At 42.9% G+C, this 60,948-nt stretch overlaps 2 protein-coding genes across 5 annotated transcripts; one reads left to right on the plus strand and one right to left on the minus strand.

Annotated features, from left to right (window-relative positions):
- Nucleotides 1–22,570: 22,570 nt before the first annotated feature.
- Nucleotides 22,571–41,477, minus strand: MAP3K8 (mitogen-activated protein kinase kinase kinase 8). 4 transcript variants are annotated; one of them, XM_031616063.2, is made up of 9 exons: nt 41,392–41,477; nt 39,448–39,572; nt 38,183–38,543; nt 35,301–35,465; nt 33,535–33,796; nt 30,615–30,721; nt 27,049–27,201; nt 26,173–26,419; nt 22,571–24,671 (listed from the first exon to the last, which is right to left on the minus strand). In XM_031616063.2, the coding sequence occupies exons 2-9, from the start codon at nt 39,480–39,482 to the stop codon at nt 24,538–24,540; spliced, it is 1,464 nt and encodes a 487-aa protein (XP_031471923.1). In that variant the 5' UTR covers nt 39,483–39,572; nt 41,392–41,477; the 3' UTR covers nt 22,571–24,537. The 4 variants fall into 4 exon arrangements, with proteins under 4 accessions (XP_031471923.1, XP_089999159.1, XP_089999162.1 ...); XM_090143033.1 differs by having other exon boundaries at nt 39,448–41,096; nt 41,392–41,454; XM_090143036.1 differs by lacking the exon at nt 41,392–41,477 and adding an exon at nt 41,015–41,379.
- A 2,619-nt stretch (nt 41,478–44,096) lies between these two features.
- On the plus strand, nt 44,097–58,414 carry MTPAP (mitochondrial poly(A) polymerase). The gene is made up of 9 exons (XM_031616088.2): nt 44,097–44,228; nt 46,072–46,244; nt 46,773–47,006; nt 47,324–47,548; nt 51,550–51,761; nt 53,922–54,148; nt 55,564–55,656; nt 55,743–55,816; nt 57,554–58,414. Exons 1-9 carry the CDS (start codon nt 44,099–44,101, stop codon nt 57,890–57,892), a joined length of 1,707 nt encoding a protein of 568 aa, XP_031471948.2. The 5' UTR covers nt 44,097–44,098; the 3' UTR covers nt 57,893–58,414.
- The last annotated feature ends 2,534 nt before the right edge of the window (nt 58,415–60,948 follow it).

Consider the following 60,948-nt stretch of genomic DNA (forward strand, 5'->3'; position numbering starts at 1 on the left):
GTTTGTCTGTGTTATTCAGCAAATGCTTATGAATAATGAACAAGCAAACAGAAGTCAGAACATGACCAGAAGATGGATCAGACTGATCAGAGAGTTTATTCACAATTAAATATACACGTGCATACTGGGGAGGGGGTAATTTATATACATCATGCTCTTAAGCAACATAAATTAGTCAGACCAGTGACAGCAGTGACATCGATCAGATGGTAACCAACAACATTAATGGCAGTGCAAAAAATGACTGTTGGCAGGTGCTGTAGTGTGACACTCCCACACAAACTACATTTTAGCTTCTCTTTTCATCTCTCCCATGTGTGGGTATAGGTAACAAGCACGATCTGTACACATACAGAATACTTGACAGCTATGCATCAGCAAATTACCTGGGTGTTAAAACACTTCTTCAGTGAGTTCTTTGGAATCACAGAATGGCTTGTGTTGGAAGGGGCCTTAAAGATCATCAATTCCAACCCCTTCACCTAGTCCAAAACACTGTCTAGTTCCTTGCTGGGATTGTATTTAACCTGAGCTGAGAGCTGAGACAGAGAGTGATTCTAGAAGCAATGCCACCAAATCATTCTGGCCAAGAGATTGTGGAAGATGTTACCTGAAAGAAAACCAGCCTCCTGGCTTACAGTTCTCCTCATGCTGTAGTGAATTATCAGCCCTTGAAAATGGTCCTGAAGTGACAGTCTCTTGTACAATGATTTCTTCAGGAATGCCACACATATAGTAAGAACTTTGCTCGCAAAACCTTCTGTGACAATCCAAAGTGGGAAGCTGTTATAGATTCAACCACAAGTTACCCAAAAATATTTCTCCTATTAAGATGTGCTTACTAGGTCACCAGGACCTGTCAAATTCTCCAGCAGAACTGGGTGAATTATAGATTTTTAATAACTGTCAAGCAGAAAGAAATATTTGGGGCTGATTCGAATTTTTTATTTTTAAATATAGCCTGATTTCCAAATGAAAATAATAGAATCACAGAGGGGCCTGGGTTGAAAGGGATGGTAAAGATCATGCAGTTTCAACTCTCTGCCATGGGCAGGGATACTTTCCATTAGAACAGGTTGCCCAGGGCCCCATCCAACCTGGCCCTGAACACCTCCAGGGATGGGGCATCCAAGTGACTCATCATCCTCAGAGTAAAAAATTTCTTCCAAAAATCTAATCAAAATCTCCTCTCTTTCAATTTAAAACCATTCTCCCTTGTCCTATCACTATCTGCCTGTGTAAAAATATTATTTTAAAACAAGATGTCAAGATGCTTTCCAGGCTTTCTCCCCACGTTTTGTCAAAATGATTTATCAAACTTGACCCAACTTGATTCAATTGCTCTAAAACTGTCACAAATGTATATACTAACTGAAAATATTTTCTGCTCAGCTCCATCCAAAACATGTATAACACTTAAAAAAATTAGTGCAGGAAACTGTGACTGGGATGCAGAAATATTTAAACATCTAATGCAAATAAAATACAAATGTAATGGCCTCACTACTACAGAAACGTCTTGGCATGTTTCCACTTGGAGCCAGCAAGATGATTAACTGGCCACGTGTGCTAATTATTTGAGGTTGACATTAGCACTGTACAAACTGGGTGCAGTTCTGCTCAAAAAAAAAAAAAAAAAAAAAAAAAAAAAGCATTCAACCAGAGCCTGGAGACTAGATCTTCTGTGCCTGGGAAAAGTTGAAATAAGGTACAAAAAATGAGCCTCTGGGATTTCCAAGCGGAGGTTTGGGCAGGCCTGAAGAAGCCAACATCCTGGCCAGGGGAAGCCCTTGTTTGTACTGGCTGCTACAGCACTCACAAGGTTTTCCCAGACCATGTGTCACTTGTCCAGGGAATGCCACCATCCTCAAGCAATGTTTCTAGCAACCTTCTCCCCTGGGACTGAGACAGAGAAGCACAGGTCTGAATGTTACCTACAGATGTTGATAGACACATCTACAAAGTGCTGGTAGATCAGTGCAGTGCTGAATCCAGCAAATGCCCCTTTCTGACCGTGTCCAGTCTTGTTCCACCAAAGTTTATTATTTAGGCTATTTACAGTGAATGTGTTCTCTCAGCTGGTGAGAACTGGAAATAATTCTCCAGGAGTAAACATAAAAATGGCAATCTCGAAGCACACAAATGGAAAAAAAGACACTTAGTTGCTGTGTAATAATATGCTGCTATAAGAGAAATGTGAGAGTTCAACAGAAAAAAGAATCTACACAGATACAAAGAACAGCTTCTCCCAAACCTCCTTGAAATCCACAGGCCTGACTGCATCTGAGTGAAAAAGGTAAAGGACTACTAAGGTGAGTAAAGCTTCAGCAGTATATGCTCAGGGTTAGGGCTCCACTGATTGGATTCCTGTGCTGTGAGGAGTGCCAGTCAAGTAAGGACCTAGTGTTCTCCTATGTGTTTCCTCCCACATATGTCTTCAGTTTGCACATAAATTTGCCTCCTTCCTGTGAATGAAAAAAAGAACAGGTTTGGTTTTCAGGAGCAGGCAGAGTTTTGCTGAAAGGTCCCAGCCAGCCTTGTTCTCCATGTTCTGACAACAAAAGCTATGATAAAACCTAGCTTAAAGGTTGTTTGATTTGAGCTCAATCAATAAATCCAGCTGCAGGATTGCTAAGGAACTGCAGGCAGCCTTATTGTTTGCTGCCTCTTCTTATATATTGCCGTGGCTGAGCCTTATCTGTTCTCTGTTTACTATTTGTGTGTTTTAAACCCAGAGGAAAACAACCACCAAGAAAATTCTGGCACATTATGAGAGTGTGACAGCCAGGCTATAAATAATAGAAAATGAATGTTTTCTTTTTCATATCTGCTTACAGATGGCTTGTCCACTGTATTTCAGGCAACAAAATTAGATCAGTAGCAGCTTTGTCAAACATATTTTTTTCTTACCAAATGTTCAGTTTCTGTCAAAGCCTGTCCAGTCAAGTTCCCATGAAAGGCTGATGATAAACTGAAATCTTCTGGTGCTCTTCAGCAGCCTGTGCCCCCGGGGACAGGCCAGACTGCTTTTTCATAGATCAGTGCATCATGTCACCAGATAGCACTGGAAGGAATGAATGGAAAGAAGAGGTCAAGTGCAAGTTTTTATAACCGTTTGTTTAAACCTGTAATAATGGGAAAACATTCTCTTAATGCGGAGTGCGTGCAGGAAAGCTGCCTTTGCGGCCGATGTACCCACTAGATGGTGCTAGAAAGTAATGTAACTGCCCCGAGTGCTGCTTCGGCAAACAGCCCCTTTCTCATGATGCACCACTGCTGAAATGGCAATGTTCCACTGATACACAGGTCTGCAATGTGCAAAGTGTGTACTTTAAAATTAGCTGGAAGCCAGTTTCTCTGATTTAAGCTAAATTTAGTCTAGTTGATGCATAGATGTGCCCTAAAAGAGAGGGGCTAGCTCAGATGCAGGTTGGTGCCTCCAGTTTTTTTCAAATTGAGCATCCTCATGACTGGCAGAAACTGAGCTGGACGGTGCAGTGTGGGGTGTGGATGCAAGCTCAGAATTCGCATCTGCTGCAAGGCTGCTCCAAGAATTCCAGCCCCTGCCCACTGGCCTGGCTGAGGTGAGCAGCAGTATGCTCACTTCCACGGCTTCAGCAGGTCAGCAGCCAGCAAACAGAAAACCCTTTCATTCAAGCCAGCCAAGTTTTCAAACAGCTCCTGCAGGAGAGACTGCTGCCAGGACTGGGGATGAAACTGAAGTGTGCACTCAGAGGTGGGAGCATCTCCATGAGATGTGCTGCTGTAGAACATGGGCTTTGCAGTGTTCCCCTCTGTTTTGTGGTCCAAGAAAGTCAGTCACAAGACTTATCTATGAAGGATGTGGGTGACATACATTGTTTCTGAGATGAGTGGTGGTCAGCAGAAAATTCCAGTGGCCAGTGATGTATGGAAGCACCAGACCATGGGTGAGGAGGAGAGGATACCTTCCTTCTTGGAAGGGCCCACAACACAGCATATCATCAGTCTCTCATATTGCATCATACTGCATCATACTGCATCAGAGTCTCTCCTATATTAAGAAAACCAGATCATTTGAAAAGCTGGATCTTTGTGGAAGCATGCACTTAATACAGAACATCAGTTACTCACATTCAGTTACCATAGGGCACTGCTTCTCATGGATGCACACGCGGGTACCTTGGGAACTCCTGTTTCTAAATGTTTCTTACCTAATACCAGCTTTCATTTTTTCCTTCACTATTTTCAATTAATTGCAGAAATTAATCACTCTTACTAATGGACAAGACAAGCTGAATTCAGTTCCAGACTATAATTTTGAATTACCTTTTCCGATGACAGAGAGATTCTGTGATTTTACGAGTGACAGAGAGATCAATGTCTGCTCCATTCACCAGCATTTCTCATATTGTTCAGAGCATATTCAAAGCCAGAATAAAACATTCCCAAATATTCAAAGGAAAACAACAGACATGAAAGCTGGGCCACAGGTTAAAAGTGATTCCTGCAGCGGTCATACAAAGGCCAGCTGAGGTCAGGTCCTCTGCCATAAGCAGATATTTCCATCCATCCTGGAGCACTGTGCTCCTGGCACATCTCCGTTCCAAACACATGTCCAATATTTGGTATTACAAATCATTTATTAAAGCTCAGCCAATCATAATAGCAAATTTGTTCTTATGTGAAGATCTCCATATTTTGCCAAAAGCAGCTCATGCATAAAAAATATTACATAAACTTTCTGAATGTATATCAAAATAAATATTACAAATTACAGGAAATATGCTAAAATTACTCCCATTAAAGTTTCAGGATTTGTTTAGGATTACTCTGATGGTTATAAAAGTGTCTCCTCTCATATGCTTCAGTTGAAGGAACAGCTGTGCCTTGGTCATTTTCTCCCCTTAAAAACACGCCAGATAATTCTCACATCCTGCAGAACTGTTACAGGCACAGCACAGTCTAGACACCTGCATTTGTCCATACCAAAGTGCACTGCTGAGCTGGATGCCCGCAGGTCAGAAACATCTTCTGGGCCAATTTTCTAGTGCTGACTGATGCTACCTCTCCATACTGCACAGCGCTGAGCCTTCCAGCCGCCATCTGCAGCAGTTCCCGCGTGCCTGTGGGTCATGCCAACGCTTCCAAGGCAGGTGTCGACATCCTTTACAGAGCACGATGACAGCAGGACTTGAACTTCCAGTGTATGTTGCAAAGAGACATGAAGTCACTTGTTTGCTTCACTTGATGGCTGTCAACCTCCCCTTGCTCCAGCTCTGGCTATACTCACTTCACAGTGCAACAGTGACTGCAGTATCATGACATCAAAGCACATTTTGGAACAGAAATTAAGCTGTGAGCCGTGCATGCAGCAGTGATTGCCAAACAACTAGGAATCCTAGAAAATTTAGATTCATGCCTCTAAACTAGCTCCCCTTGCATGTCCTCCACCCCACTTCATGAAAATGTATTTTATAATATTCAGTGTCAAGTCTGCCCTGACAGGAATTTGTTCAGCTCTGGTCAATCAGTCTCAAGAAATGATGCAGAGATAGTGAGAGCTGCAAGACAGGAATAGTAAAATAGCTACAAAGGTAGAAAAGATAAAGGCTGTTCAGCCTGGAGAAGTATCCGGGGAGATTTGAGAGTGGCCTGTCTGTATCTAAGGAGGAACTGTAAGAGAGAAGGGGACAGACTCTTCAGCAGGATCTGATGTGACGGATAAGGAGGAATGGCTTCCAACTAAGAGAGGTGAAATTGAGATTGGATATAAGGAGAAAGATTTTTATGATAAGGGTGGTGAAGCACAGGTTGCCCAGTGGTGTGGTGGATGTCCTGTCCCTAGAGGCACTCAAGGTCAAGCTGGATGGGGCTCTGAGCACCTGATCTAGTGTAGGTGTCCCTGTTCATTGCGGGAGAGTTGGACCTGATAGCCTTTAAGGGTCCTTTCCAAATCAAACAATTCTCTGATTCTATGTTTTTCACAGAATTTTTGAGCAATGAGAAACACTAGAATTGTGAAACTCAATGAAACTGAAAAATTACACTTTTAAAGACAATTTTAAAATGAACAAAATAAAGGAATTCCAATATCACGTTATCTCTGGCACTTACTGCCTCATGCATTGCATCTGAGCCAAGTCTGTATCAGATGTCTGAAAGAACTTAGGTATGGATAATCTAAACTGATAAGAAGATATATCTGTAGAGTGAAAAGAAACAAAACTATTTTTTTTAATGAGAAGCGCTCACGATTCAGTCAAATGTTTCCACCCTCATGTACAACGAGACTTTCCACAGGGCACCAGGCACTTGGCTGGAAATATATTCAAGCTGCCCCCATGGCTGCCTTCTTGGAGACGAAGCGGGCAGGACAAGGAGAGCAGACACCTGCCTTTGACGGGTGCAGAACACGTCACACACATTTTGAGGGGGCTATCCCCATCAGCTGCTGCTGCACTGAGCCTCCAAGACCCCAGCTTGCCACTGCCGGCCGTGCTGTGCAGCCTCCCCCCCGGCCCCCGCTCCCTGAGCGCGGCCTAGCGCGGCCGTAGGGCGCGGGCAGAGAGCGGCGCCCAGCACTGCCCGAGGCCGGGGACGCGCTGCCCCCTGCCGGCTGCGGGCCGCCGCACAGCGCCCGGAGCGCGGGCACCGAGAGGCCGCAGGCCTGCGGGAGGGGCGGGCCGCACTGGGGGAAACGGGGGGACGGCCGCACAGCGCGGGGTGAAGCGGGGAGCTGGGCGCAGGGCGGGATCGAAGTCCGGATGAGAGCAGAGACCACAAACTGGTCGTGGTCATTCTGGTCATTCCCAACTCACAGCAGCGGCCATACAAAATTTGCATAAATATCTGCTGATTTCAACAGTTAGGATGTCAAATAGAAAAGAAGAAGAAAAAAAAAAAGCTATTGCAGAATTTGGGGTAATTTGAAAGCTTTGTTGCAACAGCTTGAATGGGGAAGTGCTGGTATTTAAAGAGGAAAGAAAGTTGTACAAAGCGTTTTGGGGTGTGTTGTCTTTAAATGGAAGAGCTGGTTTCCCTTCTGAGGACTTCCACTCTATAGTCATACAGTTTGCTGGTGTATGTTGTATCAGCAAACACTACCTTTTATTTTAACTTGAAAGCAAATGAACCTGACAGAGAGAGAGTTGCAAGATTTTTTTGCTTGATGTTTAATGAAAGCGTTAGCAGTGTTTGGTTCTGTAAATGCTCATCTGTGAAAGTGACATACAGGCATACTTGCAAAACCAATTCCCCACCCCAGCCTGCCTGGATGGTGAGCTCACCTACACACAAAATGCCAAGATGCTCTTCCCACAGCGTCCAGCATGAGACACTTCCATCCTCCCAGTGCCAACTCATCCCCACCTCAATCCCAAATAGCAGTTTAAATGGAAACATATGATTTTCACTTGGTCCTAAATAGAAGCAATCCATTTTTGCCCAAATTATGGAAAAGAACTGACCACTCTCCCCTAAAATCCAGGAAATGTCGCTCTGAAAGAAGCAAGGTAAAGTCTGTGAAAACTTGCACCAATTTAAGAGTTGCTCCTAAAATCAGCTGCTAATGACAGAGGTGTAGTGGCCCTTAAACCAACAGTTACAAAACACATTAATAGTAAAAAGATTTGGAAAACTTCAAATGACTGAGAACTCCTTTCACTGGAAACTTCCACAGGCTAAAGCTTTTGCTGAGCTGCCAGTGGTAAATAAGCGGTTTGTGTATGCCTTTTATTGAGATACAAGTTCCAGGCTTGCAGGACTGGTGGTTTATACTTCAAGGAAATGACATTGTATACTGAAGATTATTTTTATAGGTCTTGTTGTTGTTATTGAAACATGAAAGTGCTTATCTTTATGTAGTTTCCTCTATCGTTATCAACTAGTAGTAAACTCTATTTGATTTTCCAGATCCTTTTCAGTCGAATGTTATTTAATAAGCACTGCAGTGTATACAGAGCAGAGCAGCCAAAGGGCAGCTTTAATTTGCAGGCTGAAGGAAGTGGCATTATAGCCAGGCAGGGAGGAACTTCCTGGCCTTTTTTTTATAAACTAATAAACTTTTTTAGAAAAGGCGACTCCTTACTGCATGATTTCTCTTCACCTGGTACAGGAGCTTCTTGCCAACAAAAGCAAAGCTGTTTGCAGAAAGCAGCTCAGCTCAGCCTTCAGTCCTGCCTGTAGATGAAGAAGAGAGATACTTAAATGGATGCATATATGGGTAAACCCTTGCACAGTTGTCAAGGAAGTGAGATGAGCTTCTGGGAAATCCATAGTTCCTGTTTAATGTATCAACCAGTTAACAGTGTTGTGTGGCTTTACTAGCAAAGCAATGTTTATATGGCTGGATAGTGATAATCACCAGGATGGGATGAGTTTTGCTTCCTTTCAGGTGTATTATCTTTCCTTCTGAGCCACAAGCACAGGTATTGACTTCATTTATCCTTACTGGCTTGTGCTTATTACATAACACCAATTCATTTTGCCAGTCGTGCTTATAGGAGTTTGTAGGACTTCATATTAGCTCAAAACCCACTGTATGCTACTTCTCAAAATGTACTTTGACATTGAGAACAAGTTCTCTGTTAAAAATCTCCCCATACCAAATGTTGAACGTGCCTTCCAACACTCAAAGGGATGCAAGATTTTCTTCCTGCATTCTGTTGGTGATGAAGCATTGAGGTGTAGCAGTGTTTTGGCAGAGCTCTGCCGAAATGTTCTGGCACTGGGCCAGTGTGATGTCTCGTGCTGGAGTGATTGCCCACACTGGAGTGAGTGTCCATTCTGGAGAGGTGGCCCATGTTAGAGTGGTGGCTCAAACTGTAACAGTAGATCACAATGGAGAGGTGGCCCATGTTGGAGCTGTGCCTCAACTTGCAATGGCAGCCCAGGCGAATGGTGGCCCATGCTGGAATGATGGTCTGTACTGGAGGAGTGGTCTACAAAGGAGTGGTGGTCTGTGTTGGAATGGTGGCCCATAAGGGAGTGGTGGCCTATGCAATGGTGGCCAGTATGGGAAGGGTGGCCCATGTGGAAGTAGTGGCCCATGCTGTAGCAGTGGTCCAAGTGTGGCCCATCACTGCCTGTGATGGTGCACATGGTCATGGGCAACCGTGAGAGAGGACGGGTTGGCTTCCTATGCTATTTTTAGTCCTTTTCCTCCTCTCCTGAGGCCCATGCTCTGAAAACCTGTGGTACCATGGCATAAGCATAATTTCCACTAAAGCACTGTGGTGAGCCTGCACAGCTCAGGCTTCTGAACACAGGAGAATGATTGGATTATTTCTTATGCCAGGAGAAGAAGAGTCAGGTCAGCCCTGTTGTCTTCTTACAACAACAACAACAACAACAAAACAAATCAGTACTTGAGATGGATTCAGAGAACTGTTTGCTTTTTTTTTCTGATCGAAAATTTCACAGAAAATGTGATTTTGCTGGAGGAGGGTGTTGTTTCATACATTATTATTAGGATTATTTGCTTAATGTTGGAAGAGGGGCTGTTGATAACTGCATGTTCAAAATTTTGGTCTTGACAAAACAGAAGTGATCAGTAGTTTTTGTTTGAAAAGTTCTCAAAAAGAGATTTCACTGGTAAGTAGCTTGTGGATTTTGATTATGAAGCTATCTTATGACAGCTATTCTTAGGTACTGGTTTGAAATCCACTGGAAATCCCCTGCACCTAGTGGGCAGTTTCTGACAATTAATTCATTTTCAAAAATACTACTTAGAAAGGATGATACAAACTAAGGACAGTCCAAAAGCCTTTGTTGTATAGTTCTGACCAAGATTAAAATATAAATATATGTCCCAGCTCAGTTCAAATAGCAATTAATAAGCTCTTTTTCAATTCCACATACCTTTGTATATCTCCTTGTTTTTTATTTATTTTTATCCTAGCTTTTTTGTTTTTATTCACTGCCTTCCATCACAAGCGACCCCACTGGAAAGTTGAAAAAAATCTCAAGAAAGAGTTTGTGAATTCTTCAATGGCAAAAGAAAAAGGAAAAAAAAGAAAGAAAAGGAAAAAGGAAAAAGGAAAAGAGGAAGGCTGCTCAGAGCATATGGGCACGGACAAAACCTGGAGAGCTGGGGAACGGCACAAGCTAGTCAGAGTGAAGCAGGCAGGAAGGACTCTGAGCAATCACCTCTGTGCAACGTGTGCAGGAATTAGGGCCCCCAGCACCGGAAAAGTGCTGCAGCCCATTTGATCTCAGCTGCCTCAGCTGCTTCCTCCTGCACTGCACGGAAAGGGAACCGGGGACTGACTTGTGCCCAGTGAAGCTTTGAGTACTGCTAGCAAAGGGCAAAGGTTGTTTGGGTGAAAGTGAGATCAAGAAACAAAGGGAGAAGTAGAAATGCTGCACATCAGCAGAGGCACAGAGAGAAGAAAGTGCTAATGGCACTTGCACAGCAGCTGCTGAATCGGCAGATGCCCATCACTCCTAATGACCTTCTGGCACCACCCAGCTGCCGGCAAGAGCAGGAGCTTACTATTGCACTTGAGTACCCCATGGTGAAGTAGAGGGAGGAAGAAACTCAAAAGGAGGGAGTGAAATTAGAAGAAATTCCAGGAAAATGAAATTGGACTTCAAAATTAAAGGGAAAGAAAACTAAACGCTATGTTTGTCAGGGTATCTTTCCACAACACTCAGAGACTGCATGTTTGGGATCGGAGACTCTACAGCAGTGCAGCCAAAAGCATCCCATCTCCCCATCCCTGCCTGCTCATTCTCCAAATTATTCAATGTTATTGTGAGATCTTTTTAAAGTCAGATCAATTTCCAGGCAGGAGTGAAAGGGATTTGTGCCCTGCATGGGGATGGGGAAGAGGACCTGGAGCAGAGCAGAGGATTCTGTGTTCCAGCTTTGCAGCAGGGCTCGTCTGACACCACCTATGCCAGCCCCATCAAGAATGGTGGAAAGCTGTGGATGTTATTTAACAGCTGTTACTTAACCTTTTCACATATGTATTTAGTTTTTCTTCCTGTGCATCTAGGTCCTACTGCTCTACTGCACAAATATCTCAGGGCATCTCTTAAAAGTTTTGTATTTAAGAAAATTCATAAATGCAATGAATGCATTTGCATCCCTGGTGGAATAATTGACAAATGCATGCCATTTTCTGCTGAACATTTTAATTAGTTTATTTTTGTGTATAGAACATGTAGCTGCTCTGTATTTTGTTTCATCTCTGCTTCACATTAAGTTTTGCATTTGATGACTTTATAAAGGCCTGACCTACATTTTGTGGCAGTAAAGCTAGAATGCCAATTAAATGCTCCAAATGACCACATATTTATATTGCTGGTTTAACCTGTGAAATGCCAGTGAGATCATCACACTGTACTTAGGGTTTTGAAGCAAGCATTGCTTAGATCTTGCTTTGTGATGAGGAAGCACTGCCTGGTTGCTCTCTGGCTGCTGTGTCGATAGGGGCTGCCCACGGAGCAGAATGTGCCTGAGCGGCACTGTACCCAGTGGCAGCACACAACCTTTGGGCCCTCCTCGCTGTCCCTGAAGGCTCAGACACATTTTAGAAAGATGACATCCTCAGAGGACGGCAGGATCTTGGTGCACCGTGAAACCAAAGCCATCACATCAAGGGCACAGCAGTGGCGGTGGCTCTGCTCTCAGTCAGTCAGTCATTTTTCCTTATCAGTTTCAGAGAATAAAACTGGCTGGTGCGAGTTGTTCCTTTACACGGGGTATCACTAGATGGCGATCGAAGTTTTCAAACAAAGCCGAGTCTGAGGATTTGCGCGGACTTAAAGGTTCAGGCTTCCTCTGTCCGAAACTGACCTGGAATTCAACCTCATCTGCAGAAATGTCAGCCAGGAAGAGAAGGAGGGACCTCACATATTGTGTTAATATTGCCTTGTACACTGCCAGAATAACTGCCTAACTTCCCCTGCCTATATATAACCCTATGGGTAGAAACCACAGGTTGGACTGTTACTGGTCATCACCTGCTTTCTCTCCTTCAGAGGAGATAAACCACAATATACTTGTATTCGTTTTAAGACACAGCAGCGATGTGCTGGGATGAGGATGTAAAGGCAGCTGGAGGACCTCTGCCTGCCAATGTGGCCATGCCAGGAATCACATCCCATCATACCTGCTGCAGCTACTTGGGCTTGCCAGCTGGCCAGAACAACATCATGGTGCCCAGAGCAGTGTTTGCCATGTCACTTGGGAACAAAAGTCCAGGCTCATTTCCAGGATGCATCCCAGCCATGGCACATCTCTGTCCCTGGGGAACAATCCTGCTCACACAATTAATATTAATTTAGCTTGATGCAAGCATGTACGTGTATGAGGGAGAATAGAGCAGATGAAGAGAGGCCATGAAAAAAAATAAATTTAATATTATATGCAGTGAATATCTTCTGCAAGGAAGTCACTCACCATTCTGGAGTTAAGCTACTCTCTGGGGATGCTATGGCAGGCGTATCTCCTCATTATGTGCTGTAAATGTGATTAACTTTTTTTTCTGTATAAATGATCCCTGTGATTCATTGTTTCAGGCAATCTGCAGTTTCAGTTCCAGATGAATTCTAAAAAGGGTTTGAACAAGTTGGTGTTTTCTGGCCCATCACACACAACTGTGAAATCACACAAGGGTTAATTATTTCACATGTTTTAGCATATTACTGAAGTTTCCAAGGCCAAGAATGTCTGTTTCCCACATGTTCCTGTTTGCTCTCTGCTCTGCTGCTGGTGGTGGTAGGGAGCAGAGATAGCATCCCAAAAGCAAAGTAATACTTGTGCCTCACCGCAGAGACAGCAGGTTCTGCCAGGAAACTTATCATAGAATCATTAAGATTGGAAAGCACCACTAGGGTCATGTAGTCCAACCATCAACCCATCATGACCAACTTTTCCACTGCTCCTCCAGTACCCATATCCATCATCTGAAACATCAACTTCATGGGCTTGCAGGGACGTATTTTGGTGGACTTGACACGTGCCTGTGCCTCAGATCTCCTCAGTGACTCAGGAAATGTCACACCTTGCTAAGGATAAATCATTGTCTCCCTTGAGTCAAGGATGAATGCAGACATAGGTAGGGTCTGGTCGTATCTCTGCAACAAGAATATGTCTTTGCTGGGGAGCAAAAGTACATTGCCATAGGCTGCCTGTCCTTGTGCCACCCTCTCAATAGTATGCCTTTTTTTTTTTATCTCCCACAGCCCCTTGCCATGCAGTGAGGATCTGGATGAATTTGTGCTCCATGAGATAAGAAAGAGGAGTAGTAGTCTAGATGACAGTCTGTTGATTTCTAACTGCTAGCTGGAGCTAAGGGAAATGGGCACCTCAGATGCTTCACTGCCTCCTGCAAACCCTGCTTGCCTACTGCAAGGCTCAGCAAGATGATGCTGTGCAGCACTCAGGGAAGTGTGTCAGCAAGCATTTGCTGTGCCATTATCAGCATGGTGTCAGCATGGCTTTGGGGAAAGCCAGTACTCTTTGCTGACAGCCCCAGGAGCTTCTCTGTCCCATTTCTCAGAAACAGAAGCCCAAACTGTGTATCTCCCACCCTCCAGACCATTGTTACTTGGATGCTGCAAGGGCAGAATACTAACTTGGTATCGATGAATACTGACCCATCTGCTTGGCCTGACTCCTCCCAGAGCTACCAGGCAGTTCACACAGTCACTGAGGTTTTGCAGAGGAAAGGTCAGGATTGCATCACTCTCTTCTCCTACCAGTGGAATTGCCCACAAATCCTGACAGGCCTGAGGAGCTCAGGCTGAGATAGAAGTCTTCTGCCAAAAAGAGGAGCCCAGCATCAGTGCACCCCTCTCCCATCCAAGACAAGGTCGTGGAGAGGATCTTGAAGGACATGTCAAAACTGAATCCTGACAATATCAGCATATCCTGGGGGAGGGGAGGGGGAAAAGTAAAAATGGAAGTCTCAGAAGCTGCAATGCTCTATTTTGGCCAATCGCAGTCAATGTCAGCAGTTTAATATTTAATACCTGCATCTTAACAGGCAGCCAGCCTGCAGGCACGTGAGCTGGCTCTTGCCTTGGGGATGGTACCTGCAGTCACACCAGCTGCTACTGCAGGCTGCACCAAAAGCTTGGATGGAGCTGGGAATTTTAGCTTTTTTTTTCATCAGTAGTTCAAAGGAGTACATGTAATTCTCTTTCTTCTGTCACCACCGTTTTCATTTTCATGCTCATGTGAACTTCTGGTTTCTAGTTACATCAGAAAACAGAAGTAAAAAAGCAGCAAGAAAGGCCATTCTCAGGGTATTTTAGGTTCAGGCAGGGTCAGGAAGTTTCAGAAACAAAATGGGCATTATGAGATAATTCGGTTTTGCTTAGCTAAACGAAAACCAAACTCTGACACTTACCTCCGCCTGCGAACCAACTGTATACTTTTTCCTCCCTCTGAAATACCCACTTGTCAGCATCCTCAGGATAGTTCCAGTATTCATAAAATGGTAGACACGTAGAATATCCCAAGTTGAAATGGACCCAAAAGGATCACTGAGTCCAACTCCTGGCTCCCCGCAGAACCACCCAGAAATTACACCTAATTTCTGAGAGTGCTGTCCAGATGTTTCTTGCCTAGCAGAAAATGTTTCTGAGTAACAGTGTTTCTCTTTTCAGAAGGAATTCCTGTCTGGAGGTCTCAAAATACATAGTAACTCTCATTTTGCCAAAGAACTGAGAAACATCAGATTTGCTGAACAGGAGGCTGAACCTTATCTGCCCAAGCTAATGCTCTGTTGCTGGGAGAGGGACTAGGCATCCTCTGTCCTTATCTAGGCAGTATTTCCTCACATTTTCCTTCAGCAAGAAGACCTACTTTGGTCTCCTAATGATTGTCTCCTTTTCACCGTCGCTTCAGTACAGATTTGGTGTTAGCCTATGGTCAGGATGGGGAGGGGAGAGGCAGATCTGATGATGCACTGCACACTCTTGCAAAGGAGGACAAAGGCTTTTTCTGCAAAGAAAACGTGTTTTCCAACAGCAATGTGAAGTGTGGAATTGAAACTGAAAAGATCATTTAGGAGTAGTGAAAGGCTTTAGATTTTTCTTTTATGATTTTTATGTTACACCAAATGCCCGTGAGGAATTCATACTGGAATAGGCCAGTACAGAACAGGTTATGGAAGCTGCTTTAAGGGATGGAGTTTTAGGTGATGTCCAGTGGAGTTTTATGGCCACAGGAAAGGGTTACACAGTCCTGGCTGTGCACTGAAAACGAACAGATGATTAAGATTTTGTGCTTTAAGGACAGTCTGGGGATATAAGACCTGAAGGAGGCATTCACAGAATGAAATCTATGCAGCTGAAAAACTGAGCTCTGCGTGTGAGCCAAATCCAGGATGCTTCAAGTTAAATAAATAAAATAATTGCTCTTTAAAAAATTGTCTGGGCAGCGAATTATCCTTGCAGCTCGTAGTCTGTCATCTGGGCTGCTTCCCATTCAGCTCCCAGTTTTAACAGTTGAAAAAAGCTTATACTTGCTCTGCCTAGTCTTACAAGACAGGAAGAGGGAAATAAGATAGAGTAGGGGATACAAGAAGACTGTGTGTCAAGGAGAAAGGAAGTAGTCATGCTGATAAGGTCACTTATTGAGGAAACACTACAGTCAATGAGAAAATGGTGCCTACTTCCACTAGCATGGTGATGACAGACAAAAAGAATAACAACAAAAAAATAACTTTAAGAAACTGAGGAGCATTACACATAAACAGCCCAGGTAATAAAATAGAAGAAATGAGGAGAACTTTGATCTTCTGATAGAAGACATGAAATCAGCTTGTATGGTATAACAGCAGGGAGAGTGTCTCTCAGGCTTGTATGTCTGATGGAGAGCAGGAAGAATGGTACTGCAGTGGTGATGGAAAGCATACCTCACTTTGGGAATGGGAAAGAAAGCAATTTTGATCTGTGTTTGTTGAACTGGTTATTGAGAATTTTGTATTGTGATAGCAGTCTCTAAATATGATTACAGCAGGGGTAATAATGACAATTTCAGAGAGGAACTTCAGCTCCTGTATTACTGAATGGGCACTGGCAATGGCCTACCTTTCCCTGGAGGTGGTAGCCAGCAGGCTTTTCTCCTTGACTTAATGAGCTGCAATGCAGGGCAGCAGTTCTGCTGCAGAAGCAGAACACATGCTTGTCATGTGGCACATGTCCTCACACATTCCAGACTTGTGGGTGGTCAGTCATCATTTGCTAGTATGATGCCTGCATGCATGGACACAGGTCCCATAGGAGAAAAAAAACAAACACAGAGACCTTGATAGCAAGGGTGACAGAATGGTCTGTGGGCTGGCAGGGCCTTCCCCTGTCCAGGGGTATGTGGCAAGCTTGTCAAGAATCGTAGAATGGCTTTGGGTTGGAAGAGACCTCAAAAATCATCTAGTTCCAACCCCCTGCTACAGGCAGGGTTGATGACCACTACTAGATCAAGCACTAGATAAGATTGTCCAGGGCCACATCCAGCTTGGTCTTGAACACCTCTAGAGATGGGACATCCAAAACATTTAAAAAGAGCACAAGCAACCAGGGTTTTTGCAGTTCCTAGTGGACCATAGAATTTTGAATCTCTCAAATACTTCTGGATAAAGAATGGGAAAAATGGCCTTCTCTTTTAAAGCTGAAATACAGTCTGAAAGGCCATCCAGGGCATCAAATCATACCAAACAATTGATTTGCATTGGATCAACATCAGCCAGACTTTTTCCAGTTTTCATTCAGTCCTTGAGAGCTCCCTTCAACTCATCCTCCTGGAAGCTTATTGGTAGATGACTTCTAGGAGTCCTGCACTTGCAATGACTCTCAATGCTCTCCTCATCAAATGAGGACGATGAGGAAAGGGATGGTGAGGATGTGGCATCACTGTTGTGGGTTGCACATCTCCGTCTATTAGGCCTTTTGCTGCCATCTGTTGGGCCACTGCTTTGTGGTCTGAGTAGCAAATGCAGAATCTGTTTGAGAAAATGCCCTACAAGACAAAGAATAAAGTTTGGGAACACTCCATCTCTTATGGGATGAATTAGTGAGTTTTCAGGTGCAAGAAGGAAACTGCAGAAGCTGGAAAAAAGAAACTGAGCAGCTGGTGTCATGTCTTGGACATCTTACAGTGCAAGAAGAAAGTGAGAGCAGTCATGAAGCAACAAAAGCAGCTGAGGGACATCAAAACAAAGAGCAAAGCGTGGGTTAAGTGGAGAAAGAACTTACCACAGGAACCTTCCTCTTTTGTGCAAGGTCTGCTTGCTGTGTGATGCAGCAGTGCTGGGGGTGTTGCACAAACCAGCAAGACAGTGCAAACATTTTCCCTAACAGTGTTTTTGCTACATCCTCTCAGTTTGTTCAAGTTTACCTCCAGTTTCTAGGGAAGTATATGCATAATGGAAAAAATAAATAAGTAGAGGAGGAGTCCTCAGACATGATGTTGGCATGACATCAGCTGATCAGGCACTGGACTTCGGTTCCTAAGCCTTTTTTAGGACCTGATTCCAGACACGTTCCTCCTTCAGGCTCTCAGGAAATCCCCCAGCTTCCAGTATTTAAAATAAAACTAACTTAGATGTCCCAGAGTAGCGAGAAGCTCCTGAGAATGTCAGAGTTTTTCAAGTGAAGCCTGAAAGTTCTTTTCAAATTCAACTTTCCAGTCTGCCAGCTCATTTCTGCACTATTCTTGTGTGTAGAGAACATTAGCCCAAGCGCCTCAGCTTTTCCAAGAAAATTGTTGAGGAGGGCATGAAATGGAGGCACTCCCCATACTGGAGTCACCACCCCATCTCCACCTTCATGCCCAACAACTGGCATGATGGGGTGTTCATCCCCACCTGCTCCAGGGAGCAGGGCCAGGAAAAGGTGCGGGGGAACTTCCCGCAAAGAGGCCCCTACGTTGCGTGACACAAGTAAAACAAGGTGATAACTCTCCCTTCCAGCTTGAAGGTTTCTGAACCACTTCCTCTCCATCTCATGCATTCTCACTGTTTGTTTTGCCCCACACCAGAGCTCCCCCTGGGCCTGCAGCTGTGGAGCCGGCTGCCTGTGGTGAGCTCTGCAGCCGGGCATCTCCTGCGTCCCACAGCGACTGCACCGAACCCCGCTGGGGAAAGCCCCCAGGGGCTGGGGAACCACAGGGCAGGGCAGAGAGAGCAGAGGAGAGGATGCTGCTCTTGGGCACCGGCCTTTCCTTCCTCACCCTGTGAAAGATGAGCTCAGGCACAAATAAATAATCACTACGCTGCGCTTGGCTCTCAACAGCAAGGAAATAAGTGGAGGCATCTAGAAACCCTTTACAAACAGGGAGGCATCCCATCCCTGGCAGCGTGCCATGTGGTGAACAGTGTGACGCTGGGAACAGCTGAAGTCAGCCTGGGGGGGCTGCAGGGCTGTGAAAGAGCCGACATGCAGCTCCCTGTGATGGGAAGCTACGTGGAGCTCATTGCCAGCGGGAACATAGCTCCCAAAATGCACGTGGCTATGCGCTGTCCCAGCAGACACGCAGCAGGCATGCTCTGCCTGCAGTTTCTGAAGAGCGTGCCTGGGTTTGCAAGGTGGAAGTGCAAAGTAGAGTCTAGATGAGATCTGTTTCACTGAAAAAAAAGCACCTGTGTGCATGTTATAGATAAATGCATTTGGGAAATAAATACAGCTGGTCTACACTCCGTGCCTTTCTCCATTTCTACCTTCATGGTGCCCTTTGGGTGAATGCATCACTCTTTCGCCTTGACTTATGAGATGGCAGTGGAACGACGGGTTGGATTTACTGCCTCATGGTCCGAGAGAAGAGGTGGAGACACTGACAATGCTGGGAAAGTGGAAATAAGTCATCTCTCATCCTTCCGCTCCCTGTGTCAGCACGCACCGCGTGGTGGGGCTGCTTGGTGCTGGATCATGAGCAGTGCAGGATCTGTCCCATGGTGGCCAGCTTCCATGGGTACTCAACATGGAAGCTGGTGTCAGCACAAGCCAGTCCTGCTCTTCAACTCATTTTGGTGACTTCTTAGTTATGACAAGTCTTGTCCTGCACCAGAGGCTCTGACACTTCGAGCCTTTTTGCCTGGCTCCTCTCTCAGCAAAACTTCCCTCACAGGGGCTGTAAGGAAGTAGAGCTGTGCTGGTATCACAGTATTTGTGCTTATGTGATTATTGCTACTTGGAGAAGCACTGACGTCTTGCGGTCCCTTCTCCAGTGACACTGGAGGAGAGGGAACAGCAGATAACTGAGCCAGTGGCCATGGCCATTGGGCATGTCCCTGCCCCACAACACATCAAAGGATGCCTGAATGGGGGAAAAAGGGCTTCCTTCTGTAGTTTTTTTTCTTAGGAAAAGCCTGGAGGGACAGAGAGGAGAAGACAGTGTTACAGGAAGGTGGAAATTATAGAAGCCATTCCTGTGACCTTTCAAGGCTAGGTGTCAGAGCACTGGTGAGCAAGCCAAAGAGGATGGGTCCCACTTCTTTGGCAAATCAGCCAGATGTGAGCATGCTGGCTGTAGGGAGACAAGGTCTGCCACAGCTTTTATCTACCAAGCCTCTGCTCTCCACCAGAACTGTGTGTCAGTGGGCAATGGGATGCAGCACAGATTGTCCTTCCCCTGCTGCCTGCGGCCCCACAACACTGAGGTCAGGCAGTGAGAAGGAGGTGTCGCAAGTCCAACCTCTGCTCCACACGAAGCAACTGTGAAATCAGAACTGGTTCTTCACGGCCCTGCTCTTCCATGCTTCAAAAATACACCACTTTATCTGTCCAAATACAAATCTGCAAGCATAAGGTGACTGGCTTTATAAATTAGACTGGAAAATGTGCATGCAGTCTTACATACCAGTTGGTCGCTGGTGTCTCCAAAAGCCAGGTGTGAAGATGTTATGTCATGGCAAGTGTGTGACTTCAGAGAAACAGTCAGAGCCTCGCGGGCTGGGGCTGGTGAGAGGAGAACCCGACAGGGATTGCTGCTGGGCTGAATCACCCAGGCAGGCCGATATTCAGTCACTGCATATGGCAGTGACTGGTCCTTAAACTGGTCCTTAAACTCTGCCTCATTTTGTAATCTTTCTGGGGCAGAGGTGATGTGGTCTGAGACAGCATGTGCAAGCAGAGCACCACATTATCACTTCTGAGAAGACAAAATGTCTTCAGAAGACATCTTCAAGCCTTCTGGTGCCAGTTGCTCCTGTGAGTCCTGTGACTGCTATGATGGCTTTACACGTAGCATCTGTTCACTAAAACCACTTCCTAAACATAGATAAGACCTTTCCTGTTTAAAAGGGCATGATGAAGTACTGTAATATCAGTAACAGAAAACCTGGAAGGAAAGTACCAACTGAAATATAAAGGCTGAGCACATAAAAAGTTGAAGTCTAAGAGAAAGCCAGTTCCAGCTTACGACTGAAGTTCGCAAGGAGTGCCACGCTATCTTGTCTGAATCCAGAATTTTTCTGCTTTCCCAGGACACTGAGGCACGAATGGCCCATTGCCCATCGTCTCCATCAGGCCTTCCCACCTTGTTTCATCCCTTAGGTAAGTGGGCTTTGTGATCATGTTGGGTCTTCTTCCACATATCCTCCAGAGGTCCCTTCTGACCTCAGCTGTTCAGTGATCCTGTCATTCTCAAGCCCACGGAAAAAAACACCCTGCTTGTGCTGCCCGGAAGCATGCATGAGAAGAGACTCATGCCCACGAGCAGCCTACTCTGCGGCCTGCTGGTTGGTTCTTCCCTTCACTGCCAGCAGATGAGGTGTGCATGGATACCTGCTGATGATGAGCACATGGGCCAGGCACACACCAAGTCTGGCTGCTGGTGGCTGAATGTGCAGCACTGCCCAAGTGCCTGCCCAGTAAATGCCATCTGAATGTCACCCCACACTCATCACTGAGGCAGGAATGTTCTGGCCCCACGTACAAGTTAATGGGTGCAGGAGGAAATACCAGGCCTCTCCGTAAGGTATGCACGCACAGTGACACACCTCGAGGCTTCCTCCTTCTATCTCATTTCTGCCTTCTTATCAGACGTGCTTATTCACGTGCATTACACGGGCAGTGAAGAGATGGTTCTGCAGTCAATGCTGGAGAACTGCTGCACAGCTGGAAAACAAATCCTGGCTGTGGTAGCAGTTGCATAAAAGTACAAAGTAAGCCAGAACTTCCTGAGACTTTTTGTCGTTATTTGTGTCATTTCCCTTCCCTGAAGTGTTGCTCTTTTGGCAAGATGAGTTATTGATGTGTTGCAGCCAAGTATGTTTTCATATTTCTGTGGGGAAGTCAGTCTGCCTCCAAGAGGTAGCCTGCCTTGCTTGAAAGTTCCTACTTTACACATAAGTTTTTTCGATTTTCCCTGAAAATAACCCAGCGTGTACCTGGAAATGGCTTATGGCTAACTGCATGAGACAGTAACACCCGCAGTGCCAAGGGAGGGTGAGTGATGTGGGAAGGGAGAGATGCAGGCAGGGGTGATGGGAAAAGCCTGGCAGTGGGAATTCTCACACTCATTTTGAGGACTTCCATTTGCCACAGACGAGCTCACCTTCCTGCAACGATAGCACCCCACTGCCCACGTTGCACAGGCATTGCCAGCTGTGGGAGTTGTGGGGTGGCCACTTGTCTCCTCCCCGGTGAGTCACTGTGCCCCAGCACCATGCAGCAGGGCTGTTCCTGAAGTAGCATGAGCACAGCCCAGGATCGTAATGAGCCACTCCCATGGTCTGTCTGAAGTTTTGGGGCGTTGTTGAGTTTTGTTGGCACGCAGTTTATAAAGGAGTTGTTTATGCATTGTTCCAATTACTAGCTTTGGATGAGGATGGTTTTAGAAATGCACCTTGCTGAGCTTTTCTCAGAGAAGAGAAATGGATGCTCTGGCTCCCAACAGTGCTTTGGTGCTTGTTTAAAGGGAACAGGTATCAGAGAAGCCAGGCAAGAAAACCCTTATTTCTGCATCATCCAAATGCTCCTGCAGGGCTCTGAGAGAGAGCATAGGGAAACTCTGCAGAGGACAGCAGTGGAGGCTTCGGTCTCAGGTTGATCTCAGGACAAACTTGACTGCTGGCTCTTCTATTCCTATCACTAGGTGCAACCCAGAGCAGTGTGTTCTCTACACACTTAATTTCCTCTGCAACTGAAGTCAGTCTCCTCACAGGTAAAAATGAAATGACACACTAGGAATTAGCACAAAGGCAACCTGCTGGCAGAATCCCACTGCATGGGACACAATAGCCATCCCCCTGGGTGGCAGTGTTCCTACCACAGCTTTTCATAGAATCACAAATCATAGAATCACAAGGTTGGAAACAGCCTATAAGATCATCTAGTCCAACCGTTTTCATTCCTTCCCCATCATCTCTCCAATTCCATTGCTTCAAGTTCATGGGGAACAACCCCTGTGGGGTACTCCTGAGAGATACGGTATGCAATGCATCATTCTGGAGAGAAATCCCTGCTTAGCCTGCAGCTCATCCAAAATATCGTCCTCAGCTATTAGAAAGTTCTCAGTGCCAGCAGCACTGCTTGGTGTTTAGTGTACGTGAACAGCCATTTGTTGGTTGTGTATGAGGCCTCTGAAGAGGTGTTTATCATACAGGAAGATCACATTAAAAAACAAGCAAAAAATTCAGCATAACATTTTTCAAGCAATAGTAAAAGTTTCCTTGCAACCTTTAATTCTTATACACACCTCACTTTTGCAGTATCTTAGCACTTGATAAGCACTTGCATAACATCCAGCCACTATTTGTCAATGATAAACATCTTAATTTTATACAATGGAAACCGGGGAACATATTTTAAACTCACCACCACCTAAAGCCGTTTCCTATTGGTTCTGTAAATCTCAGAAATCAAAAGGCAGCAGCAAGGTATCAGAAAATTGAAAATTGTTCTCTCAAGAAAAATGTGAGTATCCAAACCATTATGGCGCTTCTTCTTTAAGTCAGCTACACTGGAAATCTGATCCCCAAATGTCCTGATAGCTGCAGCCAATGTAAATATGAAGGGGACTTCCTTACACAGCTCTCCTCAAAGCAGATGGCCATCTAGAGATTTGCAGCCAGCGTTGGGCAGCATGACTATTCCCAAATGGTTGTTTGTTTTTTTGGTTTTTGTTTTTGTTTTTTTTTTTTTGCAGAAATTACCATCAGAACTTAAGTGCTGCATGTTGCACACATCTGCTGTGCGAGATTCAGGCAGTCCAGAAGGAGTGTTGTGTTCCAAGAGTGAGATTTTGTCAGAAGCATTAATTGCCTGTTCTGAGCCCAAAATCTGTTAACAGCACCCTCCACCCAACACTTCAGCATGTGGAACAATGCATGTAGTGTAACTGGGTCATGGAAGGAGACATACAGGGTCACAGCCCCACACTGCTTTCAAAGAGCAAAGAACACAGTGACCACTTCTCAAGGCACTGAGCTGGATTTATTCATTTGACCGTATCAGTATCAAACTGGAAATAATCTGTTTAAGATTACATGTTAGAAAGGAGCAGCATTAAATAATGGATGTATGAAAAAGAGACTGTGCTTCAGAAAAGATTCAGTGTACAACATACATAGTATGCCATTTTAACAAAAATGCTTAAAAAGAGTCATCCTAAGCATCAAAGAGAGTTTTATAAAAGTTTACGTTCTCATCCCATGGGATGTACAGAACTATGCAGTTTGCATAGTTTTACTATCATCCAAAACATCGTGTTTCAAATGTATGAGGCACAGCAAGAGCAATATAATTCCATTTCCATAGGAACATAAACACAGCTTGTCACTCACTAATGACACGCTTTCCAAACCGTAGCACTCACGCCAATCATACACAAGTTTAAAGCATTAAAAAGCAAGAGACTGGAGATTGCCCACTGTTACCAATATGAACTAACACTTGCCCTACCCTTGAAAACTAGCTGAGATAACCTTGCAGTAGCTGCAACATTGAAAGCTGGTGGAGCCAGGGCCAACTTGCTGTGCCACTCCCAGAGCTAATAGATACAGCCAGATACTCTCTCTGCCCAAGGAGCAGGGGGACAGGGAAGATACAAAGCTAAAACACATCTGTAACCAAGTGATGCTTTGACTCCAGAGACACCTGATATAGAAACTAGCTCAGCTTGAGAAAGCTCCTAATTTACACTGAGAACGACCAGAGACTGGCCAGATTTCAAGACTGAAAAAAGACTTTTGGGGGGAAGGTTTTCACTAAGGACAGCTCAGATAGACCTGATCTTATGGCCCACATGCTCTTTTTTTTTTTTTTTTTTTTTATGGCAATACTTGCAAGCATATCATATAAACTTTACAAAAGTGTAAAGGCCCAGCACAGGAAGGTCTCCCAGAATAAGACATTCCCTGCAGTGTTCTTTGTGTTGTCTTCTTGTTGGTCAGCCAGTAGATGCACCAATAGCATTGCTTGAGATCAGCTTATCAGAGCCCCTAAGGGTTTAGCTTAATCATCTGTGCAATTATAAACTATTCACATTTTACAGCCTACAGTGGCGATATTTTTATGTACAAATTTGAAAATCAAGTCTTAAAATCAAGTTTTAAGAGGTAGAGGTCCATTTCTGACTTGCTGATAGAAAATGTTACTGGGTCAGTCATATTCTAATGCTGGCGGTGCCCTAACAATATTGAAGTAACCAGCAAGAGCTCCAAGATCTATGTAAAGTGATCTTTGCCTCTTTACCAGGTCTGACTCCTCCATGCTCCCAGTACACAATGAGGAATCTAAAAAGAAAAGACACAAAGCAGAACATTATTGCACAAATAGCTGCATCAATGCAATTTCATAGTTAAAGGCATTATTGGAATGATTAGCCTAACATTTGCTTTTATTTGTTTGTGGTTTAGAAAGCTTCATTTTTAAAGCCAATATAAAATATATCTCATATAAAATAAAATGAAAGATAATAAATCAACCCATAAATCCAGGACAAAGAAAAGTAAGCAGCTTGCTACTGCAAATAGCAAGTGTGCTCAGTTGCTACAAAAAACCCTATCTGCTGGCACAGCTAGACAGAGCTTCCTCATTCTCTGGGCCACAGTGCTAAAGGAGAGTTTGGTACAAGAAAAAACTGCTAGTTTTCTGACAGTCGAGAATTCCCCTTCATTACAGGGGAATTTTCATTTAAGTAAACGACATCCTCTTTGTGACAGTATAGAACAAACCTGGGACTGTCTGTCTCAGATTATTTTCTTTTAAGTCAAGGTCTGAAGAAACTTTGCAGCTGTAGAACTCCCCTAAATACTTGTGCAATGAGTGTCTTGGAATCTCAGGCACCTAAATTAGAGTTCCAGTGTAATGGCCAAATATTCTTTCATCTTCAAAAGAATTGATTGAGATAGCCTGTGCTGGTCATAGGATTATGCACCCATGAGGCAAAATCCAGAAGGAGCAACACCACTATAGATGTAAAGGCAGTGATTACTTTAAATGTTTCATTTCAACAGTTACTCATTAGAGCACCCAAAATTTTGCACAGGTATCTCTTCAAATAATTAGTGCAATTAAATGAACCACTTGTCTGGGCTCATTTTATAAATGCCCTTTATCAGGGTGATCATAACATATTTTAGAAGTAGAAGAAAAGCATTTTGAAGCCTGCTAGCAAGTTGCTTGACACCAAAATTCCCTTGGGCTTGATACTATCTGAGGCCACATATTTTTTTGTTTGGGCTTTTTTATTTGTTTGTTTTTTATCTGGCTCATATGTTATCCTTCATAGAGCAATTATCAATGCATGAGGGAGCTGAATTCCATCCTAGAGTCATTACCATTTTGAAAACAAAGGGCTTGTGCTGTTGACAGCATCATTACAGTTAGATTTTGTGTGTGGCTTATCTTTAAGGAGGCAAAAAGTATTTATTTTCATGGCAGTTGTTGAAACTTTGCTTGTTGAAAGACAAATCACTGACACATACCCCTGTAATACAGGGATGAATTTAGTCATCTTGGGACAGCAATCTATACTTAATGAAAAACTGCCAGGGCCTTTTCATGAGCCAATTCTTCTGGAGCTGCAGAATTCAGGCTATGTTCTCCTGCTGAAGTCAATGAGTGTTTTACACATCACCTAATGAGTGCTGCTTCTGACCTAATCTGATCAGGATTTCTACTGATCTTCTTCCAGAAGCTTTTTGAGTTTAGCTCATTTCAAAACACCTGTCAAGCTGAAGTTTGACATAATGTAAAATCTACAAAGTGCAAGGTAAGGCTGATATTATTTACCTGTAATGTTTTCTGGCAACTGCAGCTCCTTCCTTGCAAGTAGTCTTTTCCTTTCAAACAGTGCTGAGTCCAAACTCTGGCAACGTGGCTGGTCTTCTGGGGGTGGGTGTAAAGCTTCATGTTTCAATAACTCTGCTGCAGACAGTCTATGGTTAGGATTCCTTTCTAGAGCTGCTTCTAACAGCTCCCTCATGGAAGTGCTACAGTCTTCAGCAATGTCCTCTAAAGGGGGAGCTTGTTTGTGTATCTGTTGGAATTATAATAATTTAAAAAAAAGACCATTGATACAGTTACTCCAAAAATAATGGAAAAAGTAGTCACAAATCATCATCTTGGTGGTCCGGGAATTCCTCATTTACAACTTACCACCTCTCCAAGCTAGTACAATCAAGTAGAACATAATATGTAACAACAGAAAATCCACCTTTTTGTCAGATTTTATCATAAATTTTAAAACTCAAAGCAATTCCAAGTATAAAATCCAGTGCAACACAAATTCACCAGACTTCTGTACCACAGCATGTGAACTATAGAATCAAGCTCTGTTTTTATCTGCAGCTTCTAAGCAAAACAGACCAGCAGCAGGACAGAGACGAACTTGTTCCAATCAAGTTTCACCCTGTTCTATCCCTGTTCTTGCAGGAAGCCCAAGGCCCGTCAACTTGTAACAAAACCACAGAGATTACTCCAGCTGAGATTCAGCCTTCCACTAAATGATCAAAACTTACTTCTTCCCTCCCTCCCCCAAAGCAAAAAGGATGATATCATCTCTCTGACAAATATTTTGACAGTCTTTGTATGACTGAAGCTTTCCCAACAAGAGTATAAGAACCCCTTCAATGGAAGCAGAGAGATGGTTTTTCTAAGGGCACTCACAATATACAGGTAGGATGGATATGCAGACCGAGGATATCTGTTCACCCAGGGCGGAATGCCAGTTTGCATGTGAATAATAGTAGCTCCCATGCTGTAGATGTCTGCTTTGGTTGTGTGGCCTCGGCACAGGATAACTTCAGGACTCATGTAAATCTGTGAAGAATAGCAAAAAAAAGACTATCAGCAGTGGTAAACAATAAGCAATGACCAGTCATGATATGCTGTGATTTGAAACACACACACGACAAATCCCTCTGATACCTGCAGCCTAGAAACCAAGCACCAGCTGGGGAACAGATTTTCTGCTCTGTTACACTGAACAATACACAACTGTTAGGACAGAACTGGCTTTCTTAGTCTTCTCTCCACTCATCATCCAATAACCAGCACGGTGGGGCACCACCCTAAGAAATGGGGCAGCGAGGCACAAGCCAGGTTGAAGACAAGGCACAGATTAAAAGTCAGCTCCTGCTGTGCGACCAATCCCCAGAGCAGTTGTTAAGGCAAGCGTCTCTCTCCCATTTCTTTTTAAACCAGAAATTCCTAAAACTAATTCCTAAACCAGAAATTCCTTGCCATCCAAGTTACGGTTTCCATCCAAAATTTTCCACAGAAAAGCTGAGCTTTGTCAGAGCAGTTGAAGCACTCTGAGGGCACCTCCCTGCCAGCTAAGCTGGGGTGAGAACTGGGGTGTGAGAGGCACTGCTGCCCACCACTGCCAAGCACCTGGCCATGCGCAGGGGGAAGATTTCAGCACTGAGCTGTCCTGGTTGTCGCTCCTGGTTTCCACTTTTCCCTCATCCAATTGCCCTCTAAAGGAGCCAAACAGATCTTTAATTAGTTCATGCCACCCCGCCACAAAGAATCACATTAAAAGCCATTAACTGAGACAAGGGCAGGAAGTTAAATCATCGCCACATCGCTGGCCTGCTCGCTACCAGATGGAGAATGGCCGTAAGGCTCACGCAAATACCATGGAATATTTCCCAGTAAATCACACTTCACATCTGCAACCAGAGCTGTGGACTGGAAGCACGCACACAGGAGCACGTCTGGAGCTGCTACTGACTCCTGTCCATTGCCTTCCTCAAAGCTGCGGTAGAAAGAGGCATCTGCCACAATTAAGTCTCACAAAGACCAAAGAACAGAATCCCACTTTTATGAAATAAGTAATTACAACTGTGTACAATGCAAACAATGCAACCACAGTGAAATCTGTACGGACGAAAAGCAGCTACTTTCTTGAGGAAAAAGGATGCTGGAAGTATAACCTGTCTGCAGTTACAGTCAGAGTGTGAGAAAGGTCAAGACACACCCCAATTGCACAAGGACAAAAAGCAAATACGAGATGTGCACCCACACTGTGATTTCAGACTGATTTTGTCTGGCCTTGAGCTCAGTTGCCACCAAGGTGGGCAGCATAACCCCCAATCCTGTCCCATTGCCACTGCTCTCTGCTGCTGGGCTGGCGACCCAGCCATATCAGCCTTTTTTTTTTAAACACTGTGCTAGTTTTAGTTTAGCATTCTTGCAAATTAGCCACACCCTCAATATTTAAATAACCTCAGCAATATTTGCAGCTGAAGCTTGTGCAATTTAACACAGTGACAGAAGCATGGCGCAGTACGTAGTTAGTGCTTACACCCTCAGAGGAGAACGCTAACTCCAACTGCGGCCTCCCGAGTGGAAACCAGCCGCAGCCAGTACCAGTGCAAGAGGAGCCAGGCAGTTCCTATGAAGGAATCTGTATGGCAGCAATACAGACCTAACGAGGGGAGGTCATTACACAGCCACATGCAGAAACAGCCCTCCTGGACAACAGCTGCACCACTTCTTAAGGCTGCGTAACAGAGGTGTAAAGCTCAGGAGGACTTTGGAACAAGAGATAAGATCTTACATGGAAGAAATGATGAGAAAACAGTACTGTGAATCTGAAGAAGGCATTTGCGAATGACTGGACTCCACAAAGCCCAGCATGAGTGCTGTGGGTCTTGTGAGCACAAAAACCTCATATGCTAGCATTCACAATGTTCCTGTAAGCCTTTGACTGGAATTTGAGCATCTCTTTTCCCAGTAATCTCTCCACAGCCTAATTGTCACCCAGCGTGCTGCAGCAGAGCACCAGGATGGCCAGTTCGGAAAACCAGCTGCCCCTCTACACCACTCTGTAGGATACAGCACACCACAGGACCCTGCATGTTTTAGAGCTGCATGGACTGTCTGCTTTCTGTGGGCATGACTGCAGGTGCTCAACAGTGCAAACTCATTTTTCTTTCTGAAAGGGAAGAAGTGTTTTTCACAGTTGTGCTTCCCAACATTATCTTGACCTGTCCTCCAACAGCCAGGGTTGGACCATCACCTCCTCCACAAACCTGCAAACTGCATATCTAAAACAACTCTATCCTTGGGAAATTATACACCAGGCCTTTTATCTCATTTTTTCTGTCATGTCCCCTCCTCCTCCCCCCCTTTTTTTTTGATTCTTATTAATAGCATGCACGCACCCACACAAATGATCAAAGCACATACATTAAGTGCCAGAAAGCACATCACTTTCAATACAGTAAACATTTTAAACTCTTAACTCCTCTGACAACACAAATATCTGAGTATTTTCCCAAATATTCTGAAAACAAAAATCAAACAAGCTTGGCATTCTGTGAAATATGAGTTTATCCTACCCTTCCAAGGAAGCAAGATGCTCTCTGTCAGTTACATGAGTATCTCCTCCACACACATGCCTATGCTGTGAAAGAGCATCAAAATAGTAAGTGCCAAGAGTTTAGCTGGAATGTTTCCTGTAAACAGCCTCCTCTGGCAACAGAAAGCAAGCAAAGGCCCATTTGTAGCAGCTATCCAAGCTAGTTGCTGCTGCTTGGCTGTTTGCTAAATAGCCAGTCTGGAAACACTTTGGTATGAGAGTGCTCAAGTGGTGAGCAGGACCTCTCTGCGTGTTCAGAGTCCAAGTCACTGAGAACGTTTAAAAGCCCCTGCCTCCTTTGCTGTAACACCTAAGCATTTTACCAGATAATCATCAACCACGCAGTACACAATCTCCATAGGACATAAGGACTACAGACACGTGGGAAATGAACCCACAGGTTTGTTGTTTCTGTGGTTTCAAAGGTGGAGTGCTGAGCAGGTCACCCCAGTCAATAGCTGCTATCTCAGGAGAAATCTTTGACCAAGCAAAGAACTAAATTCCAGTCTGAAGCATCTCTGACCAGCAGCTGATGTGCTGCAAACCACCCTCCCCAGCACTGTTCCTTCATTTGGCTTCAGAGCATCCTGACTTCCTCCTTGACTTCAGGTTGAATAATCACTAACAAGTGGGACAGCAGGGAAGCTAACACAGCTTTCAAAGTGCAACACCTGACTCTCCACTCAGCAAGTTCAAAAAAAAACACCACCAACAATAACAAAAAAAACCCAAAACATTAAAAACTTACAAAACAAATATTAACATCAAGTAATATATGTATTTACACTCAAGCTCCAAAATTGAATGTGGGCATCACAGTAATAGGAGTGATACAACACACAGATTTTTGTCCCTCATGTCTTACCTCTGTTCCTCTAAGGTCTTTGGGATAGTAAATGTCCTCAGTCATTTGAACACTTAAGCCAAAATCCACCAACACGGCCTTAGTTGACATAAACACAATGTTGCTTGCTAAAAGAAAAACAAAAAAGTGGCATTTAAGGTTCTAGCATGTTGGGCATTTATTTCACAACGTGACTGTTTCATTTGGATGTTTGCCTGAAACAGGAGGCCAGCACAACCAGTCCCAACAGCCAGTTCTTCTGCTAGCCAAAACATGTCTGTTAGTGATCCAAGACCAATTTTTAATTATATCTCAGAAAATCAAGCAAGACTGGTTTGCTTAAAAGAAGAAATTAATGTCTGGTCATTTTTCTAACAAAACAAAACAAAAATAAAATAGAGTGAGAAACAGAGAAAATGGCTGAGGGCAAAGGATCACGCTGGGGGATTGATGAAGATCTTTGCACAGCCAGTCTCCTGGCTTGCTCTGAAGAGCCTTCCTGTCTCCAGAATTGCGAGCACACTGTGCAGCTATTGCTACAGACAACAAAACTATGGTCACCAAGGGATTTCTTAACACTAGCAAAATAAATAAGAACTGAGGCTCCTCTACAGCCACCATACCTGTCAGCAACAGTGGCTCAGCATAATGAAAGAAGATAAATGTAAAAGTAAGAAAGGGCAGAGAGTTCCCTGTCTGAATTGCAGCACTATCTAGGAGCTTCATTCACTTTCCTTCATCAAACTCTGCCTAAGGCACAGCATACCCAGAGGCTTTCTTTGCAGTTGTATTTCTGATCAAATATTTATGAACGTAATGCTTCTTTTTAAGGCTTGAGAAATTCTTATCCATTTCTTCTGCAGCCACAGACAAGTCTCCAAGTTATGCAAGAGAAATATATTTTCCCCCCAAAGCAAACAGTGAAGTCAGGTCATTTCCCATCTTGATAGTGCCTGCCGTGACCATACAGTGGGAAGAAACGGAATTTCATTGCACTATACTGATTCCTCAAGTAATCTCCCAGAAAACTGCCTACTTACAAGTGCTATGAATAAATGAATAAATCAGTATTTTTAAGTATAACTATGAAGATACCGATTTTACACAACACATAAAAAATCATGCAGAATGCAGCATTCCAATAAACGCAGCAAGCTTTGCTGCCTCCTTGGGACTGCACTCAACTCCAGCTTCTTGTCAGGACACAGGAAGAGAGGGACAGCTCTGCTTCATTTCTTGTCTGAAACAGCTGAAAAAGCCCAACGCTGACCCTACACTCAATTAGGCCACAGCAAGCCCAGGCAACATTTCAGGCTTGGGGCAGAGTTTCTGAAAGACTGCGTGGAAGAAATGGGCCTGGCAGTGTTGGTCAATGCTCAGCTAAACATGAGCCAGCGGTGTGCCCAGGTGGCCAGGAAGGCCAATGGCATCCTGTTTTGTATCAGAAATAGCTGGCAGCAGGAGCAGGGAGGTGATTGTCCCCTTGTACTCAGCTCTCGTGATTTAATAGCTTTCCAATGAAAGGTTAAAACAACCCACTGATCTACTGCTAAAATCCAACAGAAAGTGGTTCCTCCTTCTTAGCTCAAGGAAGCCTTTCTCTCACTAAAATCCCAATTCCCCCATATGTCAGCATGACGGACTCAATAGAAGAGGATTAATCAGGAAGAAATCAGATGTATGGGTACTTTTTCTGAGGCAGGGCACTGGGTAGTATTCCAAATAAACCTTTTACTAATGTAACAGAATAACAGAACTATTTGAGTTGGAAGGAACCTTTAAAGGTCATTTGGTCCAACTCCCCTCCAAGGAACGGGGACACCTACAGCTTGATCAGGGTGCTCAGGGTCCAGCCTGAACTTCAGTGTCTCCAGGGATGGGGCATTCACCATCTCTCCTAGCAACCTGTTCCAGAAGGCACTGGTAATTCCTGATAATCATCCTGTCAACTAATTATTCTAACACTTAAGTTGAATATTTCTATTCTACACACACAGAAAAAAAATCTACTTTAAGAAAAAATAAACTTGCAGATGAAATGTTTTAATTAGTAACACTCTTACTAGAGTGGCAGGCAGATTTTATCTGTTTGCAGTGAGGAGGAGATACTGGAGGAATAGTATTCAATATTAAATTAATGCTGTATGATAAAGCAATTAAATATGATTCCAATAATTTTAGTTTTAATATCAATATATTTTGATGATTTACACAAGTTAATGCCCAGGGGATTTTAAAAACAAGTTGAAATTTGAAATAATTGTTAAAAGAAAAAAAAACAATAGAAATTATGTATTTAGTTGAGGAACAGCCACATACAGGCACAGAACTACTAAAAGCAGGCATAAGAAGAAGACAGGAAGGATTTAGGTTGAATGTCAGGGGGAAGTTCTTTACCAAGAGCATGAGGTGAGGTGCTGGAACAGGCTGCCCAGAGAGGCTGTGGATGCCCCATCCCTGGAGGTGTTCAATGCCAGGTTGGATGGGGCCCTGGGCAGCCTGGTCTAGTATTAAATGTGGAAGCTGGGAGCCCTGTCTGCAGCAGAGAGGTTGGAGCTTGAAGATCCTTGAGGTCCCTTCCAACCCAAGCCATTCTATGATTCTATGAAAGGAAATATTTAGGGCAAATTTCCAAGGAAAGAAGTTCTGGCTTAATGCACTCTGATAATTTTGCTCAAACTTCTTTTAATTTTTATTTCAAATCTGTATTGCTCAAGAAAGGCAAAGGACCGATGACATTTGAATCATCCTCTCCATTAACATAGCAATAAATAGTGTATATAACTTATCTGAAGAACCCAACCTTGTTATTTGTTGGCATGATCCAGTTTCTCCGTTCCTGTGATGCAAGGCTATGCACCCCACCTCTGTAGCAGGCTTTTAGGAGAGCCCCACCCTGATCTGGAACAGAGAGCACCCCCAAGGAACCGAGCACACTTACGTTTGATATCATGATGGATAATCCTTTTGGAGTGGAGAAAGTCGAGGCCTTTCAGGATATGCTTTGTCACCCAAATTATTTCAAATTCTCGCATAGGCCCACAGCTCTCCAGCTTCTCCATGACAGATCCTCCCTCCCCAGCTTCCATGAAGAGATGGATGGTCTCATCCCACAGAATAGCTCCATATAATTCAGCAATGTTTTCATGACGGAAACATGCCTGTATTTCTACATCTGATGGTTTGAACTGTTCCACTGGCACCTAGGAGGTGGAAACAGAACCACATAAAAGCAGCTCAAAACCCAGGTTATTTATACTAATGTTAGTTTTCCTATAGATGAAAATGGAAGAAGGAAGCAAAGGGCTCTTAACTACTTGTTTAAATACAAAGTTTTATTTTGATTTTGTGCTTTATTCCTTTCTAATCCAGATACATCCTGTTCAAAAATAAGAGAATTTTTGGCATCTTGCCCTAATAAAAAGTGCAGTCTTCCAGAAAAAGCAATGTAGCAAGAGTTATTCCCGTCAAAAACGGGTGGTTGTTACGCAAAAGCTCTATGCAAACTTCCTGGTGAAGGAGATAAAAATCCCACTGCTTTTTCAGCTAGCTTTGTGCAGTCTCATCTGCTCTACGAGAGCTGTACATCCTTTTGACATGTGGATCAGTGCTTGCCGCACAACAATGCTCAGCACAGTCTGCAGACTGACAGCGCTCCACACCATTACTGACCTTGTTTAACTCCTTATCAGCCTTCTTTTACGACTTCAGAGAAAGGAAGTCCGCTTTAAAGTGAGCACTCAGCAACACTTTATTTTAAAAGTACTGATGGCAGATTATTAAAGCAATGGGCAACGTTTGCTTATACTCAGGAAGGCTATTATCACTCTTTTTATTTTCTGCCCCTCAGGCTTGTGGCTGTGAAGCAATTAACACACTAATAATTTTAGTGCAGTGAGAAATACTTTTTGCACATTAAGAAACATTAGATTACTTTGACCCTGCAGTGGGTTATGTAGACAAACTAAATCCTTTTCTAGGCCCATATGTTTGGCAGAAGGGCAGGACATGCAACTCCCTGCCTATTCTGTTGCACATAGAAGGCAGGTACTTATTCACAAGTGGTGGGGTATAGACAAATATACCACCTGAGCTTTTGCTGACCCTCAATTCAGAATAGTTCATTGAGAGGTGACGTTATCAGAAAACACAGGCTTGCATTAACGTAGAGGGGTGGTCAGCAATTCCCTAGAGACATCTCTCAACTTTATGCTAAGTTAGTGTTCAAAACACCATGGGATCTGCACATAATCTGAGGTCACTCAGACATAAACGCCATTGGAGTAACAAAAACACATGTTTGAAAGCCTCAGTTGAAGGGTGAAATCCCAGAATCATCTGCAGCAACAGGGTTTTGTTCTCATCTCCAGCAGACACATGATTCTATGTTGATACATTACTGCCACTGAAGGACAAGCATAAATTCTTCCCTTTACCCCAGGCACAGCTGCAGGGGGTAGCAGGCCTGCCCACAGGATAGCTATACAGGCTTCCAGACACTTCCACAGTGCTTAAACTTTTCAAGTCTCAAGGCTGAAAACAAGCTAACAATTAAAAACATCCATTTCTCTTGCTTTATGTAGGCCAACAGAACACAGGCAATATTCAGCCTAGTAGTGGAATGTAATGCAGACACATTTAAAAATATACTACATGCTCCATGTCACACAGTATCTGCACACAGATAAAGCTCCTGAACTAACATACCAGTTTGCATGCCATCCGTTTCTTGGTTTCTCTATCTTGGGCCAAGTATACCTTCCCAAAAGCTCCTCGCGGAATAAAGTCAGAGCCAATATTCCTGTAAGTCAGCTTCCAAGGAAACAGGAGCACATCCGAGTCAATCTGATAGCGGCCATTCTTGGGAGTGATCTGTGGAGTTAAGTTACAATGAAATAATAAATCACACTGAAGTTAAAACTACATCAAGTCTAATTAATCTTATACATGGGATGGAAAAAAATATACATTGCTTATGTATGTACACAATGCACGCAATCTGTTCAGCAGTCTTTATTTAGAAACACCAAATGGGAACAGCATGTGAGGTGTGGCATCCATTCACAGCCCAGGCATCCACGTTTCTCTCAAGTGACTAACTCACAAAGTGTAAGTTGCAATTAATTGTCTTGAAACAACAACAGCAGCTGGTTTAATGAAATTACCCACCTCTTGTTATTAGATTTACCTGCACATGTTTGCCCTTCCTGCAATCTGCTAACTTGTTATGCCACATAGCTGTTACTCACAGGTTATCTTCTATGATGTGAGCAAGAGTTTCAGCATTTCCTAATATCAAATGGACTGCTAGAAGAATTTCAATTTTCCATCTTGTATCAGAATTTCTGCTACTTACTAAGCAGTTGAAGAAGTCTGCTGCGATTTCACCAGCTACCTTCCTGCAGTTTTACACTGTAGCTTAAAAGTGACCAGGAGTCACACTATCTTCTTTAGGTGGCCATGTATAGAGAGCCTTGGGTCTCTGCACTGCCACAAGGGCAAGGAGGCTCCTCTAGAAAGTAGTCCTGAGCATCCAAGTCAGTATCTCGCTCTTAATCGTCCTTTGGAAGAGCGCCCTCCCTCTGCACATGCCAGAGATTAAACTCCTAACTGCAGTGATGCAAGACTTGCTTTAGGTTTGACGTTGGTTCTGAAGTCTCTTCATATTCTCTTAGCTAAAACAGCACTAATCTTTCCAGCAAATATGCTTCTTATTAAATCGGGATATACAGCATCACCAGTAAGCAGAATATTGTAACCTGTTTACTGATAGGTAACCAAGATGCTTAAAGACATATAAAAGTAGATCAAAGATATTTATCACTGTCTGTCACATGGTCTCACCGTGCTCAGCTCTTCTGCAGCCCTTTCTAAGATAACAACATCTCAGAAGATTACTGGTTTTAGATTTAAGATGTCACGCACAGAGTCTGTGCTTTACCTTGGTGGTTTTGATTTAGGAAAGTATCATCTTCACCGCTAAAGCTGGCTCTTGTGACTAGTATTTAAACACGTGAAATAAGTTCATTCTTAGTTAACTTTTGGAAGGTTAAGTTCTTAATTGATGTGGAGGGTGCTTTTTTAATACAAGTGCTTTGCTCAGGATGAGCAGAATAAGTTTTCCTCATGCTTATTAAAAGCAAGGCAAAAATTGTACCAGCTCCTGCACCTCCCCTACGCACTTCTATGTTTCACAGGCAGAAACTAGTTAATCTGCATGTGTTACAACTGTCCTGGTAAGCAACATGGATACAGGGTGGATCTGCAGAACAAAAGAGATCAACGAACAGCACACTATTCGCATTTCAGCAGGCTTCGCATCAGACTAGATCCTTGCCTGACATTGTGAACTGAACATTCTCCTGTGGCTGTACACTGCCGTCTTCCAGCTTAAAGAAACTCAGCCTGGGCACTCGGAGGCCCTTCACATTGCAGTCTGTGGGATAAGCAGACAGCCAGGAATGCTCCTGACCTTGGCTAAAGAGCAGCAGCTACATACAGTGCAGTTGTGCCTATTGAAATGTACCCATTGGTAAGGCCCTGCCTTCAGTCCTCAGTTGCTCAATGAGTCACACGCACCTAATAACACCTGGTTCATACCAATTGCATGCATCTATAGAAATAATATCCAAGCAAAACAACTCTGAGCACATAAAGCAGTGCCTATCCTTAGTATAGGAAACACTGAATATTAGTAATTGTCATTTCAATGTTACAATTCAAAAAGTGACCATTTTGCAATATTCCCTCAAAATCAGGATAACACATTACTCTTTGCTGTTTCACACCTAAGAAACTGTCAAGCCTCAAGCAATGAATGCTCATGTACAAAACACACTGCATGCAAGAATTTTAGATGACCGATCTAGAATATATTAAGAAAACAAAACAGTAGGACAAAAATATATGAATAAACTTCCATTTCATGATTGGTTGTTTCAAAAGCAATTAATTTTTACTAGCAGTTCAATGACAGTAATATCTATAGGTGTTTGTAGAACAAAGGTCATTTTAGGAAAAAAAATAATTAACATCTCCCAAGACACCGCATCTATGCTTGCATTTAGTATTGTGTGATATTACATAATATTGTATTTCTGAACATTGCTGTTGATGTTAAACACCTTTTCTCCTTGTATTACCATATTTTACAACCTTTTGTGCAGATAAGGAATTCAGAATAGATTCCAGACCTTTACTTGGGAATTGTGCATAATGATCTCTGCTACTGCATCAGCAAAGGCACTGGAGAACTCCCAGATGCTCCTTGTAAGCCCTCACAGCTGTGGCTTTTGCTTTCTTACTGCACGTATTAAGCTTGCCTCCAGCACTGGGAAATGCTTTCTAATCTCCAGGCTACCAACATGCAACACAGACTGCATCTTTCTGAGCAGATGTTTCTTCACAGCTGCCTGGGACTGCAGGGGCTGGATCTGATGTCCCTAGGGATCCCCTCCAGGCTCAAGCTTCCACAGTGAACAACAGTCTGCCTGTTACTGCTGGGACTGGAGGTGATCTCCACTTAGATTCAGCAATAACTTGTAACACCTATACCTACTAATTTTCAAGTGAAAAGAAAAAAGACGTACCATATTCAAGAGGATTCCAGATTCTTGCTGTCTGCATCCTTTAAATTGTTTTGCAGTGTTAGACACCTGATTTGCAAAAGCAAGCAGGTCTTCCACAGTCCCATATTTGACGGAGGACATCAAAGAAACCTCCCTCTCACAAAACAGTAAAGATTCTGCACGTTCTTCATTTTGATTTTCCTCTTCACACATCGTAATTAAGCTGTCCTCATAGACGGCAAGGTCTCCACCTGGATAAAGGTTTTCCATGATGTCTATCACTTCAGACATATTTAAATTAGTTAGCAACAAGTCAATTTCCTCTTTGCTATCACTACCCGTGCTCATATACTCCATTACTGTCCACTTTGCAAAACCACTCCTGAAAAAAAAAGAAATAAAACAAACCTGAGGACATTTTTTCATCTGAATCTGTAGTAGCAAAGCAAGAAGGAAAAGAAGTGATCAGAATGATAAGTAGTTCGTCGTTATATGGTTAGATTTTTAAATTATTTTGTATTAAGAAAAGTCATAATTAGTAGAAGGGGTGAAGAGGAGAAGAAGAAAGTCTTCACTAACAACCTGTTTCGGAAGTTATTTGTGAACTCCTCCAATCATTCAATCTTGGACTTTACATAAAGTTTCTCAATGGAGTTGGTGACACAGTAAGGAAGCACGAGCCAGTTATGTTTTGCTGGATATGCAAAAATGGAGCACCCTCAGTACCACTGCAAGGACTCATTATTTGGAAATGGATGACAAACAGGGATATAAATATACCATATTAATTTATCCCCAAGATTTTGTGAGCAACTTATGCGATGTGTCCAGAAAGAGAAGATCACAGAGCAAAGCTAATAAGCATCCACAGTAATAAACACCTGTTAGTATCACTGCATGAAGCACCATCTATCACCAGCTGAGATACACCACCCACGTTTTCTGCAAATGACTGACTAGAATTAGACTTGAACTGAAATTTTTACCAATTTACGAAAAAAGCCAGAAATGGAGTTACTATGAAAGTAATGAACTTCTAAAGCAGTTTCAAGCACTCTGTTCAGCTCGTACTATTCCTAACAACTTTTAAGATACATTTCGACCATATGGCTGAAATGGACTTTAGATCTAAGAAACTGGATTCAGCATCCCAAGAAGTCCTTTCTCATCCCAGATTCCCAGATTGAGCCAGAGTTATTCTACCCAAGTGAAAGGCATGTGCACGGTCAGCCATTAATATTCTTACACACACAGTTTTCAACACGTAAATGTCTAAGTGAACTTACCTTATATTTATCCCGGTTACATCACACAAAATCATCAAAAAGGTCTCAATATAATGGGTAAAGACGTCATGTTTCTTGAACCTGTATTTACCACCGATGATAGATTCAAAGTGTTCCTTTGCAGTCTATTAAAAAAGGCAAAACAAATAAAGCCATGGCACACCAGCTCAAGCAGAAGGACTGGTTTATGCTCATATGATCATTTGTTTCACAGGCTTCATGGAAAGTAAAAGTAGTAATCACAAGGCTGAGTGAGATAACAGGGGATTTTTTGCAGAAAAAGATGACAGCTAAAAAGAGTCAAGCTGCTGTATGATCACCCAGATTTCCAGGTACTACTGCAAAATAAGTTTTCCATGGTTAGGTCTGGAGTTTTATCCTCTCTGCCTCATGCTTGAAGATAGCAAAGAAGAGACGAATCTTCTTTTCCTCCAGTAGCACATACCCCATTCAGAGAGCTCTCATTTCCCTTTTTCATAAACCACCTATTCTCAGTAAAAGATGACAAGCAAACAAAAAAATACTTACAAAAGAAAAAAAGAAAAGAAATAAGCACAACCTATTTATCTCAGGCACCACCAGCAGCCTCAGTCCCCCGAGGTCATGAAGCAATGCAGCTTGCCCAGATACAGTTTCTGGTTATGATCACTATCTTACGTCCCCGCAAGGACGTGGAAGCTTTGCGGCACGTATTTCTCATGGGCTGGAAGATGCTTACGTCAGCTCTAACGTCGAAGAAAAATGAGTAAATTGATGCAGCTGGCAGAGAAATTCAGACCATGTGCTGCAAGCTCAAGAGGCAGGACAGGAAAACTCGGCATGGGCAGAACAAAAAACGGCATGAGAGAGACTGTGGTACCACATCCCCCTTTCCAAAGCCCTGTGATGGGCTCAGCAGTCTGCAGTCTACGTGCTGGCACCCAGTATCAGGGCACAGAGGGGGAACCCCCAAGTATTTATCTAGCCGGGTGCTGAGAGGGGTCAGCATTTTGTCAGCCTACACCTACACAAGAACTAGCAGAAGCCCAAGCTGTTATCTAACCCCTAGCATCTCACCCTACCACGCTACTGCCCTAAAAGCCTACAAGTGGTTACTCTCAATCATAGAGGAGATTTCTAGCCTTTGCCCCACAGCTGGGCTTTTATTTGTTGTTTTTATGATGCCAAATTATCGGGAGTAAAGAGAAAAGCATCAGCCAGTCTGCTAAGGGGAACTGTGGGGCTGCTTCTGAAGAGCAAGGCTGGGTTACACACCAACCCCGAGGGACTTTCTGCAGAAAAACACGAGCCTCCAGAGGCCCCATCCCTTGTGGGCAGAGACAAGCGAGCGCCACAATTAAACTAATTCACTCCTTGATAATACTTTCATACAACAGACCACAGTGCAGCTGAGAGCAGACGCGGCTCTCCATAAGCTCTGTGTCCCAACATGTTCCCAAACCACAGCGTGAAGCTAACAGTACTCTCAATTCCATACTAACGCTTGTGTTGGGCGCTTAAATAAAGCATTAAGTCTTTCTGCACAACCCAGGTACACCGAGAAATCACGTCACTAATAGCGTTCTACCTGTGTTCTCGCCAGGATTCAGGTTTTATCTCAGCTTGATCTTTCAGGTCAGTTGCTACAGCACGGGACTGCTTCTCCAATTCTGTCATTATTTCAACACCATCACATGAGCCGTCTGCCAGCCAAGAATTTGTTTTTCCCGTTTATGACGAACGGCATTTCCTTAAAACCATCTTTCTGAGAAAAAGATCTCCTTAACGCGTCCTCATACCCGCCCTTTGCAAACAGCAGCAACCGCACAGCGGTGCGAGCAGCTCCGAGAAGCCGAGCCGCTCACCTGCAGGGGACGGCTCCGCTGCCCCTCCCGCTCCGCAGCACCTCAGGTGCCGGCAGGTGCCGCCCGCCCAGGACCCCCGACCCCCCCGCGCCGGGCTTACCTGCGGGGCGCCGGCAGCCTCCCGCCCGTCCTCCCGCCCGCTCTCAGCCGGCGCCGCGGCCGCTCGGCCCGCAGCGGGAAGCCCCGGGGGCGGGCGGGGCGCGGGGCGGGCTCCGGCCGCGGTTTCTATTTCGCTTTACGGGAAGGCGGGAGTCAGCGCCGCCCCGCCGGGTCGCGCCGCCGGAGCTCGGAAAAGCGGCGTGGTGTTTTCCGCACCCCACGCAGCGGCGGAGCGCGGCCCGGGGAGCTGTGTCTCGTCCCGCCGGCGGCGCTGCGAGCCCTGCCACAGCGGGTCGCGGCCCCACGCGACCCAGAGCGCTGCCGCCCTTCGGTACGCGAGCACGATGTAAGCGTTAGCTAAATAAAAGTTGAGCTGGAAGTCTGGTGGAATTTAGGACAACAATGTGTAGGATTTGATGGCGGCATTCGGATTAAAATGCTCCGGGTGCCGGTATTGTTAGCTTGGCAGTTGTTGCTGCGCTTCTCGTCTCAGCGGCGGTAACTCCGGCGGGGCTGTGCTGACCCGCGGCCACTGCCGGTGTTTCATCGCGGAGGGAACGGCGCCTCTGGTCACCGCAGCCGACCCTGCACCACGAGCAGCCGTGGGGCGGAACCGCCTCGCCATCCCAGGAGACAAGCACCGCGTTTTCTGTCTATTATCTGCAGTATAAAGGACTGTTTGCGTCCATTGCAAAGCTTTCATTACGAATGTTTGGGACAGGCTCCCCTCAGGGCTTCAGTGTTGGGGTATGTGTGGCTTCTTTTCTGTTCCTTACCCAGACACACTGAGCGCCCTGTCTGAAGGTCACAGGTACATCCCCTGCTATTCAGACCAGTTCAAAGTATGACACAAGTGGTGTTCCGGAGTGCACAGGGGCCACGATGCACTCAGCACCAGGACAGAGTATGCAGAACCCTGCCAGCAGCACTGACCTCTGCTTTCTCCTCCAAAACGCACAGGTGATAAATACTTTGGCAAACCTCCACTAAGAAATACGTAGTACCTTCTGTGTCAAGTTTGAACTTGTTCAGTTGTGCTATTTGGTGTGTTTGCTGAAAAATGCCTGTGAAAATGTGCAAGAAAGTTGAAGATGATGAACTAAAAATGGAGGAAGGCAAAATGGAGGAAAGTTAGGACAAGGAAGGTTGTATGAGAGCTAAAAGGGAGAGAGGCCTTTAGAGAAGAACTAGCAGCAGCTCGAAGGAGGGAGGTTATGGGATAAAGTGTACCCTCAACCAGTTTGCGGATGACACCAAGCTGTGTAATGCAGTCAACAAACCCGAGGGATGGGATGTCATCCAGAGGGACCTAGACAGGCTGCTCAGTGGGTTCAGGAGAACCTCATGAGGTTCAGCAAAGCCAAGTGCAAGGTGTTACACCTGGGTCAAGCCAACCCCACTATCAGTACAGGCTGAGGGAAATAAGGATAGAATACAGCGCTGCTGGAAAGGACCTGGGGGTACTGGTGGACGGCATATGGGCATGAGCCCTTGCAGCCCTGTAAGGCAACTGTATCCTGGGCTGCATGAAAAGAAACGTGCTAAGCAGGGCAAGGGAGGTGATCCTGCCTCTTTCCTCTGTAGTGTGAGACCTCACCTGGAGTACTACATGCAGTTGTGGAGTCCTCAGTACAGGAGAGAAGTGGACCTGTTGGAGTGCATCCTGAGGAAGGCCACAAAAATGATGCCAGAGATGGAACACTTCTCCAACAAGGACAGGCTGGGAGAACTGTTGCTGTGCAGGCTGAAGAAGAGAAGGCTCCAGGGGATAGACTCTTTAGTGGGAGTATGTCAGGGTAGGATGGGGGAAATGGTTTCAAACTAAAAGAAGGGAGATTTATATTGGATATAGGGAAAAAAGTTTTTTACACTAAGAGTGGTGAGGCACTGGCATAGGTTGCCCAGGCTGTTGAGCAACCTGATGCAGCTGTGGGTGTCCCTGTTCATTGCAGGGAAGTTGGACCAGATGACCTTTAAGGATCCCTTCCACCTCAAATGATTCTAGGTTAAGGCTGAGTAACACATCCTTCATGCACAGCAGCTAGCACACTGGTTTTCCTCCAGGAACATGCCTGCGTTGTTAGTTTTCCTAAACCCACAATTAATTTTAATGAAACCATTTTATTTTTTTAGACCAGCTTCAAAGGAGGAAAGAGGAGGAGTTTCTCCCACCCCACATCAATGAATTTGGGAAGGCCGTGCTGTAGGATTCCCGGGGAAGCTCGTGTACTCATTATGGACACGTGGGGGAAACCAAAGTTCACGCTCTGTGAAATAGGGTATTAATTGAAAGGCAGTGTTTTACAAGCAGTCTGCCCTCCCTCTTCTGGGTCACCCAGGGATACAGAATCAGGGTAAGTTACACAACTGTAGTCCCCACAGGACACATACAAGAGTGCAGCTCCCCAAGGAGCGCTGCTAAGCTAACCTCACCCCTAACCTATGCGGCCAGTGTGCCCACAGGTCTTATGTACGTGGCTGCTCGGACGCGTTTTATTTCTCCTTTTTAATTAATCGCTCAGATGAAAGCTACGCTTTCAGGCTCTCCACAGGCTCTCCGCGCCCACCTTTCCCTCCCCCCAGGCCGACAGGACTCCTGCTGAGAGACGCGCGGAGGCGCCGGGCTGAGCCCCGCCGGCCGCCGTAGACCGTGCGCCGTGCGCCGTGCGCGTGCGCGATGCCGGCAGGCGGCGCGGGACGGCCGGGTGATGGCGCAGCGCGCGGGAGGGCGGGCTCTGTGCCTGCTGCGGGGCCGCCTGCTGCCCCCCGGCCCGGCGGCCGCCCGCCTCGGCTCCTCGGGGCCCGCGCTGCAGCGGGCGGGCGGCGCCGAGGAGGCAGGTGAGGCTCCCCGCTCGCCTCGCGCCGTCGTGTCGTGTCTCCTCTCGGGGGGCTGGGGGAGGGGCGGTGACGCTCCGGGAGAGGCCGCGGGGCGTCCGCGGGTCGCGGTGTCCCGGCCGAGGGGGTCGGCGTGTGACCTCCCGGCTCGCAGTGCAGCCTGGAGAGCGGGGCCCGCCGCCTGGCCTGGGCGTACTGCGTGCGTGGAGGCCGGAGGTGGGTTAAGCGGAGATGTCCGTCCCGCTAAACGACCCGGGGGTTTGGCTGCGCCTTCGTTACGAGGCAGGGAGCGGTGAGGGCTGAGCGCTGTGCCGTGGCCGTGCGGCTCGGTCCCTGCAGCCGGCCTGTGCCCGTGCGCCTGGGTCGGAGCTGGAAAGGCCTCAGGCGGCCACGTGTATGCTCGTGTTTCTGAGCCTGAGAGGCTTTCTGAAGCCTAGCGAGCGGGGAAGGCCGGGCTGTAGTATGGCACAGAGAAAACACAGTTCTCTGCTGTTTGTGTCCCTGCGTTAACAAACACACAGCAAGTTGGGTGAAGGAGCACGTCCAGATTTCAGTTAATCCTCTTGTTTTGGTGTATACATTAGGTCATTTGTCTCACCTGGTTTGCTCCATGCTGTGTGAACAGGTATGTCAGCATCACGGAGGGCAGCGTTAGGGTGCATTGAGCACTGCTGGGGTCCAGCAGCAGTGCAGGTGAGCACTGGTTTGGTGACTGCAAGACTATGGCACAAACTGAAACATTGTACAGGGGAAGAAAGAGAGCGATGAAGACTGCATCTCAAGCATTTAAAATGAATGTATTCATCTGAGGACTGTCTACTGTTGATACTCAGCCACTTTTGCCTCTTCAGTATTTTGATGAGCAGTGCTACATACAACTAAGCTGTGGAAACAGCTGCTTTGTGTTTACGAGCTTGTGTGAAAGGCAGAAAGAAACTGTAAAACTTCTTTTTTTTAAATAAGTATAAATGCTAAAAGTTTTGGTTAGACTAAGATTTTCTTGAATCCACAAAGTCAGAAAGAAAGCTCCCTATTGAATCTTTGTAGCATGTGGTAACCTCAGGGAAATAGCTGCATGCTGTCTGTCTTCCCAGTCTTGAATTTTGAATGGTAGTGTGAGCAGGGAGCCTCCGACATGTAATGTGATGTGGTCATTTGATTAGTTTGAGTTGTGCAGGTTTGCGATTATAATTCAGGTTTGGGATGTGTTTTCTGTGTTTCTGGATATTCCAGCATGTCTTATTTCCATGTTGATTTCGTTGACTGTCAGCAGCAGTAGTATAGATTGCCAGTAGTGTGGCAAGGTGTGACTGATCTGCAGGTTATTTGAAGTGAGCTGATGAAAGTATAGTACAGAAAGAAAATTTTGTGTAGGAGTTTGCTGTAAAGGAAGATGATGAGTTGTAAAAATAACCAAGCGTAGAATTGTTCCAAAGGTGAAAGTGCTGTTTTTGTGGTGGCAAAGAGGCATTATTTTTCCAGAGCAGCTTGCTAACAGTGTAGCTCTGTCTGGTGCCATTGCTGGGTACCTTGTTGCTGGACTCACGTGCTGAGTTTCTAATGGTGAGTAGCAGATCAGAGAAAACCAAAGATTCCTCATATCATCAAATGTCCTGTGGTATCGAGGAAGGTCAATATTATTTCCATCCTACATTTTCTATTCTGTGTTCTTAGAAAATGTATACATCTGTGAGAGAAATACACTTCTGAATGTATTTCGTTCTCTCTGAAGTTTTTGTTTTGCTGTGATCCTCCCAGGGTGCAAGAGCAAACCCAGAGGAGAGAACAGAAATCAATTTTACATCTTTGTGTAGAAGGAAAACTTGATGCTTGTTTCTTCTTACAGATGCTGAAGTCAATAGCAGGAAGAAGACATTCACTGAGGTTCAGACAGAACGATTGGAACAGGCAGATCGGAGTGTTTTAATTAAGTGTCCATCAAAACTTAATGAAAAAAAATTACTGCAGTATTTATCCACCCATGGAAAAATTGACAATTACTTCTTTTTTGAAAATCGTGTAAGTAGCTGACAACACAAACTAAAATCTAGGCTTAGATGAAAAGAAACACAATCATTTAGTCAAGCCTTCATGCATCTAAGTTATGGATATTATACACAATATATTCAACCAGTTTTTGTCTTTATTATTTTTTACAAGATGTTGCACAACAAATTTGTGTGTTTAAATTACCTAAGCAATGCCTGTTCTTAAGTGAATCTTGCAACCTGTTTTTATGCCAAATCTTTGAAATTTTAATGTCGCACTGCTGATTGTCTGAAAAATAGAGCTAACCCTTTGTTATGCTTCTTTTTGAAGGTAGATGTTTAGTGCTTACTATCAAGAATAACATAGCTTAAATTTTTTGACCTTTTATATAAAATTGTCTTGGATGTGGAAAGTATTAACGTACAGAAGCTGTCATTCAGCTTCAGGACTCTTACTAAGATGCCACGGTATTCACAGGCAGATCTGAATAATGTGAGTGCAAGCAGTTCAATGCTCATATGCATTTGTCTAACACTGTTTCCATTTTTAATATTTTAGGGTGTTCATGCTTTAATAGAATTTTCTGAGAAGAGCAGTGTAGCCTCACTACAGGCTGTTACTGGAATTCCAAGGGCTGCTGAGCATCATGTTGTCCCATATAAATCCAGACTTTTTACTTTCACACTGAAAAACCCCGGTAGTCAAGCTGCTGAAGAAAGGCCAGTAAACCTCTCTCCTCAGTTTCACATTCCAGTGAATGAGCTTATTCCAAAGCTTTGTTGTGCAGACAGTGTAAGTATATGTTCTCTCAAATGAAAACAAACCTTGTCCATTAGTAACATTTGCAAGTGGTCGTGTGAAGCTTTTAAAGCATTTTTTTTTCCTGTTAAGAAAATAACCCCTGTTAGAATTGTGTCAATGGCTGTCATACACTGAAACAAATAGAAAAAAAATGTCTGATACTTACAATAATTTTGTCTATGGGAAGTAAACTTGTTTGAGTCTAAATTAAAATTTTCTAATTGTGGTGATAGTAGGTGGATGAAAAGATATATCACTAGGCAGAAAATGGGTCGTTATGTTTTTGCAATGTTTATTTTCTTAAATAGATAAGCAGTCAAATGTACATTCTGCTGAATGAGTATCAACTTACAGAAGAAAACATCAAGCTCCGATACCTGGCCTGTTCTCTGGTTCGGGATTTTGCACGCGCGTATTTTCCAGACAGCACCGTAAAGCCATTTGGCTCTTCAGTGAACACCTTTGGCAAATTGGGATGTGATGTGGACATGTTTCTGGACTTCCGTGATATACAGAAGCATCCTACAAAAATGGTAAGATGATGCTGCGCAGCTCCAGGAAGAAAATAATTTGCTGGTTGTGCAGACTTTGTGTGTACTTCCAGGCTGAAGATAACCTTCATCCTCTAAAGCTGATTCAGCAATACCAGACCTTCCAGTCCTGCTGCTTTTTTCTTTTCTGGAGCTGCTGGACTTCACCAATGCTTGGCTGTGATTTTTAGGGTCCACTCTATCCTGATACATAAAAATCTTATGCATGTGTGTGCATGTGCATCATGTGCTGTCAGATTGTTTTTCCTCATATTTAAGTTACTGTAGCAATGCTACAGAGACATTACCTATAAGTGTGTGTGGAGGTGTTGAGACCTGCTGGGGTAATGCTGGTGGATAATGGCAGTTAGCACTGTTCATATTTGCAGTGTCTGTCCAGAGACAATTTACTATGTTAGCATTGTATGGTTTAATTGAGAAGGGAATTGGTTTGGCTTTGGCTACTGGAAGGAACCTGAGGATCTGCTGGGAGTAGGACCTAGGAGTGAAACAGGAACTGAGCCAAATAATAATGCAGATGTTCTTAGTTGTTGTCACACTTTCCATAACGTACTTTGTAATTATTTGATTATCTCATTGATAACACAGCAGTAAGCACCAAGACAAGTGATGCTTACTAAGCAAGTGTAGAGGCTTGAAATTGAAATATGTTCACTTGAATTTGCTGACCAAATTGCAGAATTTCCATCTGTATCTTGAGAAGTTGGATGGTTACACAAGACTGCCAATAAGCAATACTCAGGGAACAGCGTTGCTTTTTTCAGCACACACATTAAATTTAATCTTAACTGTGTCTTCATGGATGCGAGGATGTGGAAATCTGTACCTGTGTATCCCTGTATTGGGATTCAGGCAGCTTCAGATTGTAAGGGTTATTTAGAATGGGTTGTCTTGTATCTTAGTCCTGGTGCATGCAGGCATAAAGAGTGGGAAATGACCAGGCAAGGCATTTTTGAAAGGCTCTTGTCTCTTGCTGTTTTTTTCTATGGATAGTGTAATTGTCCTTTTGAATTGGAGAAGGAAATATGAAAGGAGGTGAGAATTGGGACAGGAAGTAGAGAGATTTGGCTTATAAGTATCCTGTGAAGAAGCTGGCATTCTTCGTGAATTCTGAGTTGGTAATTAAGTGATTCTGGCATTTTGAAAGCTGTTCTCTTCATTTATATAGTAATGTCTTGGGGAAAGCTAGTTCTGTTTTCCTCTTAAAAAAATGACGATGGCCTAAAGCTTTTGGAGATTGAGATTTGCTCAGCTTTTCTGTGTTACTTCTGTTTTGCCTTGTTTTTAATATTTAAAGAAATATCCCTTCAATTCAAAGTTTTCATTTTATTGCAGTGATCGAATATAATGATAGATGTGTCAGTGGAAAGACAGGATCACTGAGACTTTGTTGGAAGGGTTAAAATCCAAGAACTCTTTATATTTAGTTGCCTCTTGAGTTTTGGGGAAAAATTCTAAGTATAAAATGCCTGTTTTCAAAGCACATATTGTAACTAGCTGACGTTTGGTACTGATGGTCTGCAGCAATAAAATCCTTCTTTCATGTCATACTTTCTAAGGAAAACACATACTCTAAAGGCAGTCTTGCAGTAGAAGATGAATTCAGAATCGCAAAACAGTCCTAAGGAAGAAAGGCAGTGGATCATGGTAAATCTTAGGTGTGAAAACATCTTTCCCACAGTTTAACATTTGTTTTAATCCTTTTTATGTGCATATACCAGTTGTTCAGTCAGACTGGTATTAAAAACTGTGTTGGATTGGTAAGCATATGATTTCTTTGAGAACATGTACTTCAGCAGGGCATTAATCCTAGTTCTGAGAAAAATGAGTATACCTAAAATCTATTACTTAATGTGTGAAAGCTGGAAAAGAGATCATCAAATCAGTCATCGTTCTGCAGAAGTCCTGTATTAACGCCATGAAAAAGAACATTTGGTTGTTGATGTCATTTATCCTGAGAGGTCAACTTTTTGTTTGTGGTTTTGAAAAACTTGCAAATCAAGAAGGGAGGCAAGTGTAATCAAAGCTGCCCATTTTTAAATAATTTTTCTCTTCCGTTGTTTTTTTTCTTTTTTTTTAAATTTTGAAGTGATGGCATGCCTAGAAATCACGGAGTATTAGAGAACGCTTAATAAATTCAGCTTAAATTGAATGATTCACGTCACTGCAGTCCTATTTTGTAAGACCAGAAATTCTCACTTTAACATCCCTGTGCTTGAGATCAACTTCTAAAATAGTTTTGAAATCAAAGTGTAGAAAAAGGAGATTTTAATTGACATAATGAATGATGTCATTCTAATGACAGATTTCCTAGACCATAGAACTTTGCTTAGTTTTTTTTTTTTTAATTAGCATTTCTTTACATGTTCTAAGATGCCTCAGATCACAAGGACAACTAATTCACTGTTGCTCTCCCAATATTTAGCCTTACTGGAGATGTTTCAGTCCACATCATCAGACTTCAGTAAATAGTTCCCTTACCAAGATCAGATTATCAGTGCAGCATTTGTTTTCAACTTCCGGTAGTTTGGGAGATCAGTGAATGACTTAAAGCAGAGTTCTGTGAAAATTTTAAAGTAACAATAGGTGTTTGAGAGTAACATTTAAGCTACCGAGGGTCATGAATTTACCCCCAAAGTAGTAGTTTGTCCAAACCTGTTTTGAGTGGCGTGGTAAGAACTGATGGAGAATCACAAGTGATGTCAATACTTCATTCTCCCACAAGAGGAACCAAAACTCCATCTGTAAGTTCTACTGACTAAGAGTGTCTGTTTCATCATGAAAAAGTCCATCCAGCTTCGATGATTTTGAGCTGCCGCCCAGGAAGGCACAAAGTGATATTTTTTTGTCACGTAGAGGTACAAACACCAACGTGCCTGTGAGTCAGCCAAGTCCCTATATTTTTTTTCCTGTTCCCTCCCTCAGAGTTCATGGTTGTAGGCTCCTTTCGCTTTGAGCCAGCACTGCTGTAGCATGAAGCTGCACAGCCCAGTGGGGTTAGGGACCACTCTCCTGATATGCTTACACATATGCTAGCATGAGAACTGTTGGCAGCAAGGAAAGGTTACCTAAGTTGTTATCACGGAGACATAAATTTCAGTTCCTGAAGTGAAACTGTGGGGAGGGTTGTGAGGTCTGTGACTTCTGAACTGTTTTTCCTGTATGCGAGGCATTCTTTGCACTGGCGTGGTGACAACAGAAGTGACCACCTTTACTTGTCTCCTAGATCACTGTGTAATGCTCTTTGTTTTGTGGATTACATTCATTATATGTTTCAGAGGGGAGGATAAGCATCAGATCAGCAAGCAAAATTAGCTGAGGCTTAAAAACTGAGAGTATAAAGAGAACAAATTTTGTAGGTTGTTTTACTGGGATGTAAACTGCACATGCGACAATTCAAAATTCAAAGATCCACAGGGAAATTTATGTCTAATGTCAGAAGGCAGCTGCTCTGGTGTGATTACTTTAAATCTTAAGGAAACTAATCTTCATCTTGAAGCAGTAAGCAACTCACGTGCTGATTTCTTATTTTATTTTTAAATAAAAAAGCCATTTTCCTTTATACTTGTACTAACTAGTACACTGTACTTTGAGGTAATTCTATTCATGAAATAGAATTACTGGTGGTTTGAAATTGGCAATGGTTTGGTTGTGTTTTGTCCCTCCTTCTTTGTAATACCATCTTCAGCTGTCTTGAGAATTCCAGAATGCATTGTTTTAGGTAATGTAGTGGTATTGTACTCTCATCAGAACAACTGACTTCACAGTAAGTTACTCGCTATCAGTGTGAGAAAAATTGAATCACTGAGAAAAGAATTGTACAAGAAAAAGCAGTATGGTTTAACTTTTTACAACTTCTGCAGACTGCTTTGGAAGATTCACTGTACAAACTACTTTGCAAACTCTTGTAATCTTGCAGAAGTATTCTTAAATTTCTCTTCAGTTCCAGAACTAACAGATTACTTTTTAAAATCTTTTGTTAGAAAAAAGGTCCCTTTGAAATGGAGTATCAGATGAAAAGATTACCATCAGAAAGGTTAGCAACTCAGAAGATTCTTTCTATAATTGGTGATTGTCTTGACAATTTTGGTCCTGGGTATTCAAGTGTACAGAAGATACTCAATGCTCGCTGCCCCCTGGTGAAATTCTCCCATCAGCCAACAGGATTCCAGTGCGACCTGTCAGTGAGCAACAGGTAAGACCTGGTTTTAGATGGTTTAGGATGAATACTAAGTTCTGGAAACTTGTCATGAGAAGTGTTCAGCCTACTCAGTTCTGTTTTTTTTTTATCAAATATGAATGTCGGGTCTGAAAGGGATATTTTTGCCTATTAGAACTTTGTTTCCCAATGTGTTAAATATCTATTTGTCCAATATAGTAAATAATTGCTAGCAAAAACTGAAGGCCTGAAAAACACCCTACCCAATAAGGTTGTCTTGTAAGGAACTGAAAGCAGACATGGTTGTTAAGTCATCTGCTCGTGTACATGTATATGCAAAGCCTTGTTTGGATTGCTTTCCAGATTAAGCAGCCGTATCATGATAATCGTAAATATCAGATGATCTGCAGTGATTGGATTTCTAGTTATTTTGGGGTCTGCATCCTTTTTAATGGCAAAATATCTGGAATACTGCATTAACTTTGTGCATTAGAAAGCAGCCTGAAGTTTTGCTATCATTTGTACCATTCACAACAGCACCCAGTAGAGGGAGCAGGCATCTCACAAATTGTTCTCTGCATCTTTTTCCTTTTCATCTTGCTCCCATGTTTTTAGGTAATCAGTGGCTGATAGTCAAGCATTTGATTTATTTGTTTTGCTGCCACTTACTTTATTAAGAAATAACCACCTGAATCCAGTATCCATCTGTAACACTAGCATACATGCACATAATTAAAAATAAGTATGTAACCATTTTTGTTTGTTAGGGAATAGTAAAACACAAGTGATTATCTTTTGAAAATTCTTTTCAGCTCACCTTCTTCTACAGATTTTGTGATTTGCACACATCAGATTCAGTCAGGTAGTAGACTGAATTTTCTGAATTGCCGCATGTTCTGTTTCAGAATATACAGGAGTTCTGTGATATTTGCTCAGTATTGTCATAACATTAACATTTTTTTTAATATGTTTAGCCACAGTGAGAGTCAGCATAGGTTTCCTTTTTTTTTTTTTTAATTCTCTGCAAAGGACGGTTTGGTGGGACTGTGTTAGTATTGTTACTTGGAGAAATAAGAAATCTTTATGAACACAAGGAGAACTTCACAGTTGAAACTTTAAAAGTGCAGGTATTAGAAGGTTTTGATGCAGCAGCCATCCCCAATTGCCTTGGTGAATTTTTAGAGGAATTCAGTGTAAGACTGGAAAAAACTCTTGCAGGGTAGTTCAGCAAGCACTTTAAACTAGCTTTGCAAGGAAAGTTTTGCTCTCACATCCTCCTTCCATTTATTATCTGCTCTATATTGCCCTCCCATTTGTACACTATAAGAAAGTTTGTACAACTGTGTGATGAAACAGAGCTGATCCATCTGAAAAGTTTTATCCTTCTAGATTAGTTGTTTTGCAGCAGACCTGGATTTGGATAGTTATAATGAACAACTGTCAACAATATCAACACAGTGGATGTGGTAATGTAGAAATAAGAGTAAGCACCTGGGAGCAAAGCTGCTGCTTTCAGCTGCAATGTCTGCTTGTGTTTGTTTAAAGAATTTGCTGAACAAATTTCTTCCAGTCACACCAATAACATTTTTAATACTTCAAAATTGTTTTAGAAAAGATTAAGTGCATTTTGTGCTTTCAGAAACTGAATGACATCCAACTTCAAACATTAGTTGTTGGAAAATCAATAAATTGTTAAGTCTTTAGAGTGAGATTCTAAGATAAGTTCTATTTTTGTATTTTTTGTATTTATTTTTTCCCCCTCTATGTTAGGATAGGGATGTTCTCTAGTACAGTCCAAAGGCAACTGTGGCTAAATTATGTGGTTTTGGCCTCGACTGTGTATAGATCTAACTCCAAATACATAATATTCCTTTTTCTTTTCCACTATCTCATGGAACAAGGAAACAAGAAACAGCACAAGTGCAGTATTATTGTTTACCTTTAACTGTATCCTTTTCATTATTGACAGTTATCAGATACATTATCCTGGGCAACTTCAGACACTTTCATCTGGTTGTTTTGTTTGTTTGTTTTTATGAATAAAAGTTATGTGTGGATTTTTGTTAGTGTCTTTGTTTTTATATGGATACCCTCTTCCCTTATAACTGATAATCTAGTGCTGAATAGCCAGCACTGGCATCATAGTAATAATTGCATTATTATTTACATCTTACACCTTTTCTTTTTCTTCCTCAGCATTGCTATAAAATGTTCAGAACTCCTGTATATTTACGGCTGTCTAGATCCCCGTGTAAGAGCTCTGGTGTTCAGTTTACGATGCTGGGCCCGTGTTCATGGACTTACAAACAGCGTGCCTGGTACCTGGATTACAAACTTCTCCTTAACCATGATGATCATGTTTTTTCTGCAAAAGAGATCGCCACCTATCATTCCAACACTAGACCAACTTAAAGAGCTGGCAGGTAAGAGCAGCTGTTTGTGAAAGAGCTTGAGGCATTTCTCACAATTATTTTAACTTTGTAAGGTTAGGAATAAACCCAAGCCATTCCTCTATGCTCTCAAGTAGAAATACGCATTGTCTGTGCCTGATGTTTGAAGGAATGTATAAGTTTCATATGTACTTTTTATAATTTATCCTAAGATGCAAACTACATCAGTTTTCAGTACAGTGCTTAATTCTGCTCAGAGTGCCTTGGCCAACTTAAAATCATTTATTTTCACAGTGTTCCCACGCAGTTTCTTTTTGTTGTTTATTTTGCAGCAGACTCGTAAGATTTCAAATGTCTCTGCAGGTTTTAAGGATTTTGTGCAGATTGATATATGGGCCAGGGGAAGTTTAGGTTGGATATCAGGAAAACTTCTTTACAGAAAGGGTTGTTAAGCACTGGAATAGGCTCCCGAAGGAGGTGGTTGAGTCACCATCCCTGGATGTGTTTAAAAACCGTTTGGATGTGGTGCTCAGGGACACGATTTAGCAGAGGGTTGTTAGAATTAGGGTAGTATGGTTAGGTTGTTAATGATCTTGAAGGTCTTTTCCAACCTGAGTGATTCTGTGATTCTATGATTCTATGTATTGTTTTAAAGACACCAAATGTACCTGTATTTTCTTCCTACACTATTTGTAACGTCCTTGAGACTATTTAGGGCAATTGCAAATAATTTTTTACCTTAATAAGCAAGTTGTTCTGACTGTTTTAATATCTCAATTTCAGAGTGTGATATCTTCAGCTAATTGAACAAAGCATGGAGAATGACATCCCAAATTCTTGATTCCCTGCTTTTTTCCACAGCATATTGACATGTTTCCTTGAAGGCTTTGGGAAGATGATCTGTTGCTTTAAAATCATTTGGAATGTTTCCATTAGCAGTTACCAACAGACTCTCAAAATAAATCAAGCACTTGTATACACAGAATAATGAAACAGCTATTTATGAAATTTTTACAAGACATTCCTAATAGCTTTTCTGAAAAAGAGGATGGACGCTTGAGTGTAATTGTTGATGACTTTGTGTAGTTATTAACCTCAGAAAATTTTACTGGTTAAGTGTATTATAAAGCTCTGTATGCAGAGATACCATGTTTGTTGCTTAAACTTCAGAGATATATAGATGTCATACACCTTATTCTTGTAGGTTTTTGAAAATACCATTTCCTCATGCTTCTTTCCCTTAGTCTGTCCAAAGATTTGTTTTTCCTTTTAAATCTTTAACCGTTTAATTTGAATCTTAACCTTAAAGTTTGTTATGAATTTGTAATTTGCATTACTTAATACAATACATTCACTGAACTCAATCATGTCTTATATCTGAATTTCATTATGTGCAATGGCATTTTATTTTTTCTGTCTTCAAAATATGCTTGCAATTTTTGTTTCAGATGAAAAAGACAAACATGTAATTGGAGGGTATGATTGCTCATTTGTGAGTGACTTGAGCAAGATTAAGCCTACAAAAAATAATGAAACGCTTGGTAGGTAAATCTTCATTAACTTTGCTTTTTCTGAGCATGTTGCAAATAAATGTTTTCTTAATGCTGGTTCGCTTTCTCTCCCATAGATGAGTTGCTTTGTGACTTCTTTCAATACTTTGGAAACTTTGACTTCAGAAAGAATTCCATAAATCTTCGAAAGGTAAATGAATTTTGATCTCTTATCAGTTAAACTTCTATTGTCTACAGTTTGAGAAACTGCCTATGTTAAACAACTGCTTTCATTTTTAAATATCTATGCAAAGTGCATTCAAATTGGTTGTTTTCAGAAACTGAGTCCTCTGCTTGAAGGAAGAGCTTTCTTCTCAAACCCTGATTGCTTACAGTAACATTCTTAACAGTGCTGTGTCAGTACTTCTGTATGTTGGAAAGCAGAAACTATAATGCAAAGTCTTTATGATTGTTTTGTGACCACCCTGTATACAAAGTGACTATTTAAAAAGCAGGAACTTTTAAATTGTCACAATATTTGTCATGGCAAAAGTTAGTAACAAACACAGCATGCTTAAAAACTTTGCATTTCAAGTTGCGAGTACAAATCCAAACAGTGTCCACATTAAAATTTAAACTAAGTTTTGAAACTTGCTTTTTACACTTCTGTTTCTTACTGCAGTTACCATCAGCCTTCAGTTAGTATAGTTACAACTCAGTGAGCATGACAGATAACATGATTATATGCTTACCAAGAGGTCTGCACTGTAATCTTGTTTTCTTTATATAATTAAGTTATGCTCTTTGGGGATTTCTGTGTGTGTATATGTATATACAAGTGTAATAGACATGTATATGTAAATGCTATAACTATTAGTACCTGTTTCTGCTGGGCTTCTTGCAGAGTAAGGGGTTTCATTGCTTTGTTGTTGTGTGGTCACTCTTGGTTGTGTTTCATTTCCTACTTGAGCGCTACCAGTTTCTGGCACAAAAGTTTTTTTGTTTGTTTTTCTGATATAGATCGATCTAGAAACTAATTAATTAAGCTGGGTAACTATTGTTTGCTACTACGCCTTAAAAGACAAGTAAAAAAATAAAAAAATAATAATTAAAAAACAACACAAAAACAAACCTCCTTGCGCAGATCCTCAACTGACAAGGGAAATGTCTGCATTGTGGATGTTCTGTTTAACTAGCTGTCCTAGCCCTGGAGCAAGGGTATGCAGCATGCATGTGACTGGACTAGCATTAGCTGCTAGGTTCCTGCTAGGGCATGCAGTGGAAGGCTTGTAGAGATCCTGTAATGCAGAGCAAGTCACCTGAGGAGTGCTGATAAGCAATGTGATGGAAGTGTGTATAACTAGCAAACTACATAGTTGACAGTAACTTGTATTTTACTATACTAACTGCACAAAAGTGGACCGTGGTCTAAATAGCTCTGTACTTAAATGACAAACTGAACTGGGGAGAATTTCAGCCAGGGCAGTGATCTTGCTTTATACGAGCTCTTAGTGAGCACTGTGAGAGAAATGATTTGAACAGGTTAAGCTCATGAAGACTAGGCTGTGCACATTAATTTGATGCTCATGCTGCCCATACACAAACAAAGATAGGAGTAGATTGCAGCAAGTGAAATTTGAGGTTTGTGGAAAAGCAAATGGGAGAATGGCCAAAAAGACAGGGTGAGTTGTTGTACTACATTCTTTGCCTTGAAGGAAACCTAAGTTCAGTGTGGCAAGGAAAGCAACCACAAAGAGGATTTAGAGAACAGGAGTCATACACTCAGATAGGCATTATTAATCAAGTTAATTTTCCTGCCAATTTTTTTCCCCAGAAAGTGGTCTTCTGGGTCAAAAAAACTCTTAATGTAATCACTTGAGTGATTTATTACTTGCTCAGCATATTATGCATATGCGCAACTTAGTTTTTTTCTTTACACTATCTGCAGGGAAAGGAAGTAAATAAACCTGAGTCGTCTCCTCTTTATATCTGGAATCCTTTTGAACAAGACCTTAATATCAGCAAGAATGTTAATCAGCCACAGCTGGAGAAATTTGTAGCTGTGGCCAGAGAAAGTGCCTGGATTTTACAGAAGGAAGATAAAACTCAGCAAATGATCAATAAGGAGCCCTGGGGACTGGCAGCTGTACTGATACCATTTGGAAAAAGCAATCCAAACGCGATGAAGAGTAGGACAAAGGGAATAGGAAGTGAAACAATCAAAAGCCTCTTGGACTCTTTAAAGTTAAGTGATGCAAACAACGTACAGAAAGCAGTGGGAAAGTGACTTTCAGCACAGAAACACAGTAGCTGCTGTTCTGTTTTAGAAATTGAATGTGACACGGTTTGAAGAATATTGCTTTTAATATTTCTTTTGTGATGAAATGGAGAGTTGGGTGACCTCTGCTTGTCATTGTGATTTTTTTTGCACAGGTCTACTTTCTGTACATCATCTTGTCCTTTACTCTTCACTTTTCCATCTGTTGTGAGCGAGGAGCATTAAAATGCAAATTTCACAGGTACATTTTGGAAGTAGACTTTGGACACTCTTCAAAAAAGAAAAAAAAAAAAGAAAAGAGGAGCATGGAAAAAAGCCACTGGGAGTTGTTTCAGTTAATTCTCTTTGGTTAAGTAAAAGCTCAAGAAGTAACCACCTTTCAGTGAAAGCACATCTTAAAAGAAGATGAATTTTGAACCATTGCTTCCACTGCAGTCACATGCAGGAAGCCAGTAAAACTGAAGTGCGTGTATCTATTTTTGTAATTGTTTTCAATTCATAGAGCTAGAGCTATGACAAAAATAAAGAGGATGGAATTAGATAACAGGGTTTACAGTTTCGTAGGTTATTGCTCTCCAAGGATAGAGCACCTGTTTTGTGTTGGAAAAGTGGGTGTGCTCGTGTTTACCACTTGTTCTCAAACTTCAACCAAATCTTTATTTTTTTGTACACGTAGTGCTTGTTCTGACTCATACTTATCTGCTCATGTTTCTCATTTTGCCTTCAACTTCAATTTAAGCTTGTATTTCAGGTTCCAGCAGGGGACTTTTTTTGGTGCCCTTCTGGTCTTATCAACTCTCCTGAAAGTTGCTGCCTACTGGACAGCACCAAAACCTTCCTCTCACTATCTCTGCTTCTCTCTTCATCCTTACTGGGATTTCAGAGGAAATCCTGTAACATACTTGAGCCCACAGTCCTGTCTTTCTTTTCAGATATTCAGTGGAGTGCTGACTGTCCATGTTTCAGATCAGCTAGGCCAGCAAGAGTCAACCTTTCTCACTGTCTTGAAGAAAGCATTGAGTTCTCTGTGCTTATACCACAAGAAAGTTTTTGGAGGAGTACAGAGAGGGCTGGAAGGAATGAAGACAGAAAGAGAAATGGAAGGAGAGCAGACAAATTACAGATTTTCAGGTAGATTTGTGATTATTCTGCCTGTTTAGTTTGTGCCACTGATGCATTAAAACTAAATGGCAAGCATGATGAGAACGATTACACAGATTGTTATTTTGACTTTTCAAGAAGTACTGTACAAGAATTATTTTAAATCAGAGATTGTCATACAGATGCAATATTCATGTTTATGGTAACTTTCATTTTCAATATTTTTAGATTCTTTAATGCTGTACTGGTATATGGTTTGTTGTGGGCTTTCTTTTTGTTTGCCAGAACTGGTGTTATCGTTTGAGAAGTGTCTCTTTTCCCTGAGATATATTTATTAGAGATCATATAGGAAGTAATGTGTAATTCCAGAGTATTTGTAAAAACACTGCTGGGTAAGGAGTTCAGCAGTTAACAGTCTAAACAGACTTTGAGGGACAGATCAGTGCTATATTAGTTTATTTGAATTTTAAAATAATATTTGTATGTGTCCATTTCACGCTGCTAGATGTTTTATCAAAGAATGACTTTCAGATTTATTATCTTAGTCACAGGAACTAATTCTTCTATTAACTTTCCTGAGACTTGAAATTCAAACTTAGCTTTCTACTTAAATCTCTGTGCTAGTGTATGAACTCTAACCTTTTTGGAGGCTGGATGAAGTTTACTGTAACTTATTATTGGTGCTAATACAAATCTTTTCATAGCAAGCTTGACATGGATGCAGCAAGCAGTCTGTTGCTAACTTAAACTTTATAGAACCTAGATATGTTTTCTTCTGTTCCCTAAGCAGTAGACTTGAAAGCTTTTTGAAACATTTGAAGATTAGGTGACATTTGAGTACTTGTGAGTTGTCTCTTTCCCTGTTAAATAGAAAAGGTAACAGGGATCCCCACATAGAGATGATGTGGTAGAGAGCCTCTGGCAAGGATTAAGGGGAAGGATAGCAAACAGATTTTGTCGTTGGTTTCTGCTATCAGTCATCCGTCCATGGTGACAGAGATGAGGTATTCCACAAGCAATTAAGAGAAATCTCTGGATCAGTAACTCTCATCCTTCTGGGAGACTTAAACTTCCCAGATATAAACTGGGAATATTTTAGTACTGCGACAGGCAACTCTGTGAAATTCCTAAAGTACACTGAAGGTAACTTCTTGTCACAAGTGCTTAGCCAGCTAGGAAAGGTGCCCTTCTAGAACTGTCTTTTGAGCATGAGGAAGGTCTTGTGGGAGGTGTGATGGTAGGTGGCTGTCTTAGCCGCAGCGATCATTAAATAGCTGAGTTCAAAGGAGGTCAGCAGAGTTACCACCATGGATCTTAAGCGAGCAAACTTTAAGCTGCTCAGAGAGCTAGTTAGCAGTATCCCCTGGCAATCTGCTTTAGAGAGTTCAGGAGCTCTATGAGAGCTGCTCACTTCTTAAGAACCGCCTTTTAAAAACATGGGAGCAAGCAATCCCATTGTGTCAAGCAAATAGAAGAGAATATCAGCTTTGCTGAACAGGGAACTCCTTTTGGAACATGGGCAGAAAAATAACCTATGATCTCTGGAAGCAAGGTCAGGGAGATTAAAAGAGCTACAGTTCACAGTTGTAGGGAGAAAATAAGAGAAGCCAAAGCTCAACTCCGGTTGACACTGGCCATTGTGTCAGCAAAAAAGGATTTTTTAAGTATGTCAGCAGCAAGAGGAGATCTAAGGAAAACGTTGGACTGATACTTGATGAAGATGGTTACCTAACAAATTGGAATGAGGAAAAAGCAGAAACATCTAATGCACTTTTTGCCCTAGCTTTTAATATTAATGATAGTTCTTGGGTTGCTGGTCCTGTGAGTTGGAGGGACGTGACTCATGACTAAGGGAGCATGATCTGTGGTCACCGTAAGTGTAAGAGAATAGTTGCATCAGCACAGTGTTCATAGTTTGTAGGACCTGACAGGGTTCACTTCAGAGCAAAGGACCTCTCAAGAAT

Source organism: Phasianus colchicus, chromosome 6 (genome assembly GCF_987193195.1).
Source record: "Phasianus colchicus chromosome 6, bPhaCol1.hap1.1, whole genome shotgun sequence".
In the NCBI taxonomy this organism is placed as follows: Eukaryota; Metazoa; Chordata; class Aves; order Galliformes; family Phasianidae; genus Phasianus; species Phasianus colchicus.

What these genes read in the sequence shown, in the direction of transcription:
- MTPAP (XM_031616088.2), top strand. Translation starts at nt 44,099, where the DNA reads ATGGCGCAGCGCGCGGGAGGGCGGGCTCTGTGCCTGCTGCGGGGCCGC. An exon ending in ACTTCTTTTTTGAAAATCGT is followed by an intron (nt 46,245 to 46,772) that starts GTAAGTAGCTGA and finishes TTAATATTTTAG; the next exon opens with GGTGTTCATGCTTTAATAGA. An exon ending in AGAAGCATCCTACAAAAATG is followed by an intron (nt 47,549 to 51,549) that starts GTAAGATGATGC and finishes ATCTTTTGTTAG; the next exon opens with AAAAAAGGTCCCTTTGAAAT.
- MAP3K8 (XM_031616063.2), bottom strand. Translation starts at nt 39,482, where the DNA reads ATGATTTTGTGTGATGTAACCGGGATAAATATAAG. An exon ending in CTGGAATCCTCTTGAATATG is followed by an intron (nt 35,466 to 38,182) that starts GTACGTCTTTTT and finishes TTAACTCCACAG; the next exon opens with ATCACTCCCAAGAATGGCCG. An exon ending in GTTGCCAGAAAACATTACAG is followed by an intron (nt 24,672 to 26,172) that starts GTAAATAATATC and finishes TTTTCTTTTTAG; the next exon opens with ATTCCTCATTGTGTACTGGG.